This window comes from Schistocerca americana, chromosome 3, assembly GCF_021461395.2.
Source record: "Schistocerca americana isolate TAMUIC-IGC-003095 chromosome 3, iqSchAmer2.1, whole genome shotgun sequence".
In the NCBI taxonomy this organism is placed as follows: Eukaryota; Metazoa; Arthropoda; class Insecta; order Orthoptera; family Acrididae; genus Schistocerca; species Schistocerca americana.
Window position 1 is genome coordinate 859,680,497 of NC_060121.1, and position 72,089 is coordinate 859,752,585.

The window sequence follows — 72,089 nt, forward strand, 5'->3', positions numbered from 1 at the left end:
GAAGACCACAACAACAACAACAACGAAACGATAGTCTAGGTCCAATTAAATTGATTATTATTGTTTCTACATTACCACGCACATAACCAGAACGAACTTACAACTGATCAATGTCAAGAACATAAAACAAACAAAACCTTACCTGTCAGAAAACACAGAGATTAATCACATAGCGATAAGGTCACATGTGAAATCCTTTTCGTAGATATTCACATGTTACTAAACACAGAAAACCTAAACATAATAATACCAATTCTTACTCTTTTCTTGTCTTTCAGTAACGTAAGTATTAGTATTTAAACCACAGTTTAAGTGTAATGACACATCTAACTTCGCGCAGTTTCTTACTTCCATGTAAATATTACAATAACTAATACCATTAAGAAAATGATAGGCACATCATAATTAACCTGATACATAAAGCTATAAGTAACACAAAAATTAATTTTTTAACTAAACAGTCTCTGTAAAATCGTTTGGAAAAGATTCCAGGACGTGTGCCTCGATTCTGTCATCAACGACTGGCCGAAAGGTGGCAGACACTGTCGGCCTCCCCTTCCGAACAAACGAATGATCTCGACCAGCGCTTTCGACGAAAATTGGTCACTGCGCATCGGCCATGGTATCCTGCGCAGATTCGTTAACAGTTAACTAATGGTTAACAGCGGCACTCCCGAGTGAAAAGTTGTTGTACTACGCGAGCAGTGCCACCTCCCTGACAGACAAGTCATTACACATTTACAGCTCCAATTATGTTATGCTCTGTACTAGGTATTATGCCTTATGATACACTACATCACTGTGAAGTATCTTTGTGTATAGAAAATATTCTGTTTTAAATATTTACTCTTATTTGTCCAAGAAAGAACGAATACAATATTTTGTATCGCTAATTAAATCTTAAATTTATTGAAGTGCAAAATGGTTCTCAGCCATACAATACATTTATAAAACCCTCATACAGTACTGTTAAATGCTTCGCCGGTTTAAGGACAATTCACGACCAACGTGGAAACTGACAAAGACTTGTTAGGCTCTTAGGAACAGTTGCCGTAATTAATAGTTAACCCTGTTCCCAGTCAAAAATCGAGTTGGCACGCAGTTACACTATTTAGGGTTTCAAACAACGCCTTCTGCAAAACATAATGTGTTTTTGTTTCTATTTATCCAAATGTATTTTGACAGCTATGTATCATCTTCTGCGACTGTCGATTTATTTTTGTAAAATTTTCATATAAATTTCAATTTTGTTTTCTTTTTGAGGCCTGAAAACTATAACGTGCGTTTTATGTATATTTTTTTGACTGTTCACCTCAAACTACATTAATTGTGAAAGTGGATTTGTACAGATTGGTTTTTTCTACTCCTTTTTACAGTATGACGGCATTTCTATGAAAACTAGTCAGAAGAATTTCCATAAAGAGTTGTTGTATTTTGAAACGCTTTTTCGAGAGTAATCTTTGATCAATTCCTTAATGTATGTTTTTCGTCCAGTTTTGGATTTTTAGTGTGTTTTCTTTGTCTCCTGTAATTAAATAATTTGTTCTCCACACTTCATTCTCACCTGTTTTCACACTACTTTTACCCAGAAAAACGAGTTGAGAAAACAATTCTGTCGCCATACTCATCGAGTGACGCTACGTTACTGTCGCTGTTCACTTGTTCATCGTCTTCTTTCTGTTCAGAGTAGCGCTAATTTTGAATGTTTGGTGAATCTATTTGTGTTGAATCTGCTGGGAGACAATCTATTTAATGCGCTCGCGCTCTCGCACGCGCAAGCGTTTGTGTGTGTGTGTGTATGTGTGTGTGTTTGTGTGTGTGTGTGTGTGTGTGTGTGTGTGTGTGTGTGTGGTTGGATACGTGGGTGGAATGAGGGAGAGTGTTACTGATTGAAAATTAACCCTGCACTGAACACAAACAAAACGATGAACAAGTGAGCTGTGACAATAACGAAGCGTCTCGCGATGAGTGTGGTGATAGAAGTGTTTTCTCAAATATTGTTTATGTGAAAAAATAATATGAAAGCAGGTGAGAGTGAATCAGGAAGGGGTGTGAAAAACAATACACATAGTTACAACAGGAAAATAAAAACTCACCAGTGATGCACAAGTGGACGAAAAACGTAGGTATAGGACTACATAACCCCTGCTCTTTAAAAAGCATTTCAAAATTCAACAACTCTTTTACTAAATCCTTCTGACTACTTTGCATACGACATCCCGTCAAACGATAAAAAGGCGTAAAAAAGCCACCTGTACATATTCGTTTTCAGTATTAATGTAGTTTAAAGTGAGCAATTGAAATAAACAAATAAATAAAATGCACATGTTTTTAGGCATGAAATAGAAAAACAACCATGAACTCTGTATGACATTCCTATAGAAATAAATCTAGACCCACAGAAGATAACACATCGTTGTCGAAACATGTTTGGGTAAATACAAACATTGTAGAAAATGGAGTTCAAAACCAGAAATTTGATTCGTAAAAACAGAAAAAACGTCAACAAGAACTTCAAACCTTAGCAGTTCCAAAATTTTATATTTACTAACATCTCTCTGTTAACAGATTACTTCATGTCTTCCTGTTGTTGTTGCTGTGGTCTTCAGTTCTGAGACTGGTTTGACGCAGCTCTCCATACTACTCTATCCTGTGCAAGCTCCTTCATCTCCCAGTACCTACTGCAGCCTACATCCTTCTGAATGTGCTTAGTGTATCCATCTCTTGGTCTCCCTCTACAATTTTTACCCTCCACGCTGCCCTCCAATGCTAAATTTGAAATCCCTTGATGCCTCAAAACATGTCCTACCATCCAATCCCTTCTTCTAGTCAAGTTGTGCCACAAACTTCTCTTCTCCCCAATCCTATTCAATACTTCCTCACTAGTTATGTGATCTACCCACCTAATCTTCAACATTTTTCTGTAGCACCACATTTCGAAAGCTTCTACTCTCTTCTTGTACAAACTATTTATCGTCCATGCTTCGCTTCCATACATGGCTACACTCCATACAACTACTTTCAGAAACGACTTCCTGACAAATCTGTATTCGATGTTAACAAATTTCTCTTCTTCAGAAACGCTTTCCTTGCCATTGCCAGTCTACATTTCATATCCTCTCTACTTCGACCATCATCAGTTATTTTGCTCCCCAAATAGCAAAACTCCTTTACTACTTTAAGTGTCTCATTTCCTAATATAATTCCCTCAGCATCACCCGACTTAATTCGACTACATTACATTACCCACGTTTTGCTTTTGTTGATGTTCATCTTATATCCTCCTTTCAAGACACTGTCCATTCCGTTCAACTGCTCTTCCAAGTCCTTTGCCGTCTCTGACAGAATTACAATGTCATCGGCGAACCTCAAAGTTTTTATTTCTTCTCCCTGGATTTTAATACCTACTCCAAATTTTTCTTTTGTTTCCTTTACTGATTGCTCAATATACAGATTGAATAACATCGGGGAGAGGCTACAACCCTGTCTCATTCCCTTCCCAACCACTGCTCCTCGACTCGTATAACAGCCATCTGGTTTCTGTACAAATTGTAAATAGCCTTTCGCTCCCTGTATTTTAACCCTGCCACCTTTAAAATTTGAAAGAGGGTATCCCAGTCAACATTGTCAAAAGCTTTCTCTAAGTCTACAAATGCTAGAAACGTAGGTTTACCTTTCCTTAATCTTTCTTCTAAGATAAGTCTTAGGGTCAGTATTGCCTCACGTGCTCCAACATTTCTACGGAATCCAAACTGATCTTCCCCGAGGACGGCTTCTACAAGTTTTTCCATTCGTCTGTAAAGAATTCGCGTTAGTATTTTGCAGCTGTGACTTATTAAACTGATAGTTCGGTAATTTTCACATCTGTCAACACCTGCTTTCTTTGGGATTGGAATTATTATATTATTCTTGAAGTCTGATGGTATTTCGCCTGTCTCATACGTCTTGCTCACCAGATGGTAGAGTTTTGTCAGGACTAGTTCTCCCAAGTCTGTCAGTAGTTCTAATGGAATGTTGTCTACTCCCGGGGCCTTGTTTCGACTCAGGTCTTTCAGTGCTCTGTCAAACTCTTCACGCAGTATCGTATCTCCCATTTCATCTTCATCTACCTCCTCTTCCATTTCTATAATATTGTCCTCAAGACCCTCTACATACTGCTTCCATCCTTCCTGCTTTCCCTTCTCTGCTTAGAACTGGGTTTCCATCTGAGCTCTTGATATTCATGCAAGTGGTTCTTTTTTCTCCAAAGGTCTCTTTAATTTTCCTGTAGGCAGTATCTATCTTACCCCTAGTGACACAAGCCTCTACATCCTTACATTTGTCCTCTAGCCATCCCTGCTTAGCCATTTTGCACTTCCTGTCGATCTCATTTTTGAGACGTTTGTATTCCTTTTTGCCTCCTTCATTTACTGCATTTTTATATTTTCTCCTTTCATCAGTTAAATTCAATATTTCTTCTGTTACCCAAGGGTTTCCAGTAGCCCTCGTCTTTTTACCTACATGTTCCTCTGCTGCCTTCACTACTTCATCCCTCAGAGCTACCCATTCTTCTTCTACTGTATTTCTTTGCCCCATTCCTTTCAATTGTTCCCTTATGCTCTCCCTGAAACTCTGTACAACCTCTGGTTTAGTCAGTTTATACAGGTCCCATCTCCTTAAATTCCCACCTTTTGCAGTTTCTTCAGTTTTAATCTACAGTTGATAAACAATAGATTGTGGTCAGAGTCCACATCTGCCCCTGGAAATGTCTTACAATTTAAAACCTCGTTCCTAAATCTCTGTCTTACCATTATATAATCTATCTGATACCTTTAAGTATCTCCAGGATTATTCCACGTATGCAATCTCCTTTTATGATTCTTGAACCAAGTGATAGCTATGATTAAGTTATGCTCTGTGCAAAATTCTACCAGACGGCTTCCTCTTTCATTTCTTACCCCCAATCCATATTCACCTACTATGTTTCCTTCTCTCCCTTTTCCTACGCTCGAATTCCAGTCACCCATGACTATTAAATTTTCGTCTCCCTTCACTACCTGAATAATTTCTTTTATCTCATCATACATTTCTTCAATTTCTTCGCCATCTGCAGAGCTAGTTGGCATATAAACTTGTACTACTGTATTAGGCATGGGCTTCGTGTCTATCTTGGCCACAATAATACGTTCACTATACTGTTTGTAGTAGCTTACCCGGACTCCAATTTTTTTATTCATTTTTAAACCTAATCCCGCATTACCCCTATTTGATTTTGTATTTATAACCCTGTATTCACCTGACCAGAAGTCTTGTTCCTACTGCCACCGAACTTCACTAATTCCCACTATATCTAACTTTAACCTATCCATTTCCCTTTTTAAATTTTCTAACCTACCTGCCCGATTAAGGGATCTGACATTCCACGCTCCGATCCGTAGAACGCCAGTTTTCTTTCTACTGATATCTTCCTAAGTTGTCCTAATCATTTCATCCATACCTGCTGCACCTCCACATCCTCTTCAATTTGTTCTCTGTAGTACAGTGTTTGAAAGACCATACAATTCTCCACAGCACCGTCAACAATTTTCACTTCGCAAGCATTAATCGCGTCCTACTACACGACATGGGTACTTCATTTCTGTGTTAAACTGAGAGAGAGATAATGATGCCGTGCTACAATATCTATGCATTTTTCACAAACACATATGAATATGGATCTCAATGGTACTTTGGTAGTAATGTCTAGTCATTCACAGCATTATTTGTTGCAACAGAACTCCAAGAAAGTGTACAAGTAAAGAGCATTTTCCAATTAGCTATGGCTCATTAGTAAAATACAATCCAATGTTCATCAACCTCTGCATATTTTTACTTCTGAACGTAATGATACTGTACTTGTGAAAACCTCAAAGATATAAATACGGAACCAGAAAGAGGAAGAGTTTGAGTAAAGAGACTGCTCCTATGCAGATATTTATTTTTTCACTTTTCTGACTGGTTTGGTGATGTGTAATATTTCAGGCTTCTTCAGCCATCATATTAGGCTCCATGAAACTATTCCCAAGGACAGTGGAGATGCAATAAGCATAGAGATGACACAATGTGGGATGAGGTACCGCTGACAGATGCTAGATTCGGTACCATTCCCGTGAGAAAGGCAGCCTGCATAATGCTGCTGCTCTATGATTGGCTGCTGTGTTCGGCGGTAGGGCGCCAACACGATAAACTTTAGTTGCTATTATTAATTAAACCTGTCATCCAAATTACTTCATTTTTTTAAATAAACATCTCTCAACAGCCAGCTATCAATCAGTCATTTCAAAATTATTAAAATCAAAGTATTATTAAAACAAAAGACTGACGGTTTTACTGCCGATGCACTTCGGTGGCGTTCGGGGCACGCCTTGCTGGCTTGGCGCGCGAACTGTCTGGGCAGTCCGGCTCTCCAGTTCTGACCGTTCCAGTAGACAGACATGTTGTCTGTTATAGCAGTATCTGTTTCATGCAATTTTATTTACTACAGTTCCAACCGTCGCTAGGTCCAGACATGTTGTCTGTAATAGTAGTATTTGATTCGTGTAATTTTATTCTCCAGTTCTGACGGTTCCAGTAGACAGACATGTTGTCTGTGGCAGGATGTATTTCATGTTATTTTAGCCATATATAATGACTGTGGAAAGATATGTTCCATACGTTGTGATCAAGAATAGTTTCTCGTGTCTATATCAATAAAAACGCGAGTGGCATCCCAAATGAGTTATAGTTTATTCGTGGCAGCAGTTCCTTGCGAAGTTAATTTCAGCCTCAGGAAAAAGAATCCATGACCTGCGTGCTGTTTTCTGCGCTGGGGACATCATCATCATGAAGACAGCAGGTTAGTGAAGTGTACAAGAACTTATGTATTCCACACAGGGCAGTGGAAACAACTAGGCACCTCACGTGTACTGCATGCACAGTGCAAATGTGCTCAGTCACACGTCATCTGCAGTAAAGCAGAGGAGATAAAAAAGGATGAAAGTATTAACACTATCTCACTTTTATTCCTTTTTCTTGCCGTAGAGGCCATCACGACTTCTTCTCCGGTGCTAAAATCTTCATCTCAGAGTAGCACTTAAACCCAACGTTCTCGATTATTTGTTGGATTTATTCCAGTCTGTACCTTCTTCTACAGTTCTTATCCACCACGGCTCCCTCGAGTACCATGGAAGCTATTCCCATGTTGCCTTAACACATATCCTATTGTGAGGGTAAAAAGACGAGAATTAATAATGCGGAAGTTCGTTAAACACCTGCTCCCATATTAGCTAATACGACAGAGAAATCTTGGATAGCTGGTAGGCAATCAAGTTTAAGTCAAGTTATTAAGGTCAGTCGAAGTATTGAAACGATTCTGGGTTCGTTGTGTTTGTATTTTTTGTTAGAGGCTGTGGCGCCTACTTTGCACTCTTTGAATAATTTAAGAAATATTCCCATTTCCAAAATCATTTTAAGTGCATATTACGGAAATAAAGTGCTAATAGTTTGTGTAAAGCAGCCGGCCGGTGTGGCCGAGTGGTTCTAGGCGCTTCAGTCTGGAACAGCGCAACCGCTACGGTCGTAGGTTCGAACCCTACTTCAGGCATGGATGTGTGTGATGTCCTTAGGTTTGTTAGGCTTAAGTCTAGCGGACTGATGACCTCAGATGTTAAGTCCCGTAGTGCTCAGAGCCATTTTTGTGTAAAGCATCATTCTCTTTGAATAATCATACAATATGGAGCTAGTGCTCCTGGCTTGTTTTACTATATATACTATTACACGCTCATGTGTCGTTTATTATTCTTTCATTATCTTGTCTGGTCTGACCTTAAGTTGGTCTGTACAAGTGCCGCCTTTGTTCTGATGAATGCAAGTGTAAATACCGATCGAAATAATAATTATTGTAGACAACCTCTTGCTGCTGAGGCCTCAGCACCCTCCGATTGTGGTCATGTGTGAGTGAGTTGCGTTTGCGTGAATGTGGATGTGTGTGTGTGTGTGTGTGTGTGTGTGTGTTGTCTCTTCCCAACAAAGGTCTCGTTGGCCGAAAGCTCACTTTCTGACAGTCTTTTTGTTGTGTCTATCTTCGACTCAGTATATCCGCTGTATGGTGAATAGTAACTATCCTCTTCACAATATTTTTACATTCCATCCTAGATTTTCCATTGTATAATAAATTGAGGAATTTTATTGACTACTATTCTCAAATAACACATGCTGATATATATTTCATTATTACCCTGGACAAAACATTTTGTCACTGAAAGGATTCAGGACTTTTTTATTCAGGTAGTGACCTCTCCCCCTTTGCCTGTGATATTCTGCTTCTTATGTCATCCTTGCCACGCCATTCATGCATTATTTTGCTTCCAGAATATCACAAATACTTCACTTTGTCTGCTGCACGGGCTTCAATTCCGAAGTGAAGCTTATGGCTAACCTCATTTCTATTTCTGCTCATCACTTTTGTCTTTCCTTCGTTTTCTCTCAGTCCATATTCGGTGATCGTTAGACTGTCACACACATCATTTGAGCAATTGTACCTCTACCTTTAAGTTACACACATACTCTGCCAGCAACCATACTGTGAATGGTGGAGGGTATCTTGTTCCATTGATAGACATTTTCTGCAGTTCTCCTGTTCTATGAGGATGGCAGCGTAATCAGTGAATTTTTCCATTGATATAATTTGATCCCTAATTTTTACCCCTCTTCAGAACCTTTCTTTAATTTTCTTCTTTGCTTGTTCGATGTAGTGGTTAAGCAATAGCTAAGAAAAGCTGCATCTTTACCATCAGCCTTTTTAAATCCGAGCATAAATTCGCTATATGGTCAATGACGAAGGCGAGTATAAACTGAGTGCTGACTTTAATCAAACAGTAGGAGAGAATGTCATAATATAGCAAAATGGTAGAAATAATAAGGGAAAATAGTGAGACGAAAGTGAAATTTGGGAAAAATATGAGTTCAAATGAGAGGATAAACGGAAATTGGGGAAGTAGGGGTTAATCCCCGCAATTTTCAATTTTTTTTAATGTTGTGGTCAGTGAGGATCAGATTTTCCCATGATTTCAATTTGAAGACATAGACTATCTGATCATTAATTACAGAGAAATTGACAATTTAACAAAAACAAAAGTGTACCCCACAATCTACATCTACATGGTTACTCTGCAATTCAGACTTAAGTGCCTGGCAGAGGGTTCATCGAACCATTTTCATACTACTTCTCTACCATTCCACTCTCGAATGGCAGGTGGGAAAAAGGAACACCTAAATCTATCCGTTCGAGCTCTGATTTCCCTTATTTTATTATGATGATCATTTCTCCCTATGTAGGTGGGTATCAACCAAATATTTTCGCATCCGGAAGAGAAAGTTGGTGATTGAAATATCGTAAATAGACCTCGCCGCAAAGAAAACCGCCTTTGTTTCAGTGACTGCCACCTCAACTCGCGTATCACATCAGTGACACTCTCACTCCTATTGAGCCATAACACGAAACGAGCTGCCCTTCTTTGCACTTTTTCGATGTGCTCCGTCAATCCTACCTGGTGGAGATCTCACACCGAGCAGCAATATTCCAGCAGAGGATGGACAAGTGTAATGTAGGCTGTCCGTTTAATGGGTTTGTCGCATCTTCTAAGTGTTCTGCAAACAAAGCGCAGTCTTTGTTTCGCCTTCACCATAATATTATCTATGTGGTCTTTCCAATTTAAGTTGCTCGTAATAGTAATTCCTAGGTATTTAGTCGAATTGACAATCCTCAGATATGTGCGATTTATCGTATACCAAGAATTTATCGGATTTCTTTTATTACCCATGTGGATGACCTCGCACTTTCCTTTGTTTAGTGCCTATTGCCACTTTTCGCACCATACGGAAATTCTCTCTAGATCATTTTGTAATTGGACTTGGTCGTCTGATGATTTTACTAGACAGTAAATTCCAGCGTCATCTGCAAACAATCTAAGGGGGCTGCTCAGATCACCTAGATCATTTATGTAAATCGGGAACAGCAGAGGGCCTATAACACTACCTTGCGGAACGCCAGTATCACTTCTGTTGTACTCGATGATTTACCGTCTATCACTGCAAACTGTGACCTCTCTCAGAGGAAATCACGAATCCAGTCACACAACTGAGAGGATACTCCACATGCACGGAATTTGATTAATAGTCGCTTGTGAGGAACGGTATCAAAAGCCTTCTGGAAATCTAGGAATATGGAATCGATTTGAGATCCCTTGGCGACTGCACTCATTACTTCATGGGAATAAAGAGCTACCTGCGTTGCACAAGAACGATATTTTCTGAATCCGTGTTGCTTATGTATCAATAAGTCATTTTCTTCAAGGTGATTCATAATGTTCGAGTATGGTATATGCTGCAAAATCCTACTGCAAATTGTTGTCAGTGATATTGGTCTGTAACAATATGGGATAAAGCCCCACATCGCGGATCTTTGCCGCATTTGTGATAAACATTGATAAAAATGGATGACTGCCTACTAAAAACCCTTGAAACAACCCTTTGTAACATCGTTAAAAATTGTAGTTCAGTTACTCTACACAATATTGAACTGAAAATTCTCGTGAATTTGAACATAATGCTTAAAAATATTTGAACAAAAAATAATACTTTCTTCTCCACGAAAGGAGTATTAGTAGGGAAACCTGAATGAGAACAATTACTGAGGCTAAGCTGTCTCAGGCCCTTCTTCTTTTTCCTGGTCTCCTTCGGATACTTTGCCAATTAGTATGTCCATTTCTGTATCTTAGGTACTGTCATGATGTGCGAAGTTTGAATCTGATTCTGAAGAATAATCAATGGGCTTTTTGATTTATTTTCTTGCTTTTTTGGAAATGATGTAATGAAAGTAGCTTACATCGTTTGTTTATGTGCTTTTTTGTCACGTTTTTCCTACTCAGTAGCAAGCTTTTCTTTTCCCATGCATTCTTCTTCCATTCGTTCTTAATTGGGTGTCGACGTTAGAAGTACAGATTTCAATGCTATACCAGAAATTTCCCCTAAACCTTTATTTTAGACGGAGGAATTATATCTTCAGGTGTGATAATCTCACACGGTGTGTGCTGAATGTCATCTTTTGCGAGGTTCTGATCGAAGAACTCTCGTGACATTGTTGGAGTAGCGGGGATTTATCCCTAAACACCTGCAAGGATTTGCCCCATTTCGCCATTTTTGACAAATGCGCTATTGTTGATTTTGGAAGCCAACGGGAACAACTATTTCCACGTTCAAGTGAAGCTCAAATGCAGTAATGTCAGCGAGTAATTGATTGATTCTTCTTTTGAATTCTTAACTTATTCAGTGTTCAAGTAAAATATCACAAAAGTTACGTGTAACTAGTAAAAAAAAACAGACTTACCTTATTTTATCACCTCTTGACTGACCTGCCGGGACTGACTTTCATGGAACATTAAGTTACAATAAGACACATCTGCCACTGGTGGTCGACCCCTGAATCGATGCCAATCACTGAAAAAACTCGTTTTGAGTTTTTACCCCACCTGGTGTTTTACCTCCACTTATGTAAAATTGTAGGTAATAATTGTGACAAACATATTCAATAATGAAACTATTTTGATTAAAAGTCCTGGATTCATATTCTGGAGCGGGAGAGCTGCGCGTAATATATATTTAACTCTAGCGGCGAAAGAGAAAGATAAGCAAGAAATATACTGTGAAATGTTCCATTATCTGAGCTACTTTAGTATAAATGAACAGAAGAAAGCAAATGAATGCTTGACTTATGAATGTGATGAACGCAGGATGAGATGGATTTAAATGAAATAATGTTTTCAGAATACTGATGTATAGTACATTTACTGAACCTATAGTGTTAAAAAAAATCTAAATCTACAGATAACTGTCGAAAATCTTTTTATAAAATACAGTTTATTGTCTGTAACACTATTTTTGACGCACTGTTTTGCTAAACGTTCGTATATGTTTCACTATTATGACTTCCTGTGCATATTTTAGCACGGAAGTGCAGTGTCAGTCGTTAAAGTAGAAATCCATGCTCCCGATTTTCTATGGGAGCGCAGACTACACGTCTTAACGTAATTAACCACGGGCATCCCAATTTATGGCGCCCCCGTATCAGATTCGTGATTTATCTCAGACTATAATAAATTTTTAACAGCCCTTACCTCACGTATCACGACAATGTACCGGTTAATAAAGCAGACGAAGCTGCTCTCAGTAGCAATCGATAAACTCCAAGCTTATACCAAGAATTTACGACCGATAGAATGCGATATATTGGCTATCGCGTTGTAAGGTAATTTAAGTTCATCGGTTTCTGAGTAACGCCTACTCTTAGACAGAGAGAGAGAGCAGAATGTCGCGACAACATAAAGCTTTTGATAACCTCAACGACGGCCTTACTATATATGTACACATGTACAAGGTGAAGATAAAGCGTTTTCCTGACTACAGAAGTTTATTTCTAAGGGAATATGTCAGGTACGGCTGTGTCGTTTGTTCCAAATAGTGGTTCAGCTTATAGAGTTTTTCGTCGATGTAATTCAACCTGTGCTTTGTTTGTTTCTCGTAGAACTACTAGGCGATACCCCATTTCTCTCGTATGTTTGCCAACATCCCTTCCGTCACTGCCTATCCAGTATCCGGTATTAGTGTCGTAGGATTTTACACATCAGGAACTGATGAACTGAATATTTTATTATTAACGTAATACTATAGAAAAGTCACCGAAGGTAAGCGCTGTCGGGCTGGGCTAGCACTTGGATGGGTGACCATCCGGTCTACCGAGCGCTGTTGGAAAGAAGGGTGCACTCAGCCCTTGTGAGACAAACTGAGGAGCTACTTGATTGAGAAGTAGCGGCTCCGGTCTCGAAAACTGGCATACGGCCGGGAGATCGGTCGGTACCTTTGGGCCTTCATGGCCTGTTCGGGAGGAGTTTAGTTTAGTTTAGTTTTATAGAAAAGTCAGGAGGGGTTATGTCTGGTGAATCTGGCGGCCATAATCTTGAACCAACTCTACCAATCCCTCCGTCCGGAAAGATTTCATCCAAGAACTGCTACCGAAGTGCCCCCAGTGTGTCGGTGTACCATCCTGTTGAAACACTACCCATTGTTAAAATATATGTAACTGAGGTAAACGTTCAGTTCCAACATGTCGAGCTAAAGCGTCCCCGTAATGGGTAGCTCACTTAAAAACAACATTCCAATAACTGTGGTGACCACTAAGCCACACCACACATTTATTTTCGGGATGTTCCTTATCTGTTGTACCACGATATGTGGGTCTTCTCCAAACCCCTGACCCGGACATTATGCCGTCTTTCCTTTACCGGTGATGTGAAAAGTAGCTTCATGGTACGTGGTGAGTTGGAAAATAAGTTTCCCCTGTCGACTGTGGTCAGAGTTGTGCGTGAAAGGAAAAAAAAAAGAAAATGAGACATTAAAGACATATCTTTACTTTTCTACATAATTTCTAAGTACATTGAGACATTTGTCATACCACTTTATAAGCTTCAAAACGCGTTCCAGGAAAAAATCAGGGCGTTGCATAAAGAAGAAGCGTTGACCGGCTTGTTTGACAGCATTGCTGAGAAAAGGGGCCTTCCGTCGAGAGTCTTCTTCAAAGCAGCAAACAGATGGAAGTCACTTGGTGCGAGATCCGGACTGTAAGGCGGATGGTGTAGGCGCACCCAACCAAGAGTTGCAATATGGTTTAGCGTTGCCGTCACCGTGTGTGGTCTCGCATTGTCATCCAACAGCAGAACGCCGGATCTGAGAAGGCCAGGCCGCTTTTTCCGAATCACCTCATTCAATTTCGACAGAGTGGCACAGTAACGCGCAGCATTGATGGTTGCATCCTCCAGAAAGTCCAGTAGCAAAACTCCTTTGGCGTCCCAGAAAACGGTGAGTAGCACTTTACCTGCAGACGGAGTGCTTTTGAACTTCTTTCGGACAGGTGATGACAGATGTTTCCACTCCATGGATGCGGCCCTCGATTCAGGCGTGTAATGGTGGGCCCATGTTTCATCCACCGTCACAGTCCGAAACAGGTCATTGCCAGATTCATGGTAATGCACGAGCTGTTCCAGGCTGAACGCCATGTGTGTCGGGGTCAATTGGCGAGACACTCATCGTCCTGACAGCTTCCTGTATCGAAGAATGTCGTGGATGATCTTGTGAGCTCGCTCATGTCCGATTCCTAGTTCTGGCGCTACTCCATTGTTGGTGATACGCCGGTTTGCTTTAATCATGTCATCCACCGTCCTGACATTTCCATTTGTGGTGACCGTGCGTGTTCGTCCAGGTCTCGGTATATCCTGCACTTGCTGACGTCCATCACTGAATTGCTTGCACCATCTCCTCACCAATTGCCTCGACAACACACCTGACCCATACACCTCAATAAGGCGGTTATGAATTTCTGTGCCTGATACTCCAAGTGCCCATTCATAGCGGATAACAGCTCTCACTTCCGCCTTTGACCACGACTCCAAAACGCACCTTCTCTACATAGCTTCGGGAAGAGACTGAGCGCTGGCCTCCACTTTGTGCAGGCGCTGCGACAGCGCCATCTGCTTGATCGCGGTCGACCTCTACCCAATGGCGTATCGGTGTCTTGCAAGTGCGCGTTCACCTGCCGTGTCGTCTTTCGCCCATATCACACATACCTGCCCACAGTCGACAGGGAAAACTTATTTTCCAACTCCCACTCGTAAAAACAACAAACTATTAAAGTAGTCATGGTCTGCCTCGATTCGTTCTAGCATGTTCCTAGCAAACTGAGCACGTCTTGGCCCAACATCTGTCTACAAAACTTTCAGGAGCTGTCCTTCGTATGCATTGAAGTTCAAGCATTTGTGTAAAATCTTCGCCAGAAACTAGATCTACATCGACATTCCGCAAGACACAGTACGACGAGTGGCGGAGGGTATCCTGTCATTTCCTTCCTGTTCCACTCGCAGATTGAGTGAGGGAAAGACGACTGTCTATATGCCTCCATATGAGCCCTAATTTCTCGTGTGTTATCTTCTTGGTCTCTAAGCGCAACGTACAGGGTGACAGTTATTGAACTATAAGAAATAAAGTCGTCATAACTTCAGGACAGTTTGCTTTAGGACGTTCAAACTGAGCGGTTGACCACGGGGCACGATGTGAATTGGTATGGTTTGGTTTAGCGACGAAGCACACTTTCATTTGGATGGGCTCGTCAATAAGCAAAACTGGCGCATTTGGGCTTCTGAGAATCCGCATTTCGCGATAGAGAAGTCTCTACACCATCAACGGGTGATTGTGTGGTGTGCAATGTCCAGCCACGAAATTATCGGCACAATATTGCTTGATAGAACGGTATGTGAAGGTTTTGGTCCACGATTTCATCCCCATTATCCAAAGTGACACTGGTTTCTCCAAGATATGGTTCATGCAAAACGGAGCTCGGCCCCATCGAAGCAGGAGAGTGTTTGACGTCCTGAAGGAGCACTCTGGGGACCGCATTCTATCTCTGGGCTGCCCAGAGGCCACTAGCATGGCGCTCGATTGGCAAGGTGTACATAAATAACCCCAAAGCCATTGTTGAGCTGAAAACAGCCATTCAGGAAGTCATCGACAGCATCGATGTTTCGACACTTCAGCGGGTCATGAAAAATTTCGCTATTCGTCTGCGTCACATCATCACCAATAGTAGCAGGCGTATCGAACGTATCATAACCTACATCCGAATATCTTCAGTGACGTTTACATGTTGAATAAAATGTGTGCATGCCGTAGTTTGTAACTAATTTGTGTTTTTTTTCCCCTGTAGTTCAGTAATTGTCCCCGTACGTTGGCAGCAGTAGAATCGTGTGGCAGTCAGCTTCAAATTCCGGTTCTCTAAATTTTCTCAATAGTTTTTCCCGAAAAGAACGTCGCCTGCCCTCCAGGGATTCCCATTTAAGTCCCTGAAGTATCTCCGTAACACGTGTTGTTCGAACCTACCGGTAACATATAGCAGCATAACTCTAAATTGCTTCGATGTCTTCCTTCAGTCCGACCTGTTGTAGATCCCAAACACTCGAGCAGTAGTCAATAATAGGTCGCACCAGCGTCCTATATTCTTTCCTAAAATTCTCCCAAAAAACTGAAGTCGACCACTACAATCCTTAGATGCTCGTTCCATTTCACATGGCTTTGCAACGTTATGCCCAGATATTTAAACGACTTGACTGTGTCATGCAGGACGCTGGTAATACTGCAACCGAACATTACAGGCTTATTCTTCCTACTCTTCCGTATTAACTTACACTTTTTCACATTTAGATATACCTGCTATTCACCACACCGGCTAGAAATTTTGTCTAAGTCGTCTTGTTTCTTCCTACAGTCGCTCAACTTCGACACCTTACCATACACCACAGCATCATCATCAAACAACCGCAGATTGCTGCCCACCCTATCAAATCATTTACGTATCCAGAGAACAACAGCAGTCCTATCACACTTCCCTAAAGCACTCCTAACGATGGCGTTGTCTTTGATTAAAACTCGCCGTCGAGGACAACATACTGGATTCTATTACTTAAGAAGTCTTCGATCCACTCACATACCTGTCATCTTATTCCATATGCTCGTACCTTCTTTAACAGCCTTAAAAGGGGCACGGTGTCAAATGGTTTCCGGAAATCTAGAAATATGGAATCTGGCTGTTACCCTTCATGCACAGTTCGCAGTATAGAATCTGAGAAAAGGGCAAGTTGAGCTTCATACGAGCGATTCTTTCTAAAACCATGCTGATTCGTGGACAGAAGCTTCTCAGTTCTCTGAGGTACTTTAATCTGGAAACACGACTCGTTAACCTCTGCTGAGAGAGCTGACACGCTATATGCATGGTGTCAATTGTGTAGTCACACACTCCCGGTCTACCGCTTGTCGCCTTGTCACGAATATGTCAGTCTCTTTCCATACCACCCTTTGATGCACTTCACATCTGGCAGAACTCGACCACAGGCCCTTGGAAATTGTCGTAGTACTGTAATAGGCTACTGTGGTTCATGATACAACATAACACTTGGCGCTTTCTCCTCCACAACAGCCAATGTGACAGCAGCACTCCGGAATTACGATGCCTGTCACAAGAGAGCTATAGATAACAGAAATCAGATACTGTCAGAGCACGTGTAGAAGTGTGTCCATGAAGACCTCGTAAGTTAAATGACCACTTCCAAGGAAACATGGCACGTGGAAGCGTATCCATAAAAAAAACTCTTCGAGTGAAGCTACCATTTCCAGCAAACCGCACTCGTTCAACTAGCATCGTAGTTCCTTAGAAATAATTTTTACATAATTAGGGGAAGAGCTCATGCAAACCCTGTATTTCACTCATTTGATAACACTCCAGGTGTGCACAAAGGTACAGTTGTTGAAAATCGCGTTACGAATAACATTATCAAACTTTCGTTACTGATTCACCAAAGAAGCTTAGTCATCCTTCGTGATTTTTACAAAACTAAAATACTTTCCGAGACAAAATAAAGCAGAACAGTTTTCATATTACGTATATACAACCAGAATACATTTCATCTAAACCCTTATTGGAAAAATTAATTTAAGCAATCTACTAACGTCGCGCTTGTGTACACCGTACACAGTAAAGACGCGCTCCAGTGTGATAACGTTTGGAATCCGTTGAACTACGATTTACTCTCTACATACTGCGACCAGAAATTTCTGATACAGCTCATAGTTCAGCAATGTCGGTAATCTGGCTCAAATCTCCTATTTGTTCTAACATTTTAAATTTTGGTCAGTCAAGTAAAGTTTCTAGAGTTCATATTTTAAATCTCTCTTCCTGTCCAGTAATGCGCATTCAAACATTGCATTAAAACATGTGCATTGTTGCTTTGGCAGTGTTTCGTTAGCCTGCAACGGTTATTCCCGTAAAGCAATGTTCACACCACAATCGCAAAGACAGTCGCCCGTTTACTGTTACCAAAGCTCCGCCTTGCTTGTGCTACAGAGATACTACAGTTTTTGGAAATTTAGTGCCGACGTCTTCTTTGTAAATGCACTCAATGTCTCGACGTCAACCAAGGGAGGTGGCGCAGTGGTTAGCACACTGGACTCGCGTTGGCAGGACGACGGTTCAAATCTGCGTCCGGCTATCCTGATTTAGGTATTCCGTGACTTTCCTAAATCGCTTCAGGCAAATGCCTGGATGGTTCCTTTGAAATCCCTAATCCGATGGGATCGATGAGCTCGCTGTTTGGTCCCCTTCCCCAAATCAACCAACCAACCAATCTTGACGTCTTTATAAGACTTATTTGATCCGTTCTGTTGATTGGTCATTATAAGTGTCATAGCCTGTCCTAGCTCACCTGCTGTGGATGTAATACTTTATTTAAGAATTCTCATGATAAGATTCCATGGCTGTACTTATTATCTATTTTAACAGTCGATTTAGGTCAGTTTTAAAACCGCATCCTGGTGATAAAGAAGATAATGTGATTTTAGAACCAAAATAAGATATTTTACAGAGTGAAGTCAAATGGGCCCTAGCAAATATTGCTAGAAACCAGCTTAGTGGACATCGCAGAATTCCAGCCGAGTCGTTAAAAGTCATTGGAGCGAAGCGGAGAAAGAGTTGCATTAAATTCGTCGGTTAATATGGAGAACCCAACAGTGGTCAAAGATCGGGAAAGTTCAGTGTTCATCCTCATTTCAAGAAAGGGGATATTTAAATTGTCACTTATATGCTAGTAAAGCCATGCTTAGAAGCTTACAAAAAAGACTTCACAAGTATAAAGGCCGAGAGCTACTACAAGAATAAGCTGGAGTTCATAAAGGATGAGTGACCAGAGATCAAACTGGCAGCATCCAATGAAATTGAGGCGAAGGGAAGAGAATTCCAAAAAGATGTGTATGTCTGCTTTACCGATTAGGCTGTGCGGACCACGACAAATTATGGTAGGTGCTCAAAAACATAGGAGTACCAGTTCACTTCATCCACCTCATACACAGTTTATACTCTGACAAAGCAGCCACGATGAGAACCCTATATGAATCAACTACGTGAGTCAAGATTCAGGAAGGAGTACGGCAAGGTTGCATATCGTCACCTTATTTATTTAACCTGTATGCAGAGCACATTACGAGAAATTACAGGATAGATGGAAAAGAAAACGAAATTAAATTGTTTGGATAAATATAAACAAACTTAAATATGCAGATGATGTCCTACTGATGCTAGGAAGTGAAAAAGAGCTAAGTATCCTCTTACATAAGGTGAAAGAATAAACTGCCAAAGCTGGTCTGAATTCGATTGTCAAGGAAAAGAGAATTACGACAGTTTCATTGGATATAGGAGATGAAATAATGGAGATAGTTTCTGTGCCCAGTTATCTCGACTCACAGACTTCTGCTAATGTGACGGCAGATACGAAATCAAGAGATGCTTAGTACTTGCTAGAAACGTAATGTCGAATGTTAACAACATTTGAAGGATTAGAGACATAACTTTAACAACAAAGAGCCATATTCCAAGGGCTATGGTGTTTCCAGTTGTGACGCAAGGATCGCAGCACTGCGCCATAAGAAAGACTGAAAGGTGTAGAATAAATTTCTGTGAATAGCGGTGTTGGAGGAATCTCTTTTAGAGTTCACGGATCGCAAAGACAACAAAAAGTTCAGTATTACAGCAAATAAATCCAGATTGTTCCTTGGAAGATCGCCGGCCGCTGTGGCCGAGCGGATCTAGTCGCTTCAGTTCGGAACCGCGCTGCTGCTTCGGTCACAGGTTCGAATCCTGCCATGGGCAAGGATGTGTGATGTCCTTAGGTTAGTTAGGTTTAAGTAGTTCTCAGTCTAGGGGACTAATGACATCAGATGTTAAGTCCCATAGTGCTTAGAGCCCTTTTTTTCCTTGAAAGATCTGATACTGAACAAAAATTTACTCACTTTGAGCACTTCATGAGAAGGCATGATCCGCTGGAACAAAAATTAATGTTGCGGAAGGTCGAAACCACGGGGAGGAAAGGGCGGCAAAGGATGAAATGGATCGATGGCATCACAGAAGTAATGGATTCCAATCTGGAAAGTCTACGTGAGATTGTGCAGGACAAAAGACATTTGCACGCTTTATTTCATGTGATCACATAGAGTCGAAATAGACTAAACAATTAGAGAGGGGAGAGGCTATGTGGCAACTAATAAGATGAGCCCACACGCGTAAGATTTTCATTAGAGAATGCGAACTACTTCTTAGTAGGATGAAGGCGTTATGAATTATATCAAATCTTTTGGCAATGCGGATATGGACAACCATCAGCTGTATAATGGAATGACGACAGTGAAAATTTGTGCCGGATCGGGTCTCGAACCCTGATTTCCCGCTTATCGCGAGCTACACCTGGTGGTTGTCCATATTCGCAACTGCGAATTCATTTAATACATAGTAGTTCCTCCGACATACTTCAGAACGAGAAAATTCGAGAAATTAGAGCTAATACAGAGGTTTACCAACAATCATTCTTCCCACGCGCCATTCGCGAATGGGACAGGGAATGGACTATCAGAAAGCGGTTCCAGAAGCTCCTTCCGCCACACACCGTCAGGTGGCTTGCAGGGCATTAGTATAGACGTAGATTAATCTTGATGCAGTTTTTAATCGAGGTCTTCAGCATACACAATACAGGGTGATTATAATTAAATTTAAACTTTCAAAACGCTGTAGAAATAACAACTCTGGTCAGAATGTCTCAAATTGCAACTGAATATTACAGGACAAGGGGGAAACGTATGGAAGAAGAAAAAAAAGTGTGAAAATTGATCAATAGATGGCGCTGTATGTGTCAACATACGTAAATGAAAACACCTTTCATTCGCACAACCCACTGAAGTTCGTATAAACACGCCGGGTACACGGCTTTTCCTCCTTTCGCGTCTCCGACGTTCGCCATGACTGTCTCAATACAGGATCGTGCTCTGCTTGTAAACCTGTATTGCAAGAATGATGACTGTGCACAGATCACTCTGCGGAAGTTCCGGACACTGAAGGGTGTCAAAAAAGGCGTTGGTCTGATGACTGCCGTGGGTCTGGAGAAAATGATTCGGAAACTGAAAAAAAAATCGGATTATTTTGGTATGCAACCTGCTAGAGGGAGGAAACGAACTGATTCGGCGTCAGTGGAAGCAGTGGCCACAGCGATGCAGGATCAGACGAGTGGTGGTGTGCAAACGTGTAGTGCACGGAGAATTGCCCGAACATTGGACATACCGGTCAGCACGGTGGGTAAAATCCTACAAATCATCCTATGCTATCCATTCAAAATTACCCATGTGCACGAGTTGCTTCCTGTTGACCTGCCAGCAAAAGAGACCTTTGCTTTAGAATTTCTTGCTCGCATGGAAATGAACAATGACTGGCCGTGGAAGATCTTGTGGACAGACGAAGCCCACTTCCACGTGACAGGATTTGTTCGTACACAGAGTTGTCGAATATCCACACGCAAATCAAACAGTGCCACATCATCCTGAAAAGGTCACTGTGTGGTGCGGGTTTACGGCATCATTTATCACAGGGCCATATTTTTTCGAAGAGATGCGTGCTTCCAGTCCTGTTACCCGAATCGTCGCTGGCAAGCGTTATGAGTGTCTTTCGTGCATCCACGTCATTCCAGCTCTCCAACAACGTACATTGCAAATCCAGCTAACCAGCTACTGAAGCGCCATTTCGAAAATGCTAGACTTATCAGCCGCCATTTTCCTACAGCCTGGCCGTCCCCATCATCTAGTCGTAATCCGCGTGACTTCTGGCTGTGGGGCTGTCTGAAAGATGTTGTGTTCCGATTGCAAACGTAGCTGCACTGAAGGCATGCATTGCGCAACACATTCTCAACGTGACCCCGGAAACACTTCGATCAGTTGTGGAACATGCTGATTCTCGATTTCAACTTGTTGCAGAAAACGGTGGACAGCATATTGAACATGTTTTGCGCCAGTCACACGGAAATTAATAATCGGATTTGATTTTGATTGATGCTTTTTATACGGTTTTTGGCCTCAAGAGAATTGAAAACCAATTTTTCTCTTCCGGTTTGATATGACCTTGCCGTGTTGGATGGGCTTACGTAACTAAGAGTATCACACCAGTACACCCATGCACATTGAGTAGTAAAGTTTATTTAACGTCAAACGTACAGTTTAGGCATTGTTGTGTGATTCATTTGTCATTTGTAGTCGACCACTATTAAATTGTGATGCTTACAGCACCATCTATTGCCACATTTTGTAACTATTTTTCTTCTGCCATACGTTTTCCCGCTTCTTCGATAATATTCCGCTGTAATTTGACGTCATTCTGACCCGTGGTGATTTTTCTACCGCTATTTGGAAGTTTAACTTTAATTGTAATCACCCTCTATATCATACAGAAGTACTGTACCGCTGTCGTTCTCATCTGCCACCATAACTATCGGTAATGCATGCGATAGCATGCGTACCAGGATTTTCCGGTGTTCATACCTCGGATTTTATTGGGTACGGTCAAGTGTTCTGGATAACCCTTGGGCTAGGGAACATTTGGATATCCAACAGAAGATTCGTCTTATTTGGCTCTGAGCACTATGGGACTTAACATCTGTGGTCATCAGTCCCCTAGAAATTAGAACTACTTACACCTAACTAACCTAAGGACATCATACACATCCATGCTCGAGGCAGGATTCGAACCTGCGACCGTAGCAGTCACGCCGTTCCAGACTGAAGCGCCTAGAACCGCACGGCCACAGCGGCCGGCATTCGTCTTAGTGACTGTTCTACAGCACAGGGTAAAAGTATGAATATTACACACTTCGCCGCACGGGATCAGCCGAGCGGTCTAGGGCGCTGCAGTCATGGACTGTGCGACTGGTCCCGGCGGAGGTTCGAGTCCTCTCTCGGGCATGGGTGTGTGTGTTTGTCCTTAGGATAATTAGGGTTAAGTAGTGTGTAAGCTTAGGGACTGATGACCTTAGTAATTAAGTCCCATAAGATATCACACACATTTGATTTTTTTACACACTTCCTCGTGCTTAGGCAAATAGATCAAAACGGTTGGTTCTTTTTTCATTTCATGTCGTCCACGGAGGACTTGAAGTAGGGTCCGAAAAAACCGGGTTCTTTAATATATTTTCTTGCTAAAATCATTCAACAGCGAAGGTTTCATTAACACTTCCTTATTTCAAACAACTAATTTCGACAGATTTTGCTGTCATCTTCAGGTCTTAAAAAAACTTTTTGTTATGAAACTTGTTCACTTTTACGTTGGACGTCACACCAAGTTGTCATGCAGAGAAAAATCAGCTCACTATAAGAGGTTTGCCATAACTGAAATATATAAAAACATAAAGCGCCTTGTGCAGATGGTCATGTGCCTATACACTGAAGCGCCATAGAAACTGGTACAGGCATGCACATCCAAATACAGAGATATGTAAACAGGCAGAATATGAAGCTGCGGCAGGCAACACCTATATAAGACAAGTGTCTGGGGCAGTTGTTACTGCTGCTACGATGGTAAGTTATCAAGATTTATGTCATGTGATGACGTAGGCTTTCCCGGCGTAATAAGTCTTGAAAGTTTCTTCGGGTTTGCTGCCGGATCCTAAAATTAACTTGACTCGATATTTCGGCAATCCAACTGGTCGCCATCCTCAGGAAAATGCTGCTTCCTGAAGATGGCGACCAGTTGGATTGCCGAAATATCAAGTCAAGTTGATTTTAGGATCCGGCAGCAAACCCGAAGAGACTTTCAAGATTTAAGTGAGTTTGAACGTGGTGTTATAGTCGACGCACGAGTGAGCGACCACAGCATCTCCGAAGTAGCGATGCAGTGGGGATTTTCCCATACGACCGTTTCACGAGTGTACCGACATCGCCGCGGCCAGGAAAACATCCAGTAAGAACGAGACGAGCCAGCCGAAGTGGCCGTGCGGTTAAAGGGGCTGCAGTCTGGAACCGCAAGACCGCTACGGTCGCAGGTTCGAATCCTGCCTCGGGCTTGGATGTTTGTGATGTCCTTAGGTTAGTTAAGTTTAACTAGTTCTAAGTTCTAGGGGACTAATGACCTCAGCAGTTGAGTCCCATAGTGCTCAGAGCCATTTGAACAAGAACGAGACGAGCGACGACTGAAGAGAATCGTTCAACGTGACAGAAGCGCAATCCTTCCGCAAATTGCTGCAGAGTTCAGTGTTGGACCATCCACAAGTGCCAGCGTCCAAAACATTCAACGAAACATCATTGACATTGGCATTCGGAGCCGAAGGCCGACTCATGTACTCTTGATAACCGAGCCGTGCGCCTTGCCTGGCCCGTCAACACCGACATTGGATTATTGATGACTGGAAACATGTTGTGTGGTCGGACGAGACTCGTTTCAAATTGTATCGAGCGGATGGACGTGTAAGGGTATGGAGACAACCTCATGAACCCATGGAAACTGCATGCCAGCAAGGGACTGGCGGAGGGCTATAATAGTGTGGGGTATGTGAAGTTTGAGTGATGTGGGACCCCTGATACGTTTAGATATGACTCTGACAGGTGACACATACGTAAGCATCCTATCTGATCACCTGCATCCTTTCATGTCCATTATGCATTCGACGGACTTAAGCGACGCCATCAGGACAATGCGACACGTCCAGAATTGCTGCAGAGTGGCCCCAGGAACATTCTTCTGAGTTTAAACGTCTCCGCTGGCCAACAAACTCCCCAGACATGAGCATTAATGAGCATATCTGAGATTCCTTCCAACGTGCCGTTCAGAATAGCTCTCCATCCCCTTGTACTCTTACGGATTTAAAGACAGCCCCACAGGATTCATGGCGTCGGTTCCTTCCACAACTACTTCAGACATTAGTCGAGTCCATGCCATGCCGTGATGCGGCACTTCTGCCAGCGGGGGCTGTACAAGATATTAGACAGGTGCACCAGTTTCTTTGGCTCTTCAATATATATACTGCTCACAAATGCTAGTTACATCACAAAAACGCAGAACACAGTAGCACATCTGTTTACAGAAGGTGGACATGTTCTAAACATTGAAAATCACTACGCCGTTTAATGTTGATTTTCAGTGTTTAGAATATGTCCATATTCTTTAAACAGATGTGCTACTGTGTACTGTGGTTTTGTTATGCAACTACCATTTGTGAGCGGTATATATATGGACATGGCCATGCAAGTAAAACAGATCGCTCCTTCGGTCTTCTCAAAATTACAAAATATTATATTTTTTGCCTTCACCAGCGGACCAAAACTCAGCCGAGGATTCCGAGACGGATAAGCACCCAAAATGCCTGAAACTTTTGCTACATATTTTTAAGCTCCCGATCTCGAACAACGATGAATATTTCCTTGATCTCCTTATCCGTTTCCGAGATACATCGGTTCATTGGTGCCCTACTTCTACACGATAAATCCGTAGAAGACAAAATCTAAATAATAAATAACCACAGAAAATAGCTCAATTTTTAACAGTTTGTTCTCTAAGCATTTGTCAAGAAAAGCCATCTCACCGTTTCCATAAATCTTCATACGCTATGGAGAAACATCCTAAAAAATTTTATTTTGTGGGTTCCAAAACACAGCAGCGGATTCCGAGTCGGCTGTGCACATAAAACGGTAGTAATTTTTACTATGTATCCTCAAGATCCCGATTTGTAACAACCTTGAATTTTTGCTTCATATCTTTATCCGTTTACAAGACAGAGATGTTCAAATTTACCCTACTTGTACAGGTGAAATAAGCACGTAAAATCTGGTGTGGGGCGCGTTATCATCTACGAACATCGTGTTGTATTACTGGAGTACGTGCAAATAAATTTAAGTAGGTCTGAGGTGTAAAATTAGTTTTGCGTTATTTCACTTTCACATACACTATGTGATCAAAAGCATCCGGACTACCCCAAAACATACGTTTTTTTATATTAGGTGCATTGTGCTGCCACCTACAGCCAGGTAATCCATATCAACGACTTCTGTAGTCATTAGACATCGTGAGAGAGCAGAATGGTGAGCTCCGCGGAACTCAAGGACTTCGAACGTGGTCGGGTGATTGGGTGTCACTTGTGTCATACGTCTGTACGCAAGATTTTCACGCTCCTAAATATCCCTAGGTCCAGTGTTTCCGATGTGATGTTGTTGTTGTTCTGGTCTTCAGTCCTGAGACTGGTTTGATGCAGCTCTCCATGCTACTCTATCCTGTGCAAGCTTCTTCATTTCCCAGTACCTACTGCAACCTACATCCATCTGAATCTGTTCAGTGTATACATCTCTTGGTCTCCCTCTACGATTTTTACCCTCCACGCCTCTTCTTCTAGTCAAGTTGTGCCACAAACCTCTCTTCTCCCCAATCCTATTCAATACCTCCTCATTAGTTACGTGATCTACCCACCTTATCTTCAGCATTCTTCTGTAGCACCACATTTCGAAAGCTTCTATTCTCTTCTTGTCCAAAGTAGTTATCGTCCACGTTTCACTTCCATACATGGCTAAGCTCCATACAAATACTTTCAGAAACGACTTCCTGACACTTAAATCAATACTCGATGTTAACAAATTTCTCTTCTTCAGAAATGCTTTCTGTGGTGTCACTGCCAGACACCACACTTGCTAGGTGGTAGCTTAAATCGGCCGCGGTCCATTTAGTACATGTCGGACCCGCGTGTCGCCACTGTGTGATCGCAGACCGAGCGCCACCACAAGGCAGGTCTCGAGATACGGAATAGCACTCGCCCAGTTGTACGACGACTTTGCTAGCGACTACACTGACGAAGCCTTTCTCTCATTTGCCGAGAGACAGTTAGAATAGCCTTCAGCTAAGTCAATGGCTACGACCTAGCAAGGCGCCATTAACCATTTTATGATAGAGTCTCACTTGTATCCTCAAGCAATGCTGTATACCAATGATGGATTAAAAGTTAAGTATAATAGCAGCTACGTACTTTTCTTGCTACCATTCATTACGTATCCTGTTTCAGACCTCTATCTAGCCTAAGTGAGATTACGCCTGCCTTTCGGCTACTTCAGTGTGGCGTAGCTGTCTTGTTACGCCACAACACTTTCCTCGCCATTGCCAGTCTACATTTTATATCCTCTCTACTTCGACCATCATCAGTTATTTTGCTCCCCAAATAGCAAAACTCCTTTACTACTTTAAGTGTCTCATTTCCTAATCTAATTCCCTCAGCATCACCCGACGTAATTCGACTACATTCCACTATGCTCGTTTTATTTTGTTGATGTTCATCTTATACCCTCCTTTCATGACACTGTCCATTCCGTTCAACTGCTCTTCCAAGTCCTTTGCTATCTCTGACAGAATTACAATGTCATCGGCGAACCTCAATGTTTTTATTTCTTCTCTATGGATTTTAATACCTACTCCGAATTTTTCTTTTGTTTCCTCCACTGCTTGCTCAATATACAGATTGAATAACATCGGGGATAGGCTACAACCCTGTCTCAGTACCTTCCCAACCACTGCATTCCTTTCGTGCACCTCGACTCTTATAACTTCCATCTGGTTTCTGTACAAATTGTAAATAGGTTTTTGCTCCCTGCATTATACCCCTGCCACCTTCAGAATTTGAAAGAGAGTATTCCAGTCAACATTGTCAAAATCTTTCTCTAAGTCTACAAATGCTAGAAACGTAGGTTTGCCTTTCCTTAATCTAGCTTTTAAGATACGTCGTAGGGTCAGTATTGCCTCACGTGTTCCAACATTTCTACGGAACCCAAACTGGTCTTCCCCGAGGTCAGTTTCTACCAGTTTTTCCATTCGACTGTAGAGAATACGCGTTAGTATTTTGTATCCGTGACTTATTAAACTGCTTGTTCGGTAATTTTCACATGTCAGCACCTGCTTTCTTTGGGATCAGAATTATTATATTCTTCTTGACGTCTGAGGGTACTTCGCCTGTCTCATACATCTTGCTCACCAGATGGTAGAGTTATGTCAGGACTGGCTCTCCCAAGGCCGTCACTAGTTCTAATGGAATGTTGTCTACTCCCCGGGCCTTGTTTCGACTCAGGTCTTTGAATGCTCTGTCAAACTCTTCACGCAGTATCATATCTCCCATTTCATCATCATCTACATTCTCTTCCATTTCCATAATATTGTCCTCGAGTACATTGCCCTTGTATAGGCCCTCTATAAACTCCCTCCACCTTTCTACTTTCGCTTCTTTGCTTAGAACTAGGTTTCCATCTGAGCTCTTCATATTCATACAAGTGGTTCTCTTTTCTCCAAAGGTCTTTTTAATTTTACTGTAGGCAGTATCTACCTTACCCCTAGTGATATAATCCTCTACATCCTTACATTCATCCTCTAGCCATCGCTGCTTAGCCATTTTGCACTTCCTGTCGATCTCATTTTTGAGACGTTTGTATTCCTTTTTGCCTGCTTCATTTACTGCATTTTTATATTTTCTCCTTTCATCAATTATATTCAGTATTTCTTCTGTTACCCAAGGATTTCTACTAGCTCTCATCTTTTTACCTACTAGGTCCTCTGCTGCCTTCACTACTTCATCTCTCAAAGCTACCCATTCTTCTTAAACTGTATTTCTTTCCCCCATTCCTGTCAATTGTTCCCTTATGCTCTCCCTGAAACTCTGTACAACCTCTGGTTCTTTCAGTTTATCCAGGTCCCATCTCCTTAAATTCCCACCTTTTTGCAATTTCTTCAGTTTTAATCTACAGTTCATAACCAATAGATTGTGATTAGAGTCCACATCTGCCCCTGGTTCCTAAATCTCTGTCTTACCATTATGTAATCTATCTGAAACTTGTCAGTATCTCCAGGCTTCTTCCATGTATACAACCTTCTTCTATGATTCTTGAACCAAGTGTTAGTTATGATTAAGTTGTGCTCTGTGCAAAATTCTATCAGGCGGCTTCCTCTTTCATTTCTTAGCCCCAATCCATATTTCCCTACTATGTTTCCTTCTCTCCCTTTTCCTACTACCGAATTCCAGTCACCGATGACTATTAAATTTTCGTCTCCCTTCACTATCTGAATAATTTCTTTTATTTCATCATACATTTCTTCAATTACTTCGTCATCTGCAGAGCTAGTTGGCATATAAACTTGTACTACTGTTGTAGGCGTGATCTTCGTGTCTATCTTGGCTACAATAATGCGTTCACTATGCTGTTTGTAGTAGCTTACCCGCACTCCTATTTTTTTATTCATTATTAAACCGACTCCTGCGTTACCCCTATTTGATTTTGTATTTATAACCCCGTATTCACCTGACCAGAAGTCTTGTTCCTACTGCCACCGAACTTCACTAATTCCCAGTATATCTAACTTTAACCTATCCATTTCCCTTTTTAAATTTTCTAACCTACCTCCTCGATTAAGGGATCTGACATTCCACGCTCCGATCCGTAGAACGCCAGTTTTCTCTTGAGTAGTCCCCGCCCGGAGATTCGAATGGGGGACTATTTCACCTCCGGAATATTTTACCCAAGAGGATGCCATCATCATTTAATCATACTGTAAAGCTGCATGCCCTCGGGAAAAATTACGGCCGTAGTTTCCCCTTGCTTTCAGCCGTTCGCAGTACCAGCACAGCAAGGCTGTTTTGGTTAGTGTTACAAGGCCAGATAAATCAATCATCCAGACTGTTGCCCTGCAACTACTGAAAAGGCTGCTGCCCCTCTTCAGGAACCACACGTTTGTCTGGCCTCTCAACAGATACCCCTCCGTTGTGGTTGCACCTACGGTATGGCTATCTGTATCGCTGAGGCACGCAAGCCTCCCCACTAACGGCAAGGTCCATGGTTCTTGGGGGGGGTCCGATGTGATAGTGAAGTGGAAATGTGAAGGGACACGCACAGCACAAAAGCGTACAGGCCGACCTCGTCTGTTGACTGGCAGAGACCGCCGACAGTTGAAGAGGATCGTAATGTGTAATATTCAGACATCTATCCAGACCATCACACCAAATACTATGACAGTTAGACGGGATTTCATGGTCGAGCGGCTGCTCATAACCACACTTCACGACGGTAAACGCCAAACGACGCCTCGCTTGGTGTTAGGAGCGTAAACATTGGACGATTAAACAGTGGAAAAACGTTGTGTGGAGTGAGAAATCACGGTACATAATGTGGCGATTGGATGGCAAGGTGTGGGTATGTCGAATGCCCGGTGAACGTCATCTGCCAGCGCGTGTAGTGCCAACAGTAAAATTCGGAGGCGGTGGTGTTATGGTGTTCCATGGAAGGGCCATGCACTCCTTGTTGCTTTGCGTCGCACTATCACAGCACAGGTCCACATTGATGTTTTAAGCACCTTATTGCTTCCCACTGTTGAAGAGCATTTCAAAGATGGCGTTTGCATCTTTCAACACGATCGAGCACCTGTTCATAATGCACGGCCGGTGGCGGAGTGATTACATGACAATAACATCCCTGTAATGGACTGGCCTGCACAGAGTCCTGACCTGAATCCTATAGAACACCTTTGGGATGTTTTGGAACGCTGACTTCGTGCCAGGCCTCACCGACCGACATCGATACCTCTCCTCAGTGCAGAACTCCGTGAAGAATGGGCTGCCATTCCGGCTGCCTTTCCCCAGGAAAGCTTCCAGCACCTGATTGAACGTATGCCTTCGACAGTGGAAGCTATCATCACTTTTAAGGGTGGGCCAACACCATACTGAACTCCAGCATTACCAATGGAGGGCGCCACGAACTTGTAAGTCATTTTCAGCCATGTATCCGGATACTTTTGATCATATAGTGTAAGCAAACTATCTAAATTTTACTGACCAGTACATTACTATTTATTGAGTTACATGCCCTGCTGCAACATAAAGAAGGGGAACCAGCGGAAAAATACGCCCATCGGAGGATAAAAAATGAGAATATGTTTCTCTTTATTTAAAAGACTCTGACTGAAAAATGGGGCTCCAGCTGCCTCATTCTACATTCGTCAGCTCTTTCAAAAATTTTCCCAAAAATTTTGTACTCGAACATATTCGCGCTTTTTTTATACTGAGAGAGAAGGAAGGAGTAGCAGTGACAAAGAGACGTAAATATAATAAATACTAGAAGATGCTAGAGAATGGTTGTTGTGTTATAGAAAGAGCAAAGAAGACAACGGAAGTGCGAGAGAAAAGAGGGACACAGTGGCTGTGGACCATAGTTGACAGTGACAGAACAGTAGTGGGAACACAGTGAAGCAGAGAGTGCCAGGGAGGGAGCTCAGAAAGGGGGCAGGCGGGTAAAGAAAGAGAAAGTGGTAGTTGTGAGTGACAGTGATAATGAGAGACAGAGGATATGACAATGATAACGTGTAAGGAAGACATAGTCAAAGTGACAAGAGTCATGTCAGTCAGAAGGAAGGAATGAAACAATAGCAGTAAGAGAGAGTAAGAAGGAGACAGCGACAGTGAGAGGAAACTGTAGTGGTAGGACAGAACGAAGGGGGCTGGGGCTGTGGCTGTAACATAGGAGACAATGACCGATAAACACAAAGAGATAATGACAATGAGATGGGCTGGATAAATGAATGAGAAAGTGAAACTGTGAACGGTTGGCTATGAACGACTTACAGCGATGGACTAGTGGGTCGGAGTGAGCTACAGTTAGGAGAGATTGTGAGAGTTTAAGGTGAATTGCTTGTTAAAAAAGCGCGAATTTGTAAGCATGCCAGAGATTTTGGGGAAAATTTTAAAAGTGCTGAGGACGTAGAATGAGGTAGCGGGAACCTCACTTTTCAATCGAAGTCTTTTAAATCTACATCTACGTGATCACTCTGCTATTCACAATAAAATGCCTGGCGGAGGGTTCAATGAACCACCTTCAAGCTGTCTCTCTACCTTTCCACTCTCGAACGGCTCGCGGGAAAAACGATACCACAGTTCATCAGGAGTAGCACTTAAATTTTTTCTGTGCGAGCCCTGATTTCTCTTATTTTATCGTGATGATCATTTCCCCCTATGTAGGTGGGTGCTTTCGCAATCGGATGAGACAACTGCTGACTGAAATTTCATGAGAAGATCCCGTCGCAACGAAAAACGCCTTTGTTTTAATGATTGCCACTCCAATTCACGTATCATGACTGTGACACTATCTCCCCCATTTCGCGATAATACAAAGCGAGCTGCCCTTGTTCGTACTTTTTCGATGTCATCCGTCAGTCCCACCTGATGCGGATCCCACACCGCACAGCAATACTCCATAATAGGGCGGACAAGCGTGGGGTAAGCAGACACTGCACCTTCTAAGTGCTCTGCCAATGAATCGTAGTCTTTGGTTTGCTCTACCCACAATATTATCAATGTGGTCGTTCCAATTTAGGTTATTTGTAATTCTAATCCCTAAGTATTTAGCTGAATTTACAGTCTTCATATTTGTGTGACTTATCGCGTAATCGAAATTTAGCTGACTTCTTTTAGTACTCATGTGAATAACTTCACTTTTTTTTATTCAGGGTCAATTGCCACTTTTCACACCATACAGATATCTTATCTAAATCATTTTGCAAGTCGTTTTGATCATCTGATGACTTTACAATACGGTAAATGACAGCATCATCTCCAAGCAATCTAAGACGGCTACTCAGATTGTTCCGACGCCGTTAATATAGATCAAGAACAATAGAGGGCCTATAACCTTCTTTGGTCAACGCCGCATATTACTTCTGTTTTATTCGATGACTTTCCGTCTATTACTACGAACTGTGACCTTTCCGACAGGAAATCACGAAACCAGACGCACAACTGAGGCAATACTCCGTAGGCACGCAGTTTGGTTAGAAGACGCTTGTGAGGAACGGTGTCGAAAACCTTCTGGAAATTTAAAAATGTGGAATCAGTTTGACATCCCCTATCGATAGCACTTTTAAATTCATGAGTATAAAGAGCTAGTTGTGTTTCACAAGAACGATATTTTCTGAATCCGTGCTGACTATATGTCAATAAATCGTATTCTTCGAGGTACTTCATAACGTTCGAATACAGTATATGATCCAAAACCCTACCGCATATTGACGTTAGTGATGTAGGCCTGTAATTCAGCGGATTACTCCTACTTCCCTTTTTGGGTATTGGTGTGACTTGAGCAATTTTCCAGTCTTTAGGTACGGATCTTTCTGTGAGCGAGTGATGGTATACACACTACTGGCCATTAAAATTGCTACACCAAGAAGAAATGCAAATGATAAACGGGTATTCATTGGACAAATATATTATACTAGAACTGACATGTGATTACATTTACACGCAATTTGGGTGCATAGATCCTGAGAAATCAGTACCCAGAACAAACCCTCTGGCCGTAATGACGGCCTTGATACGCCTGGGCATTGAGTCAAACAGAGGTTTGATGGCGTCTACAGGTATAATTGCCCATGCACCTTCAACACGATACCACAGTTCATCAAGAGTAGTGACTGACGTATTGTGACGAGCCAGTTGCTCCGCCACCATTGACCAGATGTTTTCAGTTGGTGAGAGATCTGGAGAATGTGCTGGCCAGTGCAGCAGTCGAACATTTTCTGTATCCAGAAAGGCCCGTACAGGACCTGCAACATGCGGTCGTGCATTATCCTCCTGAAATGTAGGATTTCGCAGGGATCGAATGAAGGTTAGAGCCACGGGTCGTAACACATCTGAAATGTAACGTTCACTGTTCAAAGTGCCGTCAATGCGAACAAGAGGTGACCGAGACGTGTAACCAATGGCACCCCATAACATCACTCCGGGTGATATGCCAGTATGGCGATGACGAATACACGCTTCCAGTGTGCGCTCACAGCGATGTCGCTGAATACGGATGCGACCATCATGATGCTGTAAACAGAACCTGGATTCATCCGAAAAAATGACGTTTTGCTATTCGTGCACCCAGGTTCGTCATTGAGTACACCATCGCAGGCGCTCCTGTCTGTGATGCAGGCTCAAGGGTAACTGCAGCCATGGTCTCCGAGCTGATAGCCCATGCTGCTGCAAACGTCGTCGAACTGTTCGTGTAGATGGTTGTTGTCTTTCAAACGTCCCCATCTGTTGACTCAGGGATCGAGACGTGGCTGCACGATCCGTTACAGCCATGCGGATAAGATGCCTGTCATCTTGACTGCTAGTGATACGAGGCCATTGGGATCCAGCACGGCATTCCGTGCTACCCTCCTGAACCCACCGATTCCATATTCTGCTAACAGTCATTGGATCTCGAGCAACGCGAGCAGCAATGTCACGACACGATAAACCGCAATCGCCATAGGCTACAATCCGACCTTTATCAAAATTGGAAACGTGATGGTACGCATTTCTCCTCCTTACGCGAGGCATCACAACAACGTTTCACCAGGCAACGCCGGTCAACTGCTGTTTGTGTATGAGAATTCGGTTGGAAACTTTCCTCATGTCAGCACGTTGTAGGTGTCGCCACCGGCGCCAATCTTGTGTGAATGCCCTGAAAAGCTAATCATTTGCATATCACAGCATCTTCTTCCTGTCGGTTAAATTTCGCGTCTGTAGCATGTCATCTTCGTGGTGTAGCAATTTCAATGGCCAGTAGTGTAATTGCTAAATATGGACCTATTTTATCAGCATACTCTGAGAGGAACCTGACTGGTATACAGTCTGGACCGGAGGCCTTGCTTTCATTAAGTGAGGAACATATTCGCATAATTTTTTTGTTTTTTGTGCTCCGATAGCAGTATTTTTCCAGTGGTTGTTGTCTGTCTTGATGGCACTGTCTATGGAGTCACTCGTCATCCGTGCTGCTAGAAAGTGAATGGCGCGTGTAGTGGGTACAAGCTGACAGTCGGCCCACGGCAACAGTGTCGCGACGGCGGGCTGCGGGTCGCTTAGCGGATTACAGCAGTCGGACGGCGCGTGGCGCAGAGGCGGCTGCGGAGGAGGGCGAAGCAGCCGAGAAGCGGCAGGCGCGCGGGTAGCGCATTAAACATTCAGGCGGTCGTCTGCAGATAAGTGTCCGTTCCGGGCGGGTCGGCGGTCATCCGGCTTAGGAGGGGCCGTTCCGTTCCGCGAGGCAGGCCGAGCCCGCGGGCCGCCAGCGCGGGCCGCGGGTTCTGGATTACTTGCCTGCGCCCTCCAGCTGGGCATTAGACCCTACGCTGAGTCCACCACCGTCAAGAGAGCGAGCCAGCTGCTTCGGAAGAAAGAGAAAAAAAAGCGTATAAAGCGTAAGCAGCTCCCGTGTCTCGCGGACGATTTCATCCGCCGAGGAACAAACATCGGCGCAAGTTCGTTCCCCCGCCCCTCGCCAAAGCTGTGGGCAATTCTTTTACTGCGAAGTTATTATTATTCGCTTTCAATGTCACAATATTACTGCAAAGCTTGCCTTGCCTAAGTAATTTCTTCTTGACATACACTGAGGATCAAACGGCTCTGAGCACTATGGGACTTAACATCTGAGGTCATCAGTCCCCTAGAACTAAGAACTACTTAAACGTAACTAACCTAAGGACATTGTAAGTAGGCTGTATAGGTTCTTTTTATTGGTAACGCCACGTAGCGCTCTGTATGAAAATCACTGACTGTGCTGTGTGCAGTCTGTGGCTGGTTGGCATTGTTGTTGGAATATTCGCTATTGTAGTGTTGGGCAGTTGGCTGTTAACAGTGCGTAGCGTTGCGCAGTTGGAGGTGAGCCGCCAGCGGTGGTGGGTGTGGGGAGAGAGACGCCGGAGTTTTGAGAGCGGATGATCTGGACGTGTGTCCATAGGAGACAGTAAATTTGTAAGAATGGATGTCATGAACTGCTATATATTATGACCTTTGAACACTATTAAGGTAAATACATTGCAATCTCTATCAAAATCTTTCATTTGCTAACTATGCCTACCAGTAGTTAGAGCATTCAGTAGTTTGAATCTTTTATTTAGCTGGTAGTAGTGGCGCTCGAGGTATTGCAGTAGTTCGAGTAACGAAGATTTCTGTGGGATAAGTGATTTGTGAAAGATATAGGTTAATGTTAGTCAGGGCCCCCGTGTGGGGTTGCTAGTCCCCCATCGGGCGCCTCCCCAGGTGGCGGATAGGGGAAAGCCTCCCAGATATGGGTGGCACCGGGGAAATGAAATACCCGGGGTGGACCAAAACTAGCAGCGTGGTGGCGTCTGTACTCTAGTGGAGCGGCCTACCAAAGGCGTCTGTACCCCATGTCAGGGGCGGCCTGGAAATTATATCGCCAATCCGTTCGGAAGCAAGCGTGGCGATTATGCTTCTCACCTTCGAGTCAGGGCCATTCTTTTGTAGGGATTTTTGAAAGTCAGATTGCGTTGTGCTGAAAATATTGTGTGTCAGTTTAGTGTTGATCAGAATAAGTAAAGAGCGAAATGTCTGAGTACGTTCAGTTTTGCTCAGCTGTTTGAAAATCAAATAACATAAGATGTTTATCAGCCCAGTAATTTATTAATTTTTCTAAGGGGACGTTTCAACATCACATCCAAGCCCGAGTCAGTATTCGAGCCTGCGAACGTACAGTCGTGCGGTTCCGGATGAAGCGCCTAGAACCGCTCGGCCACCGCGGCCGGTTACACTGAGGAGACAAAAGTCATGGAATATCGATATGCACACATATAGATGGCGGTAGTATCGCGTACGCAGGTTATAAAAGGGCAGTCCACTCGTAGCGCTGTCATGTGTATTCAGGCGGTTCATGTGAAAAAGTTTACAACGTGACTATGGCTGGACGATGGGAATTAACACGGAGTGCTACTCGGAGCTAAACGCATGAGACATTGCAATTTCGAAATCGTTAGAGAATTCAGTATTCCGAGATACACAGTGTCAAAAGTGTGCTGAGAATACCAAATTTCAGGAATTACCTCTCACCTAGGACAAGACATTGGCCGACGGCCTTCACTTAACGACCGGAACAGAGGCCTATGCACAGAGTTGTCGGTGCTAACAGACAAGCAACACTGCCCCAAATAACCATAGAAATTAATATATCCGTTAGGACAGTGCGTCGAAATTTGGCGTTAATCGGCTACGGCAGCAGACGACTGATGTGAGTGACTTTGTTGAGAGCATGGCATCGCCTGTAGCGCCTCTCCTGGGATCATGACCATGTCAGTTAGACCCTAGACAAATAGAAAACCGTGGCCTTGTCAGATGAGTCTCGATTTTAGTTGATAAGAGCTGATAGTGTGGTTCAAGAGTGGCGCTGCGGGCTTTCAAATAAAATAATGAAGTGTGATGTGGTGTGGCCCTCAACTACGTACCCTCAGACTCAGAGCTGAAATATTAAAAGTTTTGGCTGGTTTCGTTGTCTATGGGCAGGGATACGTAGTTGCCGCATTACAGGCCAAATACTGCTGAGTCTACAGCATACAGATAGACACATGAGTCAGATGGTCGAAGGTGCCTATCACTCGGCAATTGCGAATTTTTAATGCAACATAGTAATTTATAAATAAAAAAAATGTCGTGTGGCTAGGGCCTCTCGTCGGGTAGACCATTCGCCTGGTGCAGGTCTTTCTATTTGACGCCACTTCGGCGACCTGCGCGTCGATGGCGATGAAATGATAATGATTAGGACAACACAACACCCAGTGTGTTCAAATGTGTGTGAAATCTTATGACACTTAACTACTAAGGTCATCAGTCCCTAAGCTTACACACTACTCAACCTAAATTATCGTAAGGACAAACACACACACCCATGCCCGAGGGAGGACTCGAACCTCCGCCGGGGCCAGCCGCACAGTCCATGGCTGCAGTGCCTCAGACCGCTCGGCTAATCCCGTGCGGCCAACACCCAGTCCCTGAGCGGAGAAAATCTCCGACCCAGCCGGGAATCGGACCCAAGCCCTTAGGATTCACATTCTGTCACGCAGAACACTTTTTTTTTTAATCTCATTTTGTTCGTTTTCGTTCGTTGTATCTGCTAGGGGCGGACGTCGCAAGATACTCGTTTCACTTCGTCGTTGATCTATTAACACAGTTTTTTTTTATTACAGAGGGTAGCTAACCCACTGACCGAACACGCTGATTTACGCGCCGGCTAGTGCCTCTTCAACTTATTAGTCGCTCGAAAAAAGACCTAATTGTTTGGAAAAAGTCCTACACCAACATCTGCTGGCTCTTGCAGACCAATATGATTTAGATTTATTCATGAAACAGCTGGTGTTACTAATGAAGGAATTGGTTATATCAACAGGCAAATTGAAACACTACGAAAAATAGACTGCAAGAACAGAGGGTGTTTTATCCAAAAAAACACGCTCTTCCGATGAGTATTTTTGTATCCCGCGTGGAAGGCGGCGCTTGGGTCTGCTCCTGAAAACTAAAAGGTTGGCAGAAAGAAGGAAGCGAGCAGAAGCAGATGAGGTAAAACACGTCGGTACCGCGTGTAAAATTATATATGTTTACTATAGGCAAATACAAGTTAATAAATGGTTATATAACTTTGCACAGATGAGTGAAGCCTTAGACCCGTCGTAAGTAGTACAAAGTCTCAATAGCAAGCCAACACCCTCTGAAGTTGAAGCGATGTTTCCATGCCGTCTGCTCTTGATCAAATGGGGCCACTCAGCTACCGGGGGCGGACAATTTATAAATGAAAGTTTGCAATTAAATAAAATCTGCAGCTACTATCTTAACGACTTTAAATGTTGAGTACGATAGCGGAAGTACCTTTAAGAATGCCATTTATTACTGCAAAACACTTATTGGTGTCGATGGTCCAGCAATATAAGTTGAATAACAGGGAAACAATAGATTCCTACTTCACGTAATTAGTTATGAACAACAATATAACTCGCAAGATATTCACTTCCAAAAGCGTATTACGTCTTCACTGCAGAAGCTACGGAAATTTCACAAGTGCACAAGTCGGAACTACGAAATATTTCTATCTCCCACTACCACGCTTCAAACTGCTCCACTCTCCAAGCCTTTCCCACGACTGTGCGTCCGTCGGGCCGTACTGTCCAGGACTCTCTCGTGTCCTCTCCCGTAGTGTCCAGAACTCTCCGTGTCCTGTGCGACTGCCCTCGCGCCGCCTTGTTCAGAACTCCCCACCATTCACTTCGGTAGTCGCCTCCCTTAGTAACGAGCGCTGTGACTGGCGATAGCGCTCCCGTCATATCTCCAAGCCAACGAACACTCACAGACATTTTGAAACACATTAGAAATACTGGATTTACATTTAAATAACTTGAAATTAAATAAATATTCCTATGGCTGGACCATAAACACTCTCTAACACACACTAGTAAATACGTAAACAAATTAAATAAACCTATATCACAGGAATAGAACAGCAATAATCCATTAGCCTAATGTCTCTGTGCTTTCTAAAACATAGTAAATAATTGACCAATTTCTTCATGAATAGTATACATGGGACATAAATAAAGACATAGATGAATAAATATATTTATAAGCATGCTGCTACCGTTTTTTCGTGTAACTGTGGAGTACTTACGGCCTGAAGCAATCGATAGTACTCGGACACTTTTACATCCAATAACTCATGAACTATTCAAGTTACATGCCTGTAATTTATACCAATTTAGGTTTACACTAATAGCCTTCTAAAGAGACGTCCATCGACAAAATCGAATGAACCGTTTACATTTTGGAAATGCATTACTGGGTGTTACTTGTATAATTTATTGTCAGACATTAAACTTTAAACTAATAAAGATATTGAAAATCTGATTACACCATCAGAATCGTCGTGGAAATAATGGTAATGTACATGTTTCTTTTAGAGGTATCGTGATTTCTCTGGCTACTATTAATTTCTGTAAGTCCTGTGAAATGTCTGCTATTAAGATTTCACAAAGTCTGCCATCTTCGGCACTCCTGGCATGTCTCGTTCGTCGACACAGCGTCACCATGGAATTTCCAGCCATGCTGTCCCTGGACCACCTGGTCTGGCCATTGTGCAGCATCACGCAGTTGCTAACGAGCCGCACACCCCACGAAGCCATGGACCAAAGTTGTCAACCAGGCGCCGTTTAAACTGGTGGTGGCTCCATAATGGTGTGAGCTGTTTTTACATGGATCGGGTACTTGGAGACCATTTGAAGACATTCATGGACTGCATGTTCCTAAACAACGTTGGAATATATGGATTACGACGTGCCATGTCACCACGCCACAGTTGTTCGCGATTGGTTTGAAGCACATTCTGGACGAGTCGAGCGAGTGATCTGGCCACGCAGATCGCTCGACATTAACCCCATCGAACATTTGTGGGACATAATCGTGAGGCCAGTTCGTGCTCGAAATTCTGCACTTTCGCAGTTACGGATGGCTGTAGAGGCAGCATGGCACAATATTTTTGCAGGGGACTTCCAACGACTTGTTGAGTCCATGCCACGTCGGGTTGCTGCACTACGCCGAGCATGGTATTGGGAGATATCACATCACTTTTGGCACGTCAGTGTATATTTTATGTAGGTATGATACGGAACCAGTCACTCTTTGCATTTAATACGATTTATGGTTCCGTTAACTAGTTTCCGTGCCACTTGGGACTCATCATCAGAAGGAGCTATTACGGTAGAGTTACATTCCGGATCAAGGTTCTGATGCTGGTGAAAACAGCGGAAAATTAGGGAAAAGGTAAAGGTATGTGAAAGTAACGAAATACTTGGAATACTTAATCTACATTTCATCTTAGTATTCATTGAAAATTCATTTCGATAATTTGCATGTTAGCCAGCTCACACACGTGCACGCTCACCCATATGTATGCACACACATAGCATTTAGGTGTACTTTTATTTTATATGAATAAACATTGAACGTCAATGTGAAGAGTACGAGGATGCTAGATACTAATTAAACTTTGCCAAATAACGATCTTTGATATTAGATACATTAAATTACAGAATAAAATATTTCAAGCACAAGTAATAAACGCAAGTAAAAATCACAAGCTGTAGGCATCTACATATGTTGTCAATATACACGTTATTTTGGCTAGAAAGTTGCAGATAAACCTTTGGAGTGTAAAATTTATTGCATAATGAAGGAGCGAATGAGGTAATAACGTATATGTCGAACATAAATGATCATGGAAAGCAGTTGCTGTATACATAAACTGATCTTTTGTTCTGAATATTAAACAAGAAAGGAACAAATAGTTACAGGTAATCTACCAAAGTGAAGTGGCTAATTGATCAGGGAAATATAAAATCTCTTTAGCAAATAAAAAATTCATTACACAGGGAAACTAAAAGATATAGGAGAAAGTAGAGAAAGAGTTTGCACTTAGTATTTAACCGATCATATCTAGTAGATGAGAAGGTTAAACGAAACTTTTCTTAAACAAATTATTTCTCGTTTATTTGAGAACAACATATACCAGTTACAGCCTCCTGACTTTTAACACAGAGCTTAAATGTCAACATAAGTAAGACACTGCTTATTCGTAGTCTTAGCCACATCGTCTGGTAAGAGTACGTGACATGTTGTCAAAGAGTACACACCAACATAAATAACAAAAAATTCACTATACCCATCTTAACCTGTGCATTCTTCATGCCAACATCGGAATCACAACCCTCCTTGGATTGGGACCTCATTATTCCTGAAGGTCAAGGTGCAGTTAAGTCCAGATTAGCCTTAGAGATTACGCATTGTTGGTACTAGTATTTTGTCCCTTCTTGGTTTTGACTGGTTGAGCTTGTTTATCTAACAATGCATTTTTGTACGATGATCCAGGAAAAATCTCGGATTTTTTTCCAATTTTCTTCTTTGTTGTGGGTCGATCATACTTTTGCAGTGGATAGATATTGGATAGGCCTACACCTGTTCGTAAATCAGCTCTCTGAACTTCATTTGTGTAACGTTCTTAGTTTTTTTCCTGGTGACTGCAGAAACATATCATCTGTCACTGAGGAGCAGTATTTGTTCATGTGCTCCTGCTAAACTCCTTTGCACTCTTCAGTCGTTGGAAATTCCGCCCTCTCAGTGATTTCTGATGGAGTAAAGTCTTCTGCTGTGAAGACATCCAGATTGAACGGAAATATTCCCATTGACTCGAAGGATCTCTCAGCTGTTTGGATAGCGGCTACTCTAGAACATGCAGATCGAAATAAGGCATTCACATGTGTCTTACTAATGAGTCTCCCTAGATTAGTAAACGTTAAAAACGAAGAGGGAGGGGTGGGGGGTTACGAATACGGACGTAGTCTTTCCCGCTATCAAACAGCATAGTCATGACAGATACTCCACACGGTTCAAAAAAATATCACAAATGACACTACTTGGTTCCGCTGTTTGTCGTGCCGTGGTTTATTCCTCACGGAACGGTGAGTCTTTTGACAAATGATTTTATTTTCTAGTCCATATCTAGATAGTGCTTATTGCTTGCGATATACTACTTAAAGATCACAAAATTTGAAACATAGACTTATATTTACCTCGTACAACCAAGAAATTTGGTTTTCCTTTCTTTTTGGACTTTGACTTCTGAGTGTTTTGCTACACGAGAGATTTTCTCGATTACATTCATAAAATGGAGGATATTGAAGTAGAACGAATAGGAGTGTTCACATTTGACAGAGGAGCGACTGATAATGACTGGAAGATTGGGGTGGTGCCGGAATATTTTTATTGGCATTCTCAGGCCAGAAATTGGTTGAAGTAGTTGCTGAATTTCCTGCTTTATATGCGTTGCCTGACGAAGGTCCCAGTTTGTAAGGGATAGCTAAGAAGTTCGGATCATTCATATCAGCAATAAAATCTAAATCAGTGAACATGCTTGGGTTGAAGAGCCAAAGACGTATGCAAGTAAATGTGGACAGCACTAGATCCCTTCTGCAGATGGAAGAGCAGGCAGCGTTCACCAGCCCAGCGACATCTTTTTGTGAGATTTTCAACGGATCGTATTTTCTCATAGACACACTACAGGTTTGATTGTATGTTGCATTAAATGGTCGCATTATTGCTCGATCTAACAGCTGCAACTTGCGCGCTGTGTTAAAAGACAAGCTGATCACGTGTATGTGTTGTTGTCTTGCGTACAAGATTACGTCGAGATCTTTGTGGGTTGCGTAGCCATCCAGTATGAGAAGCACTGGTTATTAGAATTTGTTGTCCTTTCCCCAAACAACGTTAACGACTTCAGAAATCATTTCGCAGGTATCCAACCACTTTCTCCAGCTGCGAAAATACTTTCTGGAGGAGCATCCTTTTTCAGCCCTTCGTCTATTCTCGATTTATTGGAGAAAACAGAAATAGGAGGAACAAAAATATCTGGAGCAACATTTACACGTAAGACAATGGTCACGTTCTTTCCTCTCTCCCCTGACGTGATTTTGCTCACTTCTTGTTCCCCCTTTTGTTATATGGCATTCATGTAATTCGCATGAACTACTGAAATTCCAGTTTCGTTGCAGTTATGAGTTCTGCGAGCAGAGAAATTGTATTTCGAAATCTGCTCTTCGTGTTTCATAAAGAAGAGCACAACTTGATGTCTGTTGAGAACCAAAATTCGCTGAAGGCTACTAGATTCAGAACATCTAAGGGTTGTCACCTCATAAACGTGTACCGCAGTCTTGACGCTAACTAACTTCTTGCACACTCCTCTCACAAAAACAAAATAAACGCTAACAACTCACCAACAGCTAAACGCAGGACGAAATGAGTGGGACCCCCCCACTCCCGCAAATAACACAATAACGTTACAAGACTTGAAACACAATATTTGTAATGAAAGTTTGAGATCTGATACGGCAGAGCTCCGAAAAGTATATACTAACTTGTTAATGCGCGCGCAAATAAACACTGAAGCACAAGGAGATCATCTACATCACCTAATGTAATGAATTGTGAAAGACAAGATGAGTTGGGAAAATGTAGATCTTTGCCTTAGCTTATTTGTTACTTCTTTAATACCTAATTATTAGATGTTTATCTATTTGTCGCTGTATCTGCTCGTGGTGAGCAACAGTTCGTGCGTAATTGAGGCGCACTCTGCACTCAGGGCCGGTTTTTCGTGCACCACCCTGTATTTAACGTAACTCCGAAGAATCGCTACAGATAACCTCTTTTATGCGTCCCCAAAGGAAAAAGTCCAGAGGAGTGAAGATAGGAGATCGAACAAGCCAATCTCCGGTTCCTTCACGACTAACCCATGTGGCAAGACTCCTACGGTTCAGAACACACGCTATGCATTACGTGATGGATATCCATCATGTGTCACATAGACATTCTGATTCTTAGAAGAACTTCATCCAGAAGATGAGAATATATTCGTGTGAGAAAGTTCGCACTACCCCTGCCGTTTAGATTTCCACTGATGAAATAGTGACCAGTAATTACAGCTCCAAGCATCCCGCAACAAACATTAAGTTTCTGTGGTGGTGATGTTCCACCTACCTAAGCCATCGTGGGTTTTCGCTGAACCAATCCTGCGTATGCGGTAAAAATAACATGGGGGGAAAAATTTCGTGCTGTTTACTTCCATGTTCACCGATAGAGCTATGCACGCCTCTAGAAAACGTTCTCATGCAATTATTGGCGTAAGCGTGAGTGGTAAGGATGGATGGATGCTAGTCTGTGAAGTACACTTGTTTTAGAAATTCCCGTCTCCATTTCAAGCTCTCGTGTGTCCACGTGTGAGTACGTTTGCAGCGGAAGCGGGAACTGAGATTTCGGCGGTTTCTTCTGTGCTAGTTTTACGACGCTTGCGTTGCCTTGGGTTGAAGCTCCCCGTCACAACAAAACGAGAAAATATCTGTCGAAAGGTCGGTTCTTCTGAGGGTATCGCCCTCTGTACAGTTCCTGTGTCTGAGTAGCATTAGGCCTGCCTTCAGCCACAATCGAAGAAAATAAATGATGATGCAGTTTTTAAACAAGGACTTCCTTTCCAGTGTAAACACAGCGTTTGAAGCACTACAGTTCTGTACTACATGAAGGCGTATTGTAAATAAGAACCGGTTATGCCGCTTATTGTTCCGTTACATCACATTTTTCATAGATGAATAGCATTTCTACCTTCTCTTCGTTGGTGTGCATTGTTCCCACACAAGCCTTCAACTGAAGACTGTTGGCTAAATGACTGCTCTGCATTTTCCCTCTTTTTCCATTTCTTTACTGCCAAATCCAGTAAGTGGACGAGTTACATTATTTCTCGTATCTGCACAGGACAATGTGTAAACCCCCCCCCCCCCCCCCCCCTTACTAATCGCTTAATGTGATCATATGACCGTGCACGCTTATGCATAATGAATTTGATTAATGACAACGCAATCATTTCCGAAAAAAATTGGCTGGTTCGTGGAGAGAAGTGTAGAAGTTATTCTAATGAAGGATCTATTTTACTGCAGCACTTTCTACTCATATGAACTTCGTTCAACACTTAAAACAATGCTATCACTCATCTAATGTACGGAACAAAAAGAGCCACCACGTGACTCAGAGACCACAAAAAAATCTAACTGAAACAATATAGAAATTAATTAATACATTCGCCAGCCCAATTGAGCGCTGTCTGCTCAGTGTATAAGCGATAATGCGGACACCACTGAATACGTAACTATTCGACTGTACGTGGGGCAACAGAAGGTTGACACGAGGGCCGCTAGTAAAATGTCGATGCATCGATATACCTATATTTTCTACAGAAAGTATCTTTATATATCGGCGATACTACTCCGATTTATCGATAAATAGATATCAAAATAGCAATATACACTGCCGACATTTCTATTTCATGTTATATTTTTTCGCGATTTTTGGAAAATATTTGAAACTGTAGTAGAACATAATTTTACTTTCACTCTGTGAAGGAGTCTTATAACTTTTTAAGTCCTCCTCTTCGATTGTGTGAAGCAAATAAAGGTGGCACAAAGAGGAAGTGCGACTGCACTCGGGGGTCGAGGTGTGAATGGAATAACAAGATTTCAGATGTGAAGAAATAGCACAACAGTTGCGTGAAAAAAAAAAAAAAAATTTAACGCAGCTATTCTTCATATCAGCAGTCTTCGGAAACCGTTGTGAAAATGATGAACAAAAATCTAAATGACAAGATTCGTCCTTTGCGGTGGACGGAGATATGTCAGCGGAAATGCAGACGTAATCGGCGTTCGGCGTTACCAACAGAAACAGCAACATTTACCTTCACCACGCAATTTTGACACTACAGCTGCCAGGTCGCTAACGTCTGCAGAAATTAAAAAACAGGGAATTCGACATGAAGTGTTCTGGACGAATCCGATATGTGACGAAATCGAACGTCGGACCCATCGGACACCTTTTATTGTGCCCCTTAGATGCGGTTGCCATTGTTAGTAAAATGGTTATCGCCAAGCGTGAACGTGCTTGGTTTTCCTTTCAGTTCTTGCTCTAAGAGGGATAAGCAGGCTGCTAGCCTGTTGAGGTACAAAATATCTAATAATAAGTCAATACTTAAATATACAGCTCTATAACCAGCAGTATATTTACAATGTGCGGCCGATATTTTTATAGGCGAATGCGTCGTAATTTTTTTCGTCGATGTATGGATTCACCGACACATTTTTCGATATGTCGATATCTAATAATGACATATTTTTAAAATATCAATAGCCTATACCGGATTCCCGATATTTTAAAAAATACAACTATCAACAGTCCTAGTTGACACACGTTTCTGACAACACATTACGAAATAATAATGAACAAAGCTTTATATCGTTAATACTCAGGTACCTCAGTTTGGAAAAGGAATTTAAACGAGTAGATGACTGACTGAAGGTAGCTATTTTGTTGCGACAATAATGTACGTAACCTCAGATAACGTTTACTCAGATTCGCTAGATTCGTGAATATTGAAAGCTTAAGTACATTTAATGGATTGTAATTGCTATGAAAATCTTGCTGGCTTGAATAAATAACTATTGGCTTCCAACAAGCTGGCAACGCCGAAGTACGAACAAAGCCGGCACACAACAGCATTATTACAACACACTCAGAGGTGAAATATGTAAACTTAATTATTCTTTTCTTACGTTTGAGATTGCCATAATTACTTTGTTACTTTACGTACTTTGTTTTCAATTAATTAACAAGAATAACTTTGCCTGTGAATGTTATTGAAAAACACAGTTACTTATTGAAGCTTCATCATTAATTACTTTCAGTTATATTTCCAGCCCTAGTGTCAACCTGCGCCGGCTGAAGTGGCCGAGCGGTTCTAGGCGCTACAGTCTGGAACCGCGCGACCGCTACGGCCGCAGGTTCGAATTCTGCCTCGGACACGGATGTGTGTGATGTCCTTAGGTTAGTTAGGTTTACGTAGTTCTACGTTCTAGGGGACTGATGACCACAGCAATTAAGTCCCATAGTGCGCAGAGCCATTTGAACCATTTGTCAACCTACTGTTGCTGCACGTACAGTCGACGAGTTACGTATTCAGTGCCGTCCTCATTACTGCTTATATATTGAACAGACAGTGCTCAATTGGGCTGGTGACCACATTAATTAACTTCTGTATTATTTCAGTTAGATTTATTGTGTGCTCCTTGAGTCACGTGGTGGCTCTTTTTGTTTCGTACATTACGTGAGTGAGAGCACTATTTGAAATGTTAAACGAAGTCCATATAAGAAGCCAGTGCTGCAGTAAAATAGTTCGTTCATTAGAATAATTTTTTATATCCTTCTCTCCACTAACCAGCCATTTTTTTTTCTGGAGGCGATAGCCTTGTCCATTAGGCAGACGCAATCATGGTCATATTATCACGTTAACCGAATAGTAAGGGGGGGGGGGGGGATTACAGACTCTCCTGCGCATATAAGTGAAATAACGTGACTAGTCCACTTGCTGGAGTCGACAGTAAACAAAGCTAGCAATGATAGCATTTTAATGGTCTTCTGTTAGCCTTAAACACCGGCACTCGAATATTCAATAACTGGAAAGGAACTGGAACCTAATTAGGTGGCAATGACTGAGGAAAATGACAAGATTAGGTTCCTACAGCTTTTTACGTATGTTACTTATTATTCACGGACTACTCATCACGGACTACCACCTTAACGTTGGTGATGAGGTCTGTGTCTCAGTGATCCACAGAGCTACGCTGATTGCAGCTAAGCTGCTGACGGGTCACCCATGCCAGATTAGCCTGCTGGTGAGAGACCACACAAAAAGTAGTTCGTTTAGGGGGCTCACTTCTTGGGAGCATACGGGTTGCAACCACATGGGTCCTCCTTAACTTGGGAATGGGGAAAACCGTCCATTTGAAACCGATACCGGTATTTTAGTTCTGAATAACCGGTATTTTCCGGTATTTGTTTGGTCTTTTTATAACAGGTTTTCTTCTAAAACAAGCCGAAATATCACTTAGCCATAGCATCAGTGCATTTTTTTTTTCGTTTTTAGATAAGCGTTTTTAAAGAAGAAGTAATTGTTATTCGTTAAATCTGCTTTGCTTTGAAATATTGTTTTATTATAGAAAATGGGGAAAGCGAATAGAGATATTTTAATAACAATGCCCACAGAAACGAGCAACAAACACATGGCATAAGAATTGGTGCGGCATTGCTGAGACAGTAATGTATCTGTTACCATGTGGCCTCAGTTTTCACCTTTCAGCAGTGATTATTCGTAATGTCCTAATAGTGATACAGTCCCCTATTACAACTTGATTTTTAAGCAGAGTTTCAAAAAATTAGAGTCGGTAGGAGAATGCTGGTAATTTTATTTACAGTATTCAACCACTTATCGCTCTTCGAGAAAAGCAGCGATCGGTGAAAGGACTAAGTTTTCTTTTATTTGCCTAGTTAATTTAATATTTTGATTCCGTGTATCTTGAAAGTGAAGGAGTCAAAAATTTTCAATCTTTTTTAATTTCTACATTTATTACAGAAAGCAGTAGAAACAAGAAAACCTAAAACCGGTTATTGCAGAAATCAGTTATTTTGAGCAGTTTTAATAGTCCGCTTAAACTGGCGTTGAGAAAACCGATATAACCGACAACTAGTGGTTTCAGCGATAACTGCCATCCCTGCCTTGGCAATGTCTGCCATTGCTTCGATCTATCTGTATCAGACATCAGTTTTCTTTCGTATCGGCCTCTCACGCCTAATTCTTGCTTTTTCGATCCCTCTCACATGACGGAAGAGAATAGTATACAGGCTGTTTCCGTAAGAGCTTGCAAAAATTTAACAGGCCATAGAGGATGTTCCACTGCTGAAGAGCCGGCCGAAGTGGCCGTGCGGTTAAAGGCGCTGCAGTCTGGAACCGCAAGACCGCTACGGTCGCAGGTTCGAATCCTGCCTCGGGCATGGATGTTTGTGATGTCCTTAGGTTAGTTAGGTTTAACTAGTTCTAAGTTCTAGGGGACTAATGACCTCAGCAGTTGAGTCCCATAGTGCTCAGAGCCATTTGAACCATTTTGAACTGCTGAAGAATTTGAGGTAGGGAACCTGGGGTCAGAGAAGCCAGCTTCAGGACATAACGGGAATGAAATCACAATACTGTGTACTTTTTTATTTACATTAGTTACAGTTATTTGTAAATACTAGCGTTGACCCATTCAACGTACCATTTGTACCGTGTCTTACAAAATGTGCAGAAATGGCGGCAGCAGCGAACTAGATTCTGACGCACCCTGACAAATATCCCTGCTGTGTTTCAAATCACATCACATTGAGCTATAATTGTGGCAACTAATTCCATCTCTGTATCCACAGCGGTCCCATACACAAGTGACTTTAGATATCCCCATCGTAAATAATCAAGGGGAGTCAGGTCAGGTGACCTCGCAGACCATGGAATAGGACCTGCTCTTCCAATCCAGCGACCAGGAAATACTGTACCAGTACTGCTCCATCCTATTGTACTATACGTCTCTGAATAGCACTGAGTAAAGAATGTGTCTGTCTTTGATTCATAACACGTTCTGTCATGGGACAATGTTAATACGATGCAACGGAGCTACCTTAGGGACGATTTAAGTAAACAAAACGTGCATCATGACTTCTTGGTAATTAGGCTAGTCCTCCTTGTTTCCTTGCAGGAATTAAAGAATTTGCATGTAAATAAACAGCACAGTACGTGTAAAGGTGTACTCATGTTAGTTATAAATAAGCTGGAAAACAGTAATGCTAGACAAAGCGGTAGACCAGTTTACTTCCATACCTCCTTAAGCTAGCTTCTCCTACCCCAGGTTCCCTAACTCAAATTGTTCAGCGGAGCATTCTCTATATTCTGTCACATTTTTACACGCTCTTATGGAAACGCCCTGTGTAGCATCCCAGTGATAGAAGAAGCGGAACACATCGTTTCAAGGCAGGCATGGACTTCACCCAGGACAATTACACCATACTACAAAACAATTTATACAGCTTACAATACATATTACATTTCTCATTAACATATAGTATCTAAAGGTTCAAATAATAGAGCGAGTACACTATATCTGCAATAAACCTAACCGTTAAAAGAATTTAGGTAGCACATCTGTATTATAATGTCATAAGTCGTGTCAGTTTTATGTTACGTTTTTAACAAAGTTATGTTCATGCGAATGGCACATTGTGATACGTTTTTGAACAGCTGTTCAGGAAAGGAAGTGGATTAGAGTACAACCAACGTAAAACATCCGAAAACTGTAAATTTGTATTTATATCACACGACTTTTTTTTTTTTTGTCATTTCTGAGTCTCTGGCTGTTTGTTGGTCTTTTAAGACCCATTTTTCTTTGGAACGGATAGACGGATCGAGTTGAAATTTCTGTCACATACTAAGGCCTATAGGACCTTGGCGATGTAATAAACGTCACGTTCTAAGTCAAAGGAAATTAAAGGTGCGGCCATTTATGTCGCATATTTTGATACTAGCAGGCTCACTCACCAAAACGCGAACAGTAAACAGTTGTTCAAAATGGTTCAAATGGCTCTGAGCACTATGGGACTTAACTACTGTGGCCATCAGTCCCCTAGAACTTAGAACTACTTAAACCTAACTAACCTAAGGACATCACACACATCCATGCCCGAGGCAGGATTCGAACCTGCGACCGTAGCGGTCACGCGGTTCCAGACTGTAGCGCCTATAACCGCACGGCCACTCCGGCCGGCCGTAAACAGTTGTGAAAACGCACTTGACCTCTTAGCAACAAATAATCCTGACTTAATAACGAGCATAAAAACTGATATAAGGATTAGTGAACATAAGGTTGTCGTAGCGAGATTTAATATTGTAATCCCCAAATCCTCGAAAAATCAGCGAAAAATATAAGTTTCCAAAAAAGCAGATAAAAATTCACTTGTCACCTTCCTGAGAGACAATCTCCACTCATTCCAAATTAATAATATAAGTGTAGATCAGATGTGGCTTAAATTCAAAGAAATAGTATCGGTAGCAATTGAGAGATTTATACCAAGTAAATTAACAAACGACGGAGCTGATCCTCCTTAGGCGTTGGCCGAGCGGTTCTAGGCGCTTCAGTCCGGAGCCGCGCGACTGCTATAGTCGCAGGTTCGAATCCTGCCTTGGGCATCGATGTGTGTGATGTCCTTAGGTTAGTTAGGTTTAAGCAGTTCTAAGTTGTAGGGGACTGATGTCGTCAGATGTTAAGTCCCATAGTGCTCAGAGCCATTTGAACCATTTGATCCTCCTTGGTACACAAAACGGGTCAGAACACGGTCGCAGGAAAAACGGAGCAAACATGCTAAATTTAAACAGATGCAAAATCCCAGGATTGGCGATCTTTTGCAGTAGCTCCAAAGTCAGTGCGGACTTAAACGCGAGATACTTATTACAGTTTCCAAAATGAAACTTGGTCTCGAAACCTGGCAGAAAATCCAAAAAGATTCTGGTCGTATGCGAAGTATGTTAGCGGCAAGAAACAATCAATGCCTTCTCTGCGCGATAACAATGTAGATACTATCGAAGATAGTGCTGCCAAAGCAGGGTTACTAAACACAGCCTTCCGAAATGCCTTCACAAAAGAAGATGAAGAAAATATTCCAGAATTCGAATCGAGAACAGCTGCCAACAAGAGTAACATAGAAGTAGATATCCTCGGAGTAGTGAAGCAACTCAAATCACTTAATAAAAGCAATTCTTCTGGTTCAGACTATATACCAATTAGGTTCCTTTCGGGGCATGCTGATGCATTAGCTCCATACTTAATAATCTGATACAACCGTTCGCTCGACCAAAGATCCATATGCAAAGACTGGAAAGTGGCACAGGTCACACCAATATTCAAGAAAGGTAGTAGGAGTTATCCACTAAATTACAGGCCCATATCGTTAACGTCGATATGTAGCAGGATTTTAGAAGATAAATTGTGTTCGAACATTATGAATTACCTCAAAGGAAACGGTCTATTTTTCTCTGCCTCGTGATGACTGGGTATTGTGTGACGTCCTTAGGTTAATTAGGTTTAAGTAGTTCTATGTTCTAGGGGACTGATGACCATAGATGTTAAGTCCCATAGTGCTCAGAGCCATTTGAACCTTTTTTTTTTTTTTTTTTTTTGAAACGGTGTATTGACACACAGTAAACATGGATTTAGAAAACATCGTTCCTGTGAAACACTAGCTCTATGTTCACATGAAGTGCTGAGTGCTATTGACCAGGGATTTCAGATCGATTCTGTATTCCTGGATTTCCGGAAGGCTTTTGACACTGTACCACCCAAGCGGCTCGTAGTGAAATTGCGTGCTTATGGAACATCGACTCAGTTATGTGACTCGATTTGCGATTTCCTGTCAGAGAGGTCACAGTACGTAGTAATTGACGGAAAGTCATCGAGTAAAACAAAAGTGATTTCAGGCGTTCCCCATGGTAGTGTTATACGCCCTTTGCTGTTCCTTATCTATATAAACGATTTAGAAGACAATCTGAGCAGCTGTCTTCGGTTGTTTGCAGACGACGATGTCGTTTATCGACTAGTAAGGTCATCAGAAGATCAAAACAAACTGCAAAACGATTTAGAAAAAAGATCTTAATGGTGCGAAAATGGCAGTTGATCCTAAATAACGAAAAGTGTGAGGTCATCCACATGAGTGCTAAAAGGAACTCGTTAAACTTCCGTTACACGATAAATCAGACTAATCTAAAAGCCGTAAATTCAACTAAATACCTAGGTATTACAATTACGAACAACTTAAATTGTAAAGAAAACATAGAAAATGTTGTGGGGAAGGCTAACGAAAGGCTGCGTTTTATTGGCAGGACATTTATAAAATGTAACAGACCCACTAAGGAGACTGCCTTCACTACGCTTGTCCGTCACCTTTAAGAATACTGCTGCGCTGTGTGGAATCCTTATCAGATAGGACTGACGGAGTACATCGAAAAAGTTCAAAGAAAGGGAGCACATTTTGTATTACCGCGAAATATGGGAGAGAGTGTCAAAGAAATGATACAGGATTTGGGCCGGAAATCATGAGAAGAGTGGCGTTTTTCGTTGCGTCGGAATCTTCTCACGAAATTCAAATCACCAACTTTCTCCTCCGAATGCAAAAGTATTTTGTTGACACCGACCTACATAGGAAGAAACGACCACCACGATAAAATAAGGGAAATCAGAGCTCATGCGGAAAGATATGGGTGTTCGTTCTTTCCGCGCGCTATACGAGATTGGAATAATAGAGAATTGTGAAGGTGATTCGATGAAGCCTCTGCCAGGCACTTAAATGTGATTTGCAGAGTATCCATGTAGATGTAGAAAACCTATAGCGTGCATCCTGTTGATATAGAACCATGAAATTTGATAAGAATCATGGTTTCACAGTACAAGTAAAGCAAAAAATTGGAAAACTGTTAATCTGTAATTACATCACACGAGAAAATATCTCTTTTGTCGTTTGTTATTCGATGTCAAACTTTAAATTCAAACAATCAGTAGTTCTTCATTCAGGCTGACTGGGTCCTCACGGTAAGGTCAATCATCAGACAAGGAATGACTTCATTGCTCATACGACGCGTTTCGGGATTTATCAATCCTCAGGTTCCCAGTAGCAATTGCTGTCCGTAGATAAGGCGTCTCAAGTTGGGCGATTGGCAAATTCCATATTTCTATATTTCCGAAAGCGTTTGACACGGTGCCCCATCGCAGGCTTTTAACGAAGGTGGAAGATACAAGACGATTTAGTCAAAATTTCCAGTTGGTCTGATAAATGACAACTAGTTCTAAATGTGAAAAAATGTAACTTAATGAGGATGAGCAGGAAGATCAAACCTATAATGTTCGGATACAGTGTTACTAGTGTCCTGCTTAAACATCTAGGCGTAACGCTGAAAAGCGATATGAAATGGAAGACCATGTGACAGCTGTGGTAATGGGAGGCGTATGCTCGACTTCGGTTTATTGGGAGAACTTCAGAATTGATTGGTTCACCTGGAAAGGAGTCCGGATATAGGACGCTGGTGCGACCTATTCTTGAATACTGCTCGAGTGTTTGGGATCCGTACCAGGTCGGACTGAAGGAAGGCATCGAAGCAATTGAAAGGCGAGCTGCTATCTCTCTTACCGGCAGGTTCGAACAACACGTAAGGGTACGGAGACGTTCTTTCCGAGTAACACTATTGAGAAAAGTTAGAGAACCGGCATTTGAAGCTGACTGCCAAACGATTCTACAGTCACCAACATACATTGCGCGTAAGGACCACGAAGATAACGAACGAGAAATTAGAGCTCATACGGAGGCACATACATAGTCCTTTTTATCTCGCTGTATTTGCGAGTGAGACAGGAAGAAAAATGATTAGTGGTGGTACAGAGTATCCTCCGCTTGCGGAATATCTATGTAGATGTAGGTGTAGATGCAGATGTATGTGAAACAAACACTCGCAGTTGTTTGAATTTTATCATTCAGACCAATTCAGCCCGAATGCAGAACTACTATTATTGTAATAATGGTCGCCTGCCTCTTGTGTGATTATGTTGCGGAGCATTATTGAAACTAAAACATTGCAGAAGAATTTTGAAATCCATAGGACCGATGTTTTGCCACTATCAATGTCGATAACAGGCAAAAATTGTCGAGATTCTCCATTCTAGGAATGGATGCGCTGTCTGTATACAAATTAAGTTTGTACTGATCCCTCACTACACCAGTCCTACTAGCACCTGGCCAATTTTTTTCCCTATCATGTAGCTGATGTATTTAAACTAGCCGTGTACAAATCAGTTTAAATCGACTTTGTACGAGTTTTAATTTTGAAGCTAGAAACGCCCACATTATTAGGAGTGGATGCAACATGCTGTACGTAATTGGCTCTATTCAGGTGGATGTTCTGATAGTGGAACGTGAGATATTCAAACTACGTCCATTTTCGTCATTGCACAATATGACTTCTAAACGACCTGCGGACGAGTCGTAAATTTTTAGGTCCCACGGAGCGACAATTTTTTCGATGCACTGTTTGTAGTCATCTGTCGTGGTTGGTTCGGTGACATAAATAAGATTCCATAGATATTCCCACAAAAAAAAATCTGCTGGTGTTAAAACTGGCGACCATACAGGCGCATGGCATCCGAACCATCTTCCAGGAATTTTGCTGTTCAGTTTCCGCGTAACATCACGAACAGAATGGACTGGGCGACCATCGTGTTGTATCCACATATGGCTTTTATTGGCCATACACCTAAGTTGGCGGCGATAGAAGGTCAATGCATCAAACTTCTCAAAGTACTTACGACGTAGTGCAAGCCGATGATTCCGTCTTCAAGGGTTCCACACCACACATTAATGGACCGTCGCCTTTTGGCAATCGACAAGTCGTACCCACCTAGAATTTGCTATGGTCCATTGTTGCATCTGTTGGTTTACTGCACAATAATTTGTGAACGTTCATTCATCAGTGAACATACCACTTTTTAAGGTTTCCAGAGTGAAATCACTCACGTCCCAGTCGCAGGAAACAGACATCCATGTCCTCACTTCTTGCTGGTCTTTGTCTAGCTCCCCAAGTAAAATTGACAGAAATTTGATTTAAATTGATCTTTAATTATCTGGTTTAAATGCATCAACTGCCTAATAGAAAAAATAACTTTATAATCAAAAAATTATAGCTTGCAGCATTAACGCTCAAGAAAATAACTAAATGAAATTGTTCAAAACTTTGCGAAAAGAGTGTGTTTCTTACACTAAGCTATGTAAATAAATATCCCTTTCACTTCTGATTTTGTTTGACACATACAAAGACGTCTTGTCTGAAACACCCTGCATATAAAAATGCTCTTTATGTACCTTCCACAATTTGCTGCTCACACACACAGATCCATATATCAGCCTAGCCGTTTCGCAGTCGTAATTATCGCTGGCTGAATTCCAATAACGGTAACTGCTGTTGTTAAAAGTCAGTTTCATTAAAATAACGAGCTAGTGAACTGCCAGTCATAATTTCTCATCCTAATTGATTGTTATGTCTGATAGTTTTAGTTTATAAGCTACTACAGCGAACAAATTGAAACTGAAAACCTGCCAGAGTGCTGCGACGCAATTACCCTGCTGTCTGTTTCACTTATAACAGCAACACCGTTCATATTATATTGTTGAACATGTAATTCTGCAACAGAACAAACCTAAGCGTTCGTCTGTTGACCCAACGACATCGTCAGTTACCATTGTAGTGGGCACGGAACCATCGGGATTCGATCGTCGATCAATGGAAGCGTCTCGGCTCTTCGGCCTGTTATTTATGCGAATTACATGATCTGTGCGTAGACATCTAATGCCACATTCCTCCACAGACCTACCATCAAACTGTAGGATCCCTGGTACACAGAATCAGTGATGTACTTCGTTCCAAAGACGGACAAACAAGCTATTAAGCAGGTGGTCATAATGATTTGGCTCATCACTGCAAATCTTAGGTTTCTTTTTCCTTTGGTGCATTGGTTTTTGATAAATGTAGCTATCTACACTCCTGGAAATGGAAAAAAGAACACATTGACACCGGTGTGTCAGACCCACCATACTTGCTCCGGACACTGCGAGAGGGCTGTACAAGCAATGATCACGCGCACGGCACAGCGGACACACCAGGAACCGCGGTGTTGGCCGTCGAATGGCGCTAGCTGCGCAGCATTTGTGCACCGCCGCCGTCAGTGTCAGCCAGTTTGCCGTGGCATACGGAGCTCCATCGCAGTCTTTAACACTGGTAGCATGCCGCGACAGCGTGGACGTGAACCGTATGTGCAGTTGACGGACTTTGAGCGAGGGCGTATTGTGGGCATGCGGGAGGCCGGGTGGACGTACCGCCGAATTGCTCAACACGTGGGGCGTGAGGTCTCCACAGTACATCGATGTTGTCGCCAGTGGTCGGCGGAAGGTGCACGTGCCCGTCGACCTGGGACCGGACTGCAGCGACGCACGGATGCACGCCAAGACCGTAGGATCCTACGCAGTGCCGTAGGGGACCACACCGCCACTTCCCAGCAAATTAGGGACACTGTTGCTCCTGGGGTATCGTCGAGGACCATTCGCAACCGTCTCCATGAAGCTGGGCTACGGTCCCGCACACCGTTAGGCCGTCTTCTGCTCACGCACCAACATTGTGCAGCCCGCCTCCAGTGGTGTCGCGACATGCGTGAATGGAGGGACGAATGGAGACGTGTCGTCTTCAGCGATGAGAGTCGCTTCTGCCTTGGTGCCAATGATGGTCGTATGCGTGTTTGGCGCCGTGCAGGTGAGCGCCACAATCAGGACTGCATACGACCGAGGCACACAGGGCCAACACCCGGCATCATGGTGTGGGGAGCGATCTCCTACACTGGCCGTACACCACTGGTGATCGTCGAGGGGACACTGAATAGTGCACGGTACATGCAAACCGTCATCGAACCCATCGTTCTACCATTCCTAGACCGGCAAGGGAACTTGCTGTTCCAACAGGACAATGCACGTCCGCATGTATCCCGTGCCACCCAACGTGCTCTAGAAGGTGTAAGTCAACTACCCTGGCCAGCAAGATCTCCGGATCTGTCCCCTGTTGAGCATGTTTGGGACTGGATGAAGCGTCGTCTCACGCGGTCTGCACGTCCAGCACGAACGCTGGTCCAACTGAGGCGCCAGGTGGAAATCGCATGGCAAGCCGTTCCACAGAACTACATCCAGCATCTCTACGATCGTCTCCATGGGAGAATAGCAGCCTGCATCGACATTGTGCATGCTCTGTTGCCTGTGTCTATGTGCCTGTGGTTCTGTCAGTGTGATCATGTGATGTATCTGACCCCAGGAATGTGTCAATAAAGTTTCCCCTTCCTGGGACAATGAATTCACGGTGTTCTTATTCCAATTTCCAGGAGTGTATTTTGACGCTTCCTTTTGTAGAGAATTTCTTTTATATTACATTAACCTGTATTGGTTTAACTACATATTGTTATCTTTGTGAAAGTTGTCGGTTTTATTTTAAATATGATTGTAGATTTCTGATATGGTTAAGGATTAATCGAGATTCAGAGTCATTTGCCATATTTTCTGCTGTGAAGTGTGATGGTCAAAAATAGTCGGACACCTATGAGTGGACATTAATATCGGGTGTTTGCACGCTAGCCGGCCCGGGTGGCCGAGCGGTTGTAGGCGCTACAGTCTGGAGCCGCGCGACCGCTACGGTCGCAGGTGCGAATCCTGCCTCGGGCATGGATGTGTGTGTGATGTCCTTAGGTTAGTTAGGTTTAAGTAGTTCTAAGTTCTAGGGGACTGACGTCGTCAGATGTTAAGTCCCATAGTGCTCAGAGCCATCTGAACCATTTTTGTTTGCACGCTTCGCCCTTATGACAGCTTGATCTTTACTGGTGACACTTCCAATGAAGTGCCTGAATATCTGTGGAGGGAATGGCAGACCGTTCTTCCCAAAAGCAGAAATTGGAGAGCTGTTTATGTCGGTTGCTGGTGTCTGGAGAGAAGGCGACGTTGTGACTTATCCAAACGGTGTACCATTGGTTTCAGGTCGAAATACTGGGCAGGTCAGTCGATTCCAGGTATATTATTCTCCACAACACATTGTATCATACACAACTGCTCCTTTATGTCAACGTGCTTTGTCATGCTTATACAACCGTTGTTTCCGAACTGTTTCTCGAACGTACGCAGTGCACAATGTAAAATGTTGTTTTATTCATTGCTGTAATTTTCAGCAACTGTAGTGTTATTTTTTGAGGATAAATTTCAGTCAACAGTTTCAAATAAATTTTAGTATGTTTTACCGGATTTGACAAATTAATTAGTGCTCTTCAGAAGCTTACAAAATTAGAGATATTAAAATCTTTATGCCTTGGTTATACAGTTATGTGAAGTACTCGTATAAAAAGTGTATTACAGAAACTTACTTTGTTTAGTAGAAGGTAAATATCTTCTCACATAGAAGGATGATGCCATAATATATCCAGATATTTACACATTGTGTGTCATTATTTTAAGTACTTTTTGACAATTTACAATAACTGAATCACATGTATCTGTTGTGCAAGCAGCAAGGATCTCACATAAAAGCATATATAAAAAAATATAACTCGGGGATATAAAGAAGTTATATATAATACACTTGAAAAAACATAACACATAATTCTAATATATGAAAGGGACGGGCTAATTTTCACATTTTACAAGAGATGATATGCAATCAAACTTGTGTCCGTCTTTTAATGTAAGTTGATCATTTAACAAATCTTTTGAATTAAGGTAGGAATGTTTATGTATTTCAAACGCTTCTGAAAGGTTCATTTTGTACCCCTTGTCAATTATATGTAAAATATCCACGTTAAGCAAAGATGGGGAAGGAAGTGTGCGTTTCGCTTTTTTTTAGGTGTTCTGCAAAAGTTGAGCAATATGGACTCCTGCCATCTTTGTTGAGCAAGTGCTCAAGAAAGCGCGTCTTAAATGCCCTCCCTGTCTATCCTATAAATATAAAAACTCGGACATATATTACATTAATACACTTTTTATATTTTACATATATAGCCAAGGACTAAAGATTTATAAAACCCCTAATTTTGTAGCCTTCTGAGGATGCCAAATTAATTTTATGAAACCGGAACTGCATAATAAAATTTATTTGCAGCTGATGACCGAAATTTAGCCTGAAAAACTGTAAAATATGTTCATGACCTTCTATATTTAGCGTTTTCTTAATCGAAATAACGCGACCACACCCTAACCACGAAAAACGCCCCCACAAAGTTACACCACCTGCTCTGTGATTCTCTGCTGTCACTATACATGATGGCACGTAACGTTCTCCATTCATTCGTCAAACCCAAGCTCTTCCATTAGATTGCCGCAGAGTATGACGTTATTCATCACTCCAAATCATTCTTGTCCAGTCATCCGCTAGCCGGTGGCGTCTTTACACCATTTCAAGCATTGCTTTAGCTAGAGTACCGCAATATGTGCCTTATGAGCAACTGTGTGACGTCTCCTGGAAAGCCCTACAAAAATTGTAGTAAACCCATACCAGACATGTAAGTGTGAAGTTGAAAGAAAGTTTAAAACTGAGCATACTTCTGACGATAAAAACCGTTGCTAATACGATTGACAATTATAAAACCTGTAACTCGTTAATATATTTCTGTGTTAAAAATGTTAGTAAAATATGTTATCATTATTTTTTATTATTATTTATTTTATGGCCTTCATTGGACCACTCAAAAATACAAAGTTGTAAACACGTTGTTACACAGGGATACAATTTGGCTCAACAATAACTTAATATGATATTTAGGTAATATAATTATTAGAGTCTGCTCTTATATGAAAGGTGTTTCGCTCTTCTGTCTGCCCAATATTTCTTCATTCTCTCAGGTATTTTCTTTCTTTCTTCATCTGAGACCACTCTTCCTGTTCTCCTTTTATTGATTTTCATTTGTAGTCTGGTTTGCAGGTCTTGCAGTATTCTGGTTTTCTATGTCTTTTTTTTTAGGCCATCTACTGTAATTTGGAGTTCATTTGTATCTTCCTTAATTTTTGTGATCCATTTAATGTCGCTCTTGCTATTCCACAATTTTTGTATTATTTTTTTACTAATTCAATTTTCTGGAGTTCTCATCAGATGTCCAAAGAATGAGATGCGTTTCTTCCTGATTGTGCTCATGACTGGTTCGATTTTCTTATATACTGTTTCATTTGATGCTATTCTCCAATGTCCATTTATTTTATACTGTTTATTTATACATGTCCTAATTATTCTTCTTTCTATTTTTAGTATTCTGTCAATTTCTGCTGTATTAGTTGCTTTGAAGATAGTTTCAGCTGCATACGTTATTTCTGGGTGTTTAACTGTTTTATAGTATTTAATTTTGCATCTTAATTTCTTTGCGTGTTTTTGGTAATTGCATTGTTTAATTCATAAATTTCGGGCGTATTATAGTATTTGAGAGTTGTAGCATCGCGTTTTAGTACCTGAATAGTGTAAATTCGCTAAGTCTCCTTCCGCCGCCGAGCAGTGTCAGCAGTGCGCAAGTAGCAGCATTACTGCATTTACTAGGCAATCTTGTATTTTAATAACCGTTTAAATTTTGTCGATTTGTTTGCGCTCTCTGTAGATTAGTTCAGACGTTCCTTGCAAAACAGTTTTTATCATGGATAGGGACTGCAACTGCTGTGTTCGGATGCAGGCTGAGTTGGCATCCCTTCGCTCCCAGCTTCAGGCAGTGTTGGCTTCGGTCACACAGCTTGAGGCTGTTGCCAATGGGCATCACTGTGGGGGTCCGGATGGGGGTTTGTCGGGGACAACCAGCTCGTCCCACGCATCCCCTGATCGGACTACGACTGTGGTTGCCCGGGATACTGCCCGCATTGAGGCTGATCCCTCACCTGTGGTAGAGTGGGAGGTCGTTTCAAGGTGTGGCAGGGGGCGAAAGACATTCCGGAGGGCTGAACGGAAAGCCTCTCCAGTTTGTCTGACGAACCGGTTTCAGGCTCTGTCTCAGGCTGATACTGATCTTTGGCCTGACATGGCTGCTTGTCCTGTTCCAGAGGTTGCCCCTCAGTCTGCAAGATCCGGGCAGTTGCAGAGGGTGGGCTTACTGGTAGTTGGGAGCTCCAACGTCAGGCGCGTAATGGGGCCCCTTAGGGAAATGGCAGCAAGAGAGGGGAAGAAAACCAATGTGCACTCCGTGTGCATACCGGGGGGAGTCATTCCACATGTGGAAAAGGTCCTTCCGGATGCCATGAAGGGTACAGGGTGCACCCATCTGCAGGTGGTCGCTCATGTCGGCACCAATGATGTGTGTCGCTATGGATCGGAGGAAATCCTCTCTGGCTTCCGACGGCTATCTGATTTGGTGAAGACTGCCAGTCTCGCTAGCGGGATGAAAGCAGAGCTCACCATCTGCAGCATCGTCGACAGGACTGACTGCGGACCTTTGGTACAGAGCCGAGTGGAGGGTCTGAATCAGAGGCTGAGACGGTTCTGCGACCGTGTGGGCTGCAGATTCCTCGACTTGCGCCATAGGGTGGTGGGGTTTCGGGTTCCGCTGGATAGGTCAGGAGTCCACTACACGCAACAAGCGACTACACGGGTAGCAGGGGTTGTGTGGCGTGGGCTGGGCGGTTTTTTAGGTTAGATGGCCTTGGGCAAGTACAGAAAGGGCAACAGCCTCAACGGGTGCAGGGCAAAGTCAGGACATGCGGGGACCAAGCAGCAATCGGTATTGTAATTGTCAACTGTCGAAGCTGCGTTGGTAAAGTACCGGAACTTCAAGCGCTGATAGAAAGCACCGAAGCTGAAATCGTTATAGGTACAGAAAGCTGGCTTAAGCCAGAGATAAATTCTGCCGAAATTTTTACAAAGGTACAGACGGTGTTTAGAAAGGATAGATTGCATGCAACCGGTGGTGGAGTGTTCGTCGCTGTTAGTAGTAGTTTATCCTGTAGTGAAATAGAAGTGGATAGTTCCTGTGAATTATTATGGGTGGAGGTTACACTAAACAACCGAACTAGGTTAATAATTGGCTCCTTTTACCGACCTCCCGACTCAGCAGAATTAGTGGCAGAACAACTGAGAGAAAATTTGGAGTACATTTCACATAAATTTTCTCAGCATGTTATAGTCTTAGGTGGAGATTTCAATTTACCAGATATAGACTGTGACACTCAGATGTTTAGGACGGGTGGTAGGGACAGAGCATCGAGTGACATTATACTGAGTGCACTATCCGAAAATTACCTCGAGCAATTAAACAGAGAACCGACTCGTGGAGATAACATCTTGGACCTACTGATAACAAACAGACCCGAACTTTTCGACTCTGTATGTACAGAACAGGGAATCAGTGATCATAAGGCCGTCGCAGCATCCCTGAATATGGAAGTTAATAGGAATATAAAAAAAGGGAGGAAGGTTTATCTGTTTAGCAAGAGTAATACACTCCTAGAAATGGAAAAAAGAACACATTGACACCGGTGTGTCAGACCCACCATACTTGCTCCGGACACTGCGAGAGGGCTGTACAAGCAATGATCACACGCACGGCACAGCGGACACACCAGGAACCGCGGTGTTGGCCGTCGAATGGCGCTAGCTGCGCAGCATTTGTGCACCGCCGCCGTCAGTGTCAGCCAGTTTGCCGTGGCATACGGAGCTCCATCGCAGTCTTTAACACTGGTAGCATGCCGCGACAGCGTGGACGTGAACCGTATGTGCAGTTGACGGAATTTGAGCGAGGGCGTATAGTGGGCATACGGGAGGCCGGGTGGACGTACCGCCGAATTGCTCAACACGTGGGGCGTGAGGTCTCCACAGCACATCGATGTTGTCGCCAGTGGTCGGCGGAAGGTGCACGTGCCCGTCGACCTGGGACCGGACCGCAGCGACGCACGGATGCACGCCAAGACCGTAGGATCCTACGCAGTGCCGTAGGGGACCGCACCGCCACTTCCCAGCAAATTAGGGACACTGTTGCTCCTGGGGTATCGGCGAGGACCATTCGCAACCGTCTCCATGAAGCTGGGCTACGGTCCCGCACACCGTTAGGCCGTCTTCCGCTCACGCCCCATCATCGTGCAGCCCGCCTCCAGTGGTGTCGCGACAGGCGTGAATGGAGGGACGAATGGAGACGTGTCGTCTTCAGCGATGAGAGTCGCTTCTGCCTTGGTGTCAATGATGGTCGTATGCGTGTTTGGCGCCGTGCAGGTGAGCGCCACAATCAGGACTGCATACGGCCGAGGCACACAGGGCCAACACCCGGCATCATGGTGTGGGGAGCGATCTCCTACACTGGCCGTACACCACTGGTGATCGTCGAGAGGACACTGAATAGTGCACGGTACATCCAAACTGTCATCGAACCCATCGTTCTACCATTCCTAGACCGGCAAGGGAACTTGCTGTTCCAACAGGACAATGCACGTCCGCATGTATCCCGTGCCACCCAACGTGCTCTAGAAGGTGTAAGTCAACTACCCTGGCCAGCAAGATCTCCGGATCCCATTGAGCATGTTTGGGACTGGATGAAGCGTCGTCTCACGCGGTCTGCACGTCCAGCACGAACGCTGGTCCAACTGAGGCGCCAGGCGGAAATGGCATGGCAAGCCGTTCCACAGGACTACATCCAGCATCTCTACGATCGTCTCCATGGGAGAATAGCAGCCTGCATTGCTGCGAAAGGTGGATATACCCTGTACTAGTGCCGACATTGTGCATGCTCTGTTGCCTGTGTCTATGTGCCTGTGGTTCTGTCAGTGTGATCATGTGATGTATCTGACCCCAGGAATGTGTCAATAAAGTTTCCCCTTCCTAGGACAATGAATTCACGGTGTTCTTATTTCAATTTCCAGGAGTGTAGAAGGTAGATTTCAGACTACCTAACAGATCAAAACGAAAATTTCTGTTCCGACACTGACAATGTTGAGTGTTTATGGAAAAAGTTCAAGGCAATCGTAAAATGCGTTTTAGACAGGTACGTGCCGAGTAAAACTGTGAGGGATGGGAAAAACCCACCGTGGTACAACAACAAAGTTAGGAAACTACTGCGAAAGCAAAGAGAGCTCCACTCCAAGTTTAAACGCAGCCAAAACCTCTCAGACAAACAGAAGCTAAACGATGTCAAAGTTAGCGTAAGGAGGGCTATGCGTGAAGCGTTCATTGAATTCGAAAGTAAAATTCTATGTACCGACTTGACAGAAAATCCTAGGAAGTTCTGGTCTTACATTAAATCAGTAAGTGGCTCGAAACAGCATATCCAGACACTACGGGATGATGATGGCATTGAAATAGAGGATGACACGCGTAAAGCTGAAATGCTAAACACCTTTTTCCAATGCTGTTTCACAGAGGAAGACCGCACTGCAGTTCCTTCTCTAAATCCTCGCACAAACGGAAAAATGGCTGACATCGAAATAAGTGTCCAAGGAATAGAAAAGCAACTGGAATCACTCAATAGAGGAAAGTCCACTGGACCTGACGGGATACCAATTCGATTCTACACAGAGTACGCGAAAGAACTTGCCCCCCTTCTAACAGCCGTGTACCGCAAGTCTCTAGAGAAATGGAGGGTTCCAAATGATTGTAAAAGAGCACAGATAGTCCCAGTCTTCAAGAAGGGTCGTCGAGCAGATGCGCAAAACTATAGACCTATATCTCTTACGTCGATCTCTTGTAGAATTTTAGAACATGTTTTTTGCTCGCGTATCATGTCATTTATGGAAACCTAGAATCTACTATGTAGGAATCAACATGGATTCCGGAAACAGCGATCGTGTGAGACCCAACTCGCCTTATTTGTTCATGAGACCCAGAAAATATTAGATACAGGCTCCCAGGTAGATGCTATTTTTCTTGACTTCCGGAAGGCGTTCGATACAGTTCCGCACTGTCGACTGATAAACAAAGTAAGAGCCTACGGAATATCAGACCAGCTGTGTGGCTGGATTGAAGAGTTTTTAGCAAACAGAACACAGCATGTTGTTATCAATGGAGAGACGTCTACAGACGTTAAAGTAACCTCTGGCGTGCCACAGGGGAGTGTTATGGGACCACTGCTTTTCACAATATATATAAATGACTTAGTAGATAGTGTCGGAAGTTCCATGCGGCTTTTCGCGGATGATGCTGTAGTATACAGAGAAGTTGCAGCATTAGAAAATTGTAGCGAAATGCAGGAAGATCTGCAGCGGATAGGCACTTGGTGCAGGGAGTGGCAACTGACCCTTAACATAGGCAAATGTAATGCATTGCGAATACATAGAAAGAAGGATCCTTTATTGTATGATTATATGATAGCGGAACAAACACTGGTAGCAGTTACGTATCTAAAATATCTGGGAGTATGCGTGCGGAACGATTTGAAGTGGAATGATCATATAAAATTAATTGTTGGTAAGGCGGGTACCAGGTTGAGATTCATTGGGAGAGTGCTTAGAAAATGTAGTCCATCAACAAAGGAGGTGGCTTACAAAACACTCGTTCGACCTATACTTGACTATTGCTCATCAGTGTGGGATCCGTACCAGGTCGGGTTGACGGAGGAGATAGAGAAGATCCAAAGAAGAGCGGCGCGTTTCGTCACCAGGTTATTTGGTAACCGTGATAGCGTTACGGAGATGTTTAATAAACTCAAGTGGCAGACTCTGCAAGAGAGGCGCTCTGCATCGCGGTGTAGCTTGCTCGCCAGGTTTCGAGAGGGTGCGTTTCTGGATGAGGTATCGAATATATTGCTTCCCCCTACTTATACCTCCCGAGGAGATCACGAATGTAAAATTAGAGAGATTAGAGCGGGCACGGAGGCTTTCAGACAGTCGTTCTTCCCGCGAACCATACGCGACTGGAACAGGAAAGGGAGGTAATGACAGTGGCACGTAAAGTGCCCTCCGCCACACACCGTTGGGTGGCTTGCGGAGTATCAATGTAGATGTAGATATAGATAGGCTTTTTTTGTTGTATGTAGTTTTGGTAATGTAGTTTGCGTAGTTCAGATTTTTTATTCTGTTCTGCCATGATGGCTTCTCATTTAGATTGTATGTTATTATTTCGCCTAAATATTTAAATTTATCAACAATTTTGATTTCCTGTTCTCCTATTGTAATTTTGTTTGCAAGTGGTGGATCAGTTAGCATAATCTCTGTTTTTTTCAAATGATATTCTAAGGCCTACTTTCTCTGCTATTTCTTGTAGTGATTTCACTTGTTGCCTGGCTTCTTGAACGGTGTTGGCTAGGACAGAAAGATCATCAGCGAATCCCAAGCAGTTTAAGCTAATATCATCTTTTGCACTTCCAGTTCTTATCATCTTTGGATTGTCCTTGTACCATTCTCTCATTATGTATTCCAGTGCACAGTTGAACAGTAATGGTGATAGGCAGTCACCTTGTCTTAAGCCTGTTTTTATGAGGAATGGTTCCGAAATTTCTCCTCTAAACTTCACTTTTGATTTAGTGTTGGTTAGAGTGAGTTGTATTACTTTAATTAGTTTCGTATGGAGTCCTAGATTTCTTAAAATTTTTAATACTGAAGGTCTGTGCAGAAAGTCATATGCCTTCTTAAAATCTACAAATGTTATTTCCAGAGGTTTGTTCCGTTTCTTGTAGTACGCCATAATCTATTTTAAACGAATTATCTGCTCTACACAGCTTCTCCATGGTCTGAAACCTCCCTGATATTCCCCTAACTCCTATTCTAATTGCTCCTTGATTCTTTCATATAGGATCTTGGATAGAATTTTGTATGTGCAATCTAGGAGAGAGATTCCTCTGTAGTTGTCTGGGTTGCTCTTATCTCCCTTTTTGTCTAGTGGGTGGATGATAGTTGTGGTCCAATGTTCGGGGAATCATTCTGTTACCCAAATTTTTGTTAGAGCCATGTGTAAGCAGGTCTTGACTGTGTCACTTGCATGTTCCCACATTTTAACAAAAACCTGATCTTCTCCACATGCCTTATAAATTTTTTTTTATTTAAGAATTTTTCTACTTCTTGGAAAGTTGGAGTGTCTAGTTAGTTAGATTTGGTTTTTATTGGGGTATTTATGTTGATTTGTAAGGGTTCTTTGGGTTCCCCGCAATTCAGGAGTTTGTTAAATGCTTTTGCCATGATTTCTGCATTTTCCTTGTTACTGTGTGTCTTTCTTCCATCTTCAACTTTCAGTATTAATGTAGGGGCCTCATATTGTTGCACTTGTTTCCCAAAGAGTTTATAGTAGTTCGTGGAGTTGGTTTTATGATAATTACCTTCTATAGAGTTTATAATATCTTTATGGAATCCTCTCTTAATTCTTCTAATATTTTGTGTGAATTCTTTTCTTTCATTTTTTAGGTTTTCTTCAGATTTATGTGTTTGAAACTTTAATCATGATTGGTGTCTATCTTCATGGAATTTGTCACATTCTGATGTCCACCATGCATGTTTCCTTCGTGGGTTCAAGGGAGCTAGATTCTTTGCTTCTTTTTTAAGATTAGGCACTAGTTGTTCTAGATCATCTGTTAATTTGATGGTTTGTGTTATTTGTTGGTATTAATTATTTTTAATTAGCTGATGTGGGTCAAACCTCCTTTTTTTATTAGTTTTTCCAGTCCTCTTCTTTAACAGGGTGAATTTGATTTTAACTTTAACTATATAATGGTCTGAGCCTGTGTCTACTCCTTTCATTACTTTAACATTGTGGATCTCCTTATGAAAATGTTTGTCCGTACAGACACGGTCTAGCTGCTACTCCCCCTTCCTCCAGTCTGATTATTTCCATTTTTTAAGTTTACTTGGCTTCCTCTTAAAGTATGTTGATTTAGATATAAGGTATATAAGGTTGTGTTCTCTACAGAGTTCTACAAGTCTTTGACCGTTTTTGTTCGTAAATTTATGTGGACTTGTAAGACGTCGTGGTCTCCTGACCTTCATTGCTTGCATATTCCGCCCCCACAATCATATTCCGCACATTAAGACGATTCATTCGAACCCAAACTCGATAAGATAAAGTCAATGCTGTATGAATTCATGTAAACGATATGCAAATAACTAATAAATCGCAAGTGCACACCGTGGTTGAAATACTCAAGGCTGGCGTACACACACACATTCCAGACACGATGGTCACAGGAGCTTTTAGTTCGAGAGAGGCAACCGCACGCCAGGAGGCCAGTCCCAACCCATCTATGTCAGTCAGTGGACGCCCGTGCAATGGACAGCGTTCACCCGAGGGAAAGGAGGAATGACCCTGTGTTCGACTTAAAAGCAAATTCCGCTACGTTGTGTGGGAGCGGCCAGCCTACACATTCTTTACACACAGCATGCAGTTTCAGAGATTTTCACAGGAAGACAGCAAATGCCTAACGCCAATACTGCAGGGTTCCGGATTGGTCGCCTTAAACGAAACGTCATTCCCCCATTTTAGAAGAGCAATGCTGATTGGCAGACAATATTTCTGACACCTTGAGCTGAAGGAGTAGTGGAAGAGACAGAAAGATATACCCCTTCACGTCTGGCGTGGAGAGGCGCCGTTCTGTTGTCGCTCTTGGAGCGAGGAACAAGTCCCTCCTCAGTACTTCACTGGGAGAGCATCTCTGTCGAGAGCGAATCGAAGTGCGACTCTGTATTGAGTCCTTGCGATTAAGCATTGTTCACTTTGTCGGCCGACACACTTATTGTGCGGTGTGAACGGACAAAGTTATAGTTAAACGCCTGTGAGCGAATTTTTGAGTGGCATTGCGGTGGACTGGTTATCTGACAATTAATTTTATGGGCAACAACAGTAATAGTTTCATGCTATTTCTGATTATCTTTGAGCTAGCCTCGAGTTTCTGTGACTTACTTAAATCACTGAAAGCAAAACTGAACCCATTTTTACTAATATTTTTGCTTGGGTAGCAAATCTGATTACCTTTGGAGTATATGTAAGTCGCATTTACGAACGTGCAGAATATGTGCGACGCCAACAATGTATCAAATATCCTTTACCTTTTTCCAAACAATCCCGACCAGATCTTACATTAAAATCAAAAATCTTTAATACCAAAGAAGAGAAAGAGAGACGAGATAAATGCTCGACCGTGTTGACCCATTCTTTTTATCTCACTACGCTCATTCGTTGCACTAGCTGGACTTCCGGTACCACTTTGGAAGTGGCGATTAATTTCATGGAGTTTTTAAGAAAACTCTCTGCAATTCTCGACGGTCCTTGTCCATCAGTACATGAGGTCTGCCTCGTCTTGGTTCAGCTGTAATTGTCCCTTCACGTTTCCACTTCACAATCACGTCACCAACTGAGATGTCCCTTATGGATTTGTTTCTCGGGCGGGCGACATCCAGTGACAACCATGTTCGCAGTGACAGAACTCTGCTCACAGATACATTCTGGTGTCACTGCTTCTCAGCTGACAACACAATATTCCCCACCTCCTTTTATACCAGCTGGTCTGCTTCACTTGGTATCTGGTAGTTAACTGCGAAAAGCATAGAGTGTCTGGATAGTACTGACCAGAGAGTGTACGAGGGTTTGGCTTCTATACAGCATTGCTATTAGGTGGCTCTCAATGATGCTGTCCAGCACATAATTGGCGAGCGGTTTCCTGTTCTGTGACCTGTCTATCGACTGTTAAAATCCGCCGTAGCTGACAGTAAACCCTGTCATTGACAGTTGCTGACCACGAAGTTCAGTTCCAGCGACAGTGGTTTTCCCTGAGAGCCCAGTACTGACCTAACCTACCACACATGTAGCGAAGTGGGAATATTCCACAACACCACTGATTTGCTTCCAGATCAGCAAGGTTCTGGAAGTTATTGGGAAAGGAAACTGGATGTGGGTTATTGTAGCCTCTGGGATTGTGTTAGGTCACTCATAGTAGTTGCCAATTCCTCCACAAATTGATGTATTGATTATTTATATATATATATATATATATATATATATATATATATATATATATATATATATATATAGCTATTTCTGTTCTTCCTTCAATTTCCTCCCTCTCAATTTTTTTGTTATTAATTCTGCTATTCCTTAGAGATTTGTGTGTTGTAAATTTTTGTGCATATGGATAACCGGCCTATTCCACTAAATAAAAAAGCTGCTGGCCACATGGAATACATGTTGAATTAGTTAAGTGCGAAGGAATCATTTTAAAATTTTGGTTTCTCCAGTTTTTTGAATATGTGTTTGGTAAGACGTGCTCTGTACCTAAAGAGTAAAACACAGCTAAAATTATTTCTATGTTTAAAAAAAGGAGATAGGAGAGGGACAGGAAATTATAGAGGAAAAAGTTTACTAAATTATGGATATAAAATGTACGGAAAAATATTTAATCAATGATGTTTAAATCATTTCTGAAGCACAGTCAGTCTTTGGGAAGGGATATTCGTGCAATGATAACATATTTATAATAAGATATATACTGAAAAACGTCGGCAGTTTGGCTTAGAATCTCATTTAGTATTCACAGATTACATGAAAGGTAAAAAGAACGCTTTCGTTGAAAATATTAGAAATAGAAGTTTTTCCTAAACGAGTTATTAGTACCATAAAGCGTCTGAATGCAAATACAAAAATAGTTCATAAGTTTAGGTTAGAAAATTTCGAATGAATTTTTAATGAACTAGTGTGTAGTCTACCACCGACTTTATTTAATTTAAATATTTACGTACAAGTTATGAAGTGGTAAGTTGAAATACAGTAATGAATCAAAATTGGATGTAGCGTAACATTAAATACTCTATTACATGCTAATGATCCGGTAATTATACAGGAAACAGAAATTAATTTTCAAATATATATATATATATATATATATATATATATATATATATATATATATATATATATATATAGCCAAAATACAACACACTATAATTCAATTCTATCTGTAAATAATACAAAGTTAATGGCTTTTAACGGGAAGAATCCAGTCAGATCGAAAACAATAATAAATGAGAAAATTTTAGAAGAAGCATCCTAGTTCAGTTATCTAGAACGTCGTATTAGCTTCGACTACGACAAAGACTTTGAGAAGAACGTTAATAAATATCAAGTTGTCTGCAGAACAATTGGAAGAATTTTGAGAAGAAACACGAGAAAGCAAACACAATTGAAATTCTATTCTTGAAACGAGATGATGATGATAATCAGTTCCCTTTTTTTTATTAAAGTGAGATTGGTGGTAGTTTTAATGGACATACTGTAATACTTAAATACAGCAGGCCATTAAAATTAGAAAATCATGAGGGATAGCAAGAAAAAGGAAATATTATTTACTTTGTGTATAC